This window comes from Pocillopora damicornis, chromosome 1, assembly GCF_964200805.1.
Source record: "Pocillopora damicornis chromosome 1, jaPocDami1.2, whole genome shotgun sequence".
Classification (NCBI taxonomy): Eukaryota; Metazoa; Cnidaria; class Anthozoa; order Scleractinia; family Pocilloporidae; genus Pocillopora; species Pocillopora damicornis.
The window spans coordinates 31,320,162-31,391,630 of record NC_142670.1 but is presented as its reverse complement, the minus strand read 5'-3'; the positions used below and the strand labels follow the sequence as shown (position 1 = coordinate 31,391,630).

General features: G+C 37.4%; 4 protein-coding genes across 9 annotated transcripts; all 4 read right to left on the bottom strand.

Annotated features, from left to right (window-relative positions):
• Positions 1-20,320: 20,320 nt before the first annotated feature.
• On the bottom strand, positions 20,321-27,755 carry LOC149053296 (uromodulin-like). Of its 4 annotated transcripts, none has more exons than XM_089190124.1 (6): positions 27,064-27,755; positions 26,776-26,925; positions 26,489-26,611; positions 24,816-24,935; positions 24,127-24,246; positions 20,321-20,691 (listed from the first exon to the last, which is right to left on the bottom strand). In XM_089190124.1, exons 1-6 carry the CDS (start codon positions 27,374-27,376, stop codon positions 20,321-20,323), a joined length of 1,197 nt encoding a protein of 398 aa, XP_089046250.1. In that variant the 5' UTR covers positions 27,377-27,755. The 4 variants fall into 4 exon arrangements, with proteins under 4 accessions (XP_089046250.1, XP_089046246.1, XP_089046244.1 ...); XM_089190120.1 differs by lacking the exon at positions 24,127-24,246 and adding an exon at positions 21,103-21,222; XM_089190118.1 differs by lacking the exons at positions 24,127-24,246; positions 24,816-24,935 and adding exons at positions 21,103-21,222; positions 25,561-25,683 and having other exon boundaries at positions 27,064-27,742.
• A 5,088-nt stretch (positions 27,756-32,843) lies between these two features.
• LOC113683148 (uncharacterized) lies at positions 32,844-47,085 on the bottom strand. The gene is made up of 10 exons (XM_089182740.1): positions 46,879-47,085; positions 43,504-43,822; positions 43,224-43,373; positions 42,936-43,058; positions 42,418-42,540; positions 42,182-42,304; positions 41,483-41,605; positions 40,364-40,478; positions 33,684-33,808; positions 32,844-33,271 (listed from the first exon to the last, which is right to left on the bottom strand). Exons 2-10 carry the CDS (start codon positions 43,799-43,801, stop codon positions 32,844-32,846), a joined length of 1,608 nt encoding a protein of 535 aa, XP_089038866.1. The 5' UTR covers positions 43,802-43,822; positions 46,879-47,085.
• Positions 47,086-50,175: 3,090 nt separating this feature from the next.
• On the bottom strand, positions 50,176-58,917 carry LOC149053295 (uncharacterized). 2 transcript variants are annotated; one of them, XM_089189912.1, is made up of 8 exons: positions 58,815-58,917; positions 57,581-57,938; positions 57,291-57,440; positions 56,678-56,800; positions 55,883-56,005; positions 55,369-55,488; positions 55,079-55,213; positions 50,176-54,600 (listed from the first exon to the last, which is right to left on the bottom strand). In XM_089189912.1, the coding sequence occupies exons 2-8, from the start codon at positions 57,915-57,917 to the stop codon at positions 54,230-54,232; spliced, it is 1,359 nt and encodes a 452-aa protein (XP_089046038.1). In that variant the 5' UTR covers positions 57,918-57,938; positions 58,815-58,917; the 3' UTR covers positions 50,176-54,229. The 2 variants fall into 2 exon arrangements, with proteins under 2 accessions (XP_089046038.1, XP_089046045.1); XM_089189919.1 differs by lacking the exon at positions 58,815-58,917 and having other exon boundaries at positions 57,581-58,153.
• A 3,772-nt stretch (positions 58,918-62,689) lies between these two features.
• Positions 62,690-68,602, bottom strand: LOC149053294 (uncharacterized). Of its 2 annotated transcripts, XM_089189953.1 has the most exons (7): positions 68,398-68,602; positions 65,869-66,262; positions 65,581-65,730; positions 65,298-65,420; positions 64,485-64,607; positions 63,441-63,575; positions 62,690-63,203 (listed from the first exon to the last, which is right to left on the bottom strand). In XM_089189953.1, exons 2-7 carry the CDS (start codon positions 66,179-66,181, stop codon positions 62,836-62,838), a joined length of 1,212 nt encoding a protein of 403 aa, XP_089046079.1. In that variant the 5' UTR covers positions 66,182-66,262; positions 68,398-68,602; the 3' UTR covers positions 62,690-62,835. The 2 variants fall into 2 exon arrangements, with proteins under 2 accessions (XP_089046079.1, XP_089046076.1); XM_089189950.1 differs by lacking the exon at positions 68,398-68,602 and having other exon boundaries at positions 65,869-68,355.
• Positions 68,603-71,469: the final 2,867 nt, after the last annotated feature.

The window sequence follows — 71,469 nt, the reverse complement described above, 5'->3', positions numbered from 1 at the left end:
CGAAAGTGATTGGTCGGTCTCGATCCTCTAGTAAAGTTAGGTCGTTCTGTTCTGTTCGTTTGTAATGTTAATGTCGTGAATGAGTCGTTTATATGGTGCCGTTAGTGGTTGACACATGTTGACTATCTACCGACCCTCTACCGCTACCGATAGAGGACATTGTGGACTTACTAAACCTTTGCCTTACGTCAAGTTACTTTCGGTACAACGGTAAACACTACAAACAGCTACACTGCACAGCTATGGGATCTCCAGTTTTTGTTGTTGTAGTAGAAGTTGTGATGCAGAACATCTAGGAAAGCGCCCTCGTGGTGTTCTTGGCGACCACGAAATCCCAGTTGTTCCGTCAAATTTTTGAAGTTGACATTGGTCAAGACCTTTCCATTAAAATCACCCAAGTGACCTTTTTTCCGACAGGACTGACTCTTCTTCAGGTGTGATTGGCTGAACTTTGTTCTGGGAATAAGATGCGATTTAAAGAAAAAAAAATGGTGCGATTCATGAATAAATCGCATCAATTAGAGCGAATCAGATTACATAGACCACCAGTGATTTCAAAATGGGTGTAATAAAAACATGATATCATAACAGAATAACTGAGATCCTACAAGCATCCCAATAGATCAGTTCCTATCGTTTTATTCACCAGTAAACCCATAGAAAATTTGAACATACTGGGTTTTATGTTAAGTTTACTTTATAGAAGCAATAGACGGTACTCTCTTAGGGATAACCTACGTTCTAACCGAAAAGTCTTTAAATCACTCGTGATTTACACGTGTTCTCCCAACATCATGCTTGGGTTTTTACGCTGGTAAACTGATAGAAAGTGTGGTTTACTGTTTATACAAACAATTTTCGTTTCATAACTAGGTTACCTCACAATTCCGTAAAGTGGATCAAACGTTGACAAATACATATTGGTATGGCAGCTTTCCGGAATTTTTTCAAAGTATACGTTTTTGCTACAAGAAAAAAAAAATGATACGACTTATCTGGTTGAAAAATTTACGTAACTCCTATAATTCGAACAAGAATTAATGACGCTGACACTTAGGGCAGACTGACAGGTCACTTGGGACGAGGTTCTTCGTGAGCCACGACACTTGGGGCAGACTGACGGGTCCCTTGAGACGAGGTTCTTCGTGAGTCGCGACACTTAGAGCAGACTGACAAGTCTCTTGGGATGGCTAACTTGAGTTTAGCATTGACACTTTGGGCACACTGACTGGTTCTTGGGACAAGGCTCTCCCTAAGCAGCAATACTTGGTGCAGACTTACTTGACTTTTTTCCTCTTGTAACAGTTCTTATGTTAACCAAACACATTTAGACCGAAGTACTTATAGAAGACATGTCAAATAGCATATGAACAAAAATCTTTTGTGAATAAAAAGAACTGTCATGGCTTCCTCCTGCGTAACACTAACATTAACACCTAATCAAATAATACTTACAACAGCAGGATTGAGCAACTGACAGTATATATTACCACATAATTTTTTAATTAAGGTCATGCTATTATATAAACACCTTATCAACATAAGTTAATTAGAGACATAATGAAATAGAGATCATGTTATTATGCAATTAGCTTAATAACATCTTTTACAGAGTGTTTAATTAAGAAATGGTATTGAATGTGTCACTTTAATTTACCATTGAAACATGAGGTCATGGAATTAGATTAGTTCATGTAAGTTTCATTAGTATCTATTTTTTTTTATATTTAAATTTGTAATACTATCTCTTTATTATAATGATCATGTTATTAAGGGAAATAAGAGCTGGAGCCAAACGTATCTTGGTTTAACTATTGCTGATCTTTATTGTGAGCAATGGCTAAGTTGTTAGTTGTTAAAAGTAAGTTAGACGTGACTCCTGTGGGTGGTAAAGTTCCCTTTTCTTTTTATCTCATTTCAGGAATTGCTCCCAGTACCTGGAATTGTTCTTGCGGAAGCAAGTAAGAAGCATATAGCTAAGAGTATAATACTCAGTATTTAACCTACCAGTGAGGATCTTGATTGTAATGTTGGTAAAAATGATCGTAATGTTGGTAAAAACGGCCAGCCCTGACAGTAGTTGATCCACTAGCATTCTACTGCATTTTATGGGATTATGTCATAATAATATATCATTACAGCTCCTTGTGTTATGAGGCAATGGCAGTCTTTCATCACAAAATTCATTACGCCAAAAGAAATCAATCAGTAATTCACACAAAATGATCATACTCTACTAGAAAACATGTGATACGGAATGTCATTGCCTAGGGGACCATGGATACTGGTCCTTTTTGCTTAGGCCCTTACTTAAACTGGAAATGTATAAAGCACTTCTGTCCTATCTAGGAATCCTAGAAATAGGGTAATATATAATTTAAATCAACAGCAAGAAAAAGACAAATATTGGTCAACCTACAACCTCTAAAATTATATTTTTGTTCCAGATGGAGGACAGGAAGTACCGGTAGCCAAAAGAAAAGTTAACAAAGTTAACACTGAAGAGGAGGAGAAGGAAGAAGATGAAGAAGAAGAGAGAAAGAGGGAACATAGAGAAGAAAAGGAGAAAGAACATACCTGTAGTAAACTTGAAAGGAAAAGGAAAAAGAAGGACAGGAGAACAACAGCAAAAAGAAAAAAGGAAAAGGAGGACAGTTGTTAAAAAAAAGGCTATTAAAGGGACCCTGGTCAGCCACGCCTTTGTTTTTGTTTACCTTTGGATTTTCAATTTTTCAGTAGCTGATGTACAAGTTGTTAGTTTTATGCAGTACTAGTTATGATTTGAAATTAAAAGTTAACTCTTTAACTCCCAGATCAAATTTGTTATTCTATTCACTGTCAACCATACAATTCTTGTAATGTTAGTTCAGAGAATTTAGTATTGAATCTACTAATTATCACCCAATTGATCTTTTTCTTTATTCTCATCACTTATCTTGTTAATATTGTAAGGAGAAATTCTGTCTTGGTCACTCATGGGAGTTATAGGGTTAATGTTGCACATGCAGTATGGCATGGTTTACTTGTGACAGCTATTACCATTTCTTGTATGTTGTGATATACGCTCCTCGTTTGAAGGACTTTGTCCTCTCTCTTGAAGGTTTTGTTGTTGTTTTGTTTTGTTTTTATTTTTTTGAGGAAAAAATTTCACTTTGAGGAAACTGTTCACATTGAGACTTATGGGTGTTAAGCTCCCTGAAAATTAGACACAAATACCATGTAGTCAAAGGAACTCTTTAGTTCCTTAAATGTTTATCACACTTAATCTAAGTCTCTTATCCCCTTTACTTGTATGGATCACATTACATTTTCCTTTACTCTGCATTAACAGATATTAATAATGGTAATTGAACTGAGTGGAGTGCAATTTGGGCTGAAATCATACGCGTGAAATTTTAGGTGTTTTAGTTCCTGAATGAACCAATCAGATCTCAAATACATTTTTAATTAATTCTTTGGGATATAAGTTACTGTGTCAACCAATCAGATTTGGTTTGTAATATGAAACTTACTCTTCAGCAACTAAGTTCATCAGCAAACCAATGACATGGAAGAATGTAGATCAGGTCATTTCTAAATTAAGGTTTGCCTGTTTTATTTCTGTCAACAGCAAATAAAACAGACAACAATAGATGGGGCATTTCTGCTTTAAGAGCAGTAATGTTTCACCATAAATTGGATGCTATCTGTACTAAATTATTCTTGTTCGAGGTTGTATTAATTTTATTAGCGCTAGACGCGTGGAAGCTTTTTGTAAAGCTTTGTCATCGTTGTAATTTTGCAGCAAAGTTACATTCAGTGTATTTCACCTTAGAAATATATCGAATACTCCGTGGTTAACAAAGCAATGGAAACGCACCCGATTGCCAGAAATCGTCGACAGAAATTGCTACCACGGTTTTGGCGCGCTCTTTATCAGCGCCCGAATACTAATAAATCGATCAAATGACCATTATCCTTTGAAAAGACTGTGAATTCATTTCTGGTGAACGTGCAAATAATCGTGTCCGCGTGATGAAAAAATAAAAAAAAACTTAGCAACCTTTTTATACTCGTAAACGTTCTTAAAAGCAAGAAGATTTGACAAGCTTTTATGTAACGAATGTGATAATGACATTACGGTAATCGTGACACCGTAACGCTTATTACGTAAACGCACGAGAAACTTATCATCTTACTTTCCCACCCTGTTTTGCTACAGGCAACGATTGCGTTACAATTTTTTTTTTGCACTGGATGTATGCTTAGTTGAAGCAAATCATGCTACTGAAATTTAAACCAACTAATTACTACTGTACTTACGAGGAGAATTAATCAAATCTGTTTAACAAATTCCATAAACAAATGCTATCGTAATGAAAATTATCTTAGGTGTTATAGCAATCCAATGAAAGTAACTTACCGGACTTGAACGTCTTTTAAATCGCGAAATTTGCCATTCTCCATTCAGTTTTCATGCTGAGAAATTCAACTTTTCCAAATTCTTAGAAGAAATTACATTGTTACAAATGTAGTTTTCGCTTCCATCTCGCATACGATGTCTCAACTCGGAATTCACTCATTTCGCGCCATAATGTAATTTTTGCGGGGAATAGACAGATAACTGCTGTTTGTCTCTGTGTTGTGTAAAAATTCATTCCCAACAGATTAAGCCTTGTTTTGAAATACTTAGAACGCATTCAACGTTCAAGCAAGCCATCTAATGAAATTGATTTGACAGAAGAGAACATGGCTCGTTAAACAACGTACCAGAGTACGATCTTGGAGGAGTTATCGATCGAACGCGATTTATTTCACGGGAATTCCTATTTTGACCACAGCTGTACTGTTTTCCTAAACCGCTAGCTGATTGGCCAAACCAGTAACTAATTTCGTGGCCACGCGAGCCACTAACTACCACGTAGAATATTGATCAGCCAAACACTATGAAGTTTATTTCAACATAGTATTACGGGAGCCTACTACGGCACCTTTTGTCACGCAACAGGATATCCGTAGTAAATCGAGCCCACCCTGCCTTCTTGAGTTTTTAATTTTAGATTACTGCAAATGAAAGCGTATTCCTTTCCCGAGTATTTAGCTTTTTAAAAACTTCTAGGAAAATGTGACCTATTATATGGAGAACTCGTTGCAATATAATTCAAGTTGTTGCTAATGTTTAGCTGGCAACTTTCTGTTGATTCGCATTTCGTTTATCCTTGAAAATGTCACCTACTTCTTAGCGTCTAAACAATACAACACTCAGTTGTCCTCTTTCGCAATGCTTTTCATACCTTTCCTGTCTGCATGTAGTCGCTGATACAATGCGCACTAGGCTCAGCGAAATGTCAACACTTTCAAGATATCTTAACAACCGTCTAAAGAATCCTTGTTAGTGTTTATGTTATCAGTATGAAACTTTGCTTCTGAGTCGTTGATCGTCTTCAAACAGCTTGAAGCTTACAGCGTTTGAGTTGGTGACTCGTTATATTATAACTAATGTCACACTCGATCGTCTTTTTCGAATATGTGGTCGATAAAATAGGTTGCATTAAGTTGACCGAAATGCCACCTTCTTCAATACATCTTAACAAACGTCAAAGGACTCAGTTTAATTCTTTGTTTTACCTGTACAAGATGTTACCTTTGGGTTGATGACCGTCTTCAAACAGCTCGAAGCGTGAGGGTTTGAGTTAGTTAAAAGTTATACATCGTTAATATCATACTGTTCTCAATTACCCTCGAAGTTTATTTGGGCTGAGTTAGTGAAGTATGACCAAGACAGTCATATAATAGTTAGTTGTCCACTTTCGCAACGCATCTTCTGTGGTCACGAAAACAATCTGCTCAGCGAAAGTTCAACATTTTCAAGATATCGTTACAACTGTCTAAAGAATCCTTTTTAATCTTCATTTTGATAGTGTGCTTCTTTGCTTCTGAGTAGTAGATTGCCTTCAAAGAGCTCAAAGCTTACAGTGTTTGAGTTAGTGAATCATTACATCATTAGTAATGTCACATTACACTCCGGTTGTCCTCTTTTGGGTCTGTGGTCAATAAAATGGTTCGCATTTAGCTAATCGAAACGATTCAGTCTATTTCTATATTTCACAAGTCGGAAATGTTGCCTCCAGGTTGATAATCGTCTTCGTACTACATTTTCCTAGAATCCACTGAGCAAATGATTGCAGGCGCATTGATTGCTCAGCGATTGAACAAAACAGAAGGTAGGAAAGCTTCATTGGGCGCTTCTGTGATTTCATGCCAAAAGAAACCGCAAACAAGTTGTGAATCGGAGATGAATAGATGGAATGCGAGAAAGCACAGAGGATAATTTTCGTTTCTTGGTTTCCAAAAGTTTTACCCGCCGAAAATGGAGGCTACATCGCAGGTACAAAGCGGTTAAGCTGATATTATTTAATGTATACAATTGTTTTAGGTACTTGTACAAGGCTTAACATCGGTTAATGCAGAGCAAAGGAAAATGTAGTACGACTCATAGAGGCGGATGGGATAAGAGTCTCAAATTCAGTCTAATGAACTAATGTGCTCCTTTAATTACATGTTATGTCGTGTTAATCTTTAGTGAACTTAACGCCCATAAGTCTCAAGGTGAACAGTTTCTTTAAAATTAGAATTTTCCAAAAACAAATACCAACAACAACAAGAAAACGTTCAAGAGAGAGGACAAAGTCCTTCACACGAGGAGTGTATATCATTACATACGAGAAACAGTAATAGTTGACACAAGTAAATCAGGCCATACTGCATGTGCAACATTAACTTTTAGTTTCAAATGATAACTAATACTGCATTAGCACTAACAACGTATATATTAGTTACTGAATTTTTTGGGTTCCGTGCTTATTGGTCATCATCAAAAATATAAATAAGTTTTAACTAGTTGCCATAAGTGTATATATATATATATATATATATATATATATATATATATATATATTGTAATGAATGTCTAACTTTGCTTTCTGTTCAGTGCATGGCAAGAATTACCCAAAGGGTCCCTACTCTATTTAATCACTGCGCTCTCACCCAAGGACCCTTTTCCGCACATTTCAGTAAAGTAAATATGGGCATAAATTTTTGCTCTCTTTTGGAAGTCTTCAATATTGCATGTGCAACATTAACTTTTATTTCCAAATCGTAACAAGTTCCCCATAACACTAACAACATGTACATCAGTGACTCAATTTTTTGGTTTCTATGCTTCTTGTTCATCATCAAAATATATAAAAATTTTAAGTTTTTGCCATAAAACGTGTATATTTACTGTATAATATACTTCTAAATGTTCTTATTCTTCAGCGCAAAGCAAGAATTAAGACAAAAGGTCCCTGTTCTATTGAATCACGGAGCTATTACTCAAGGAAGCTAATTCCACCCTTTCAACAAAGTAGGCATGGTGGTAAGTAAGGTATTGAATTTGATGCAAGCTTAAATTTTGATACTCTTATGAAAGTCTTCCAAATTTTCCTATTCCAATATATGGTCTCTTTTGTGTCCATGTAAAAGAAAGTTATCTTTGAATTATTATTTACTTCAAAAGGTTTTATTTTCTTTGTATATTTTCATATATTTTTCATTGTTTTGATTGAGAGGTTAAATCTAACACATTGATTCAACAAATAGAACACCTTGGGATAAAGCCCTTTGTATAATGTGGACACTTCTTATGTTACACATAACCATAAGTGCCATTTAAAAGAAATGTATAACTGTATTCGTTACTTGTTTTAGGCTTTATTACACCCATTTTGAAATCACTGGTGGTCCCTGTAATCTGACTAGCTATAATTGATGTGATTTATTCACGAATCGCACCTTTTTTTGCTTTAAATTGCATCTTTTTTTCCCAGGCAATGGGGAGGCTACACTAAGAACGAAACGACTAATCAGATTTCAAGGCTTGTTTAAAGTAACTGATAAAATTGCAGAAAAATGAAAGACAGAGTATCATGTGGCAAATTTTGCAACTTTTGTTTCCAAAACTCTTACTTCTTCCCCCCAAAAAATGGATGAATTTAATTTCAGACCCGCTCAGTACTGCATCAATAAAATGTTGGAACAAACCAAGTCCTTTATTTGGGCGATTTCAAAATGGATGCAATAGAGTGGTAATTGAACCTTGGGTCGTGCAATTTTGGTCTGAAATCATACTTGTGATTTCAAATCGAACTTGCGCTGCACGCTCATTCAATTTTGAAATCACGCGTATGATTTCAGCCCAAATTGCATTCCACTCAGTTCAATCACCATTTCCTAATACAAAGGGAATTAAGTGGTATTTGCATTTTTTGATGTAGTTGCCATCAGTATAATGAACACAGTTTAAATGCTCTTATAGGGAGCCTTAAATATCTCAAAAATTTTGACCAGGGATCGTCTTAAAGTGCTTTTTTTATAATTTGGTTTTGCACTTTATATAAACAGCTTGACTATTGAGTGTTTATTGAAAATATGTATAACTAAAGAGCTCCCCTGCGGCTCTTTTCTTCGAACGATCATCGTGTACAAAGGGAATTCATGCAATTTTATGCCGAGAAAAAACATTCCTGTTTTGCGTCAATGAGAAGATCTGTATTCGTTTTCGAAAGTTTCTAAACGTACAAATGTAGAATGAAAATTTTATTTTTTTTACTTTTGCAAGTCAATGTAAGTTTTTTGAATTGCCTAGCTATGGTGAATATAATGATCTCTTTATTTCCGTTACTTGTTTTCTGAAAACAACTCGTTTAACTGTTCATTGTTTTAATTCATTAATTTTTTTCTCGTGTCGAGTAAAGCCCACCCACATCATTTTTCTGCTGTTGCAAAAGCATTGATCACAGCAACAGAGTTTTAAAAACACTGAAAAATATATATTTGCATAAATTTCAGTCTAAGGAATCCTTAATGTGAGATTGATTACGAAAGAGCACAAAATTGGAAAATTGCACGAAGCTTCTGTGCTTTTTGTTAAGTATCATCTCAATGAAGCTATTTGTTCTTTGGCAAGTTCGAAAAGTAATATTTAAACGGATTTTGCGTCAGAGGTTTTATTTTTCAACCCCAGTCAATAGTTATATTATATGAAGATGGGCTACCCTATTTTGATAGACAAATATCTAAAACCAGTACAAATTGGTCTATTCCAAATGCTAGTATTGTTCTTCTATAAAAATAACCTCGCTCAAGTTGGCTTAGAGTAGCTAAATCTTCTTCCATGCAAATTATCAAATTCCCGTCTGCAACACAACAACGAAATGTTTTTGATAGAATTTAATATCCGTCCACATAAATATGAGCTGAGTGTTAGGATTAACAGAAGAAGTTTACAAGACTGAGGTTCCATTCTTTAAAAATCATGTTTGTAGAGTTCAGATTTTTAGTTTTGTGATAATGACACGTTATAAGCTCAGTGCATCAACTTTTGTGAACCAGCGAAATAGAAATAAAGAGTGATGGGAAATAAAATAACACGGGCTAAAGTATGAATATGGGGATAGAAAATGCATTTTGCAATTCACCTTTAGCAAACGTCAAGTAAGTCATTGATGAAATCCAGACTGCGAATATAAGAAACGTTGAAAATTCCATGCTTTCTCAAGACAACGCAGTTCAATATTGATGCCTCCAGTATGCAACCAATTTCGTGTCGACACCTGCATTCAATAATGGATCAAGTAAAAGAAACCGGCTTTTTTTTATTGAAAATGGGATGTTAAAAAAGTTAACAGATGTCAGTCTAGACCCAACAAAGTTATTGATGCAAATAACATACGTGAGCACGCATTTTAATGTCTGCGAATGAATACGTTTTCGATGTCTTTCGTTGTTCCAGTTAGAAAGACTTTGGTTTTAGGGAGGGGAAGGGGGCTACGATTCTATCGGTGCTCACCAGCAGATTAAAAACAGAAATTTTGCCACCCAAATTACTATAAAATTGGCTTCAATTGCTTCATAATACAGTCAATGGAGTGCGTGTAAGACGCAAACAAAATAAACATATCCTTAAGAACATTATAGGTGAAGATACTCCGATAGCGCAGACATGAAAAGGCAGGTTCAGTCCAGTTTCTGAGAAATAACACCTTCAAATTTACAAGATCGACGCATAGATTTAGGTTTTTTTTATTCGCAGGGGAAGACACCTTACTAAATTGATCGAAGCGTCAATAATTGACGAAAATTAATACTCACAAAATATGGTAATAAATATAGCTCTTGTGTAGCGACAGTCCCGCTCACGAAATCTTACGGATAATGGCAATCGGTGTGTTGGACCAGACAGGTTGGCTAAGCTTATTAGCTAAAAAGTGTCAGGCAGAGTCTCGAGGCAGAACCCATCGGATACCTTATAACAATGAGCACGATCCAGTAGTAGACGATCTCCAGGATAATAGTAAATTGATGTGCCGTAATTTAGGATTGGATTTAGCCATACCATCCGGATCGGACCTAACATTCAACGCCTTCATTAAAATATCTTTTAATTTATGAAAAAAGTTTCATTTTTTCCTCCGTTAGATGAAATTGATGCAGACTTAAGATTAACGAGACCTGTGATCTAACAATGAGTTCCCCGCGTTCTTTGGTGCCAAACTCTAGTGTAATAGGTAAAACGCGTTTTCTTTTATTACTTTCTCGTAACTATGGTTACGATAGAAACTTTTTGCTTCGAGCCGAGATAATCATAAATATTAGGAATGAACTTCCCTCTTCCTGTTTGGGCTCTTGGCACTAAAAGCCAAATTGCTAAAATAATACTAGGTGAAGAGTTTAACCTAAAGCAACGGACTGAGTGAAGTAATGCGTCTTGGACTATAAAATGTTGTTATTAGTTCCTTGAAAGTGTCGCCACTCACGTCAGGTGCAAAATACATTATAATTATATATTGTTTTTTAGTGCTTTATTTCAAACAAACGCAATGCAAATGAATTTGAAAAATGAAGCGAGAAACTTCACTAAGAATTTAAGGCAAGTCCAGAAAAACGGTTTAAATGTTTTTTAGACTCACAAAAACAAAGAAAAAGAGGAAAATTTACCGTCATGTACCTAATGAATTTTATTTAGTCGATTTCAGTATATATATATAGTTAATCTTTAAATGAGGCTAGAAAGACAATAATTTTTTTTTCCTTTTCCTGTCATTCAACAAATTTCTAAAACGTTTTTAGGTTGCTTTGGGAGTCTTTATCTTATTTTCCACCATCAGATTATACAATGATGCAAGTTGAAAGACTTGAACGACTACCCATGCACTAGACGTATTTATCACCGTTGTTTGCGTGATATAAAGCGCTTTAAGTCTGGTCTGAACATTGCGGCAGATCCAACATACACCTCCAGGCTACGTAAGATCCAAAAATAGAAACTTCTCTACTTGAAGCGGCCGTGACCAAAAGTTGCGCCTGCAAGGCTTGAAATATTTGTTACTCCAACCGGTTTACTAATAAATTTTTCAATGTGAGACATACACCTTGCGATTATAAAAAGACCTCTCTGCGTCTCTGAGATGATTTGCAACTACTGGATTCACGACCACTCAACACAGAAATCGATCGATTTCACAACTTTATTTCTCTTTCATTTATTCTACAAAAAATACAGCTTGAATTTTTTAATTATGAAAAAAAGGGTATAAAAAATATAAAGCAGTGTGCTGATCAAAATCCCTCGATTGACCTACCGGGAACTTTAAAAAAGGTCACAAAAATAATAAAGATGAATTTCTCTCTTGAGAAATAAACAAAAATTTAAAAAATTTAAAAAAGTAGAAAAAATGTCAAACTTTGCCTTGAGAATGTCTTGCAATAATGATTGAGTATGTTGGGTTATTTTTCACCTCTTCAGAACCCTCCATTCAAAGCTCCTTCCTTCTTTTCTGCAAAGTTTTAGTAAATGTAGTTTTCACTGTGGCAATCAATAGTGCCGTACCAATTCGGCTGTCGATTCCAAATAATCATTTTTTTTAAAATTATGTTCAGTTCTAGCAAATTGCCAAATTTCAGGCTGTATTTTTTTATTGTTATCCATAAGGTAATAGGAATTTGCATCAACTCTAAATTTTGTGAAAAACGTAGCAACAGAGATCTTAGGGCGGGGCCAAACTCTACCGCCCGAACCTTACCGCTGTGGACTATAGCCTTCCTGGGTGCGATTGTGTGATATTCATTTATTGATCCGCAGTTCATATAGATGATTTTCTCATATTCACAGCCATTGATTCTTCACTTCACGGGTTTACTATGAACCAACAAACTGATAAGCTCCCAGTTGCCCTGTTAGCTCTGTTGATGGTTCAAGGGTGTTTGGTAAGTGTCAATTAATTCGAACTATGCGATTGCTGCCACCTTTCAGCAAAATGGATTGTATCTGCACTATGACAACCGCTGGAGACTATCCGTTTAGAAGACCTGTCATTAATCTATCAAACGCCAATCGCTCTAAATCCAATTATCTTCCTTCAATCATTGATTTATTCATAAGGGTAAAGATTTGCCAAAAATCCCGAATCAATGAATAACGTTGTAGATATTTAGAACCAGACACGCAATCCATTTTAATCTGTGACTCCGCAGTCAAACATCGATATAATTTAAGGTTTGACAGTGACGTTATTAATGATCTTATCCATTGTTCTAGGGGATTTTCAAAGCTTTTTCGGTGAGAACACAAAGACTTGAGAGACTTGAAAGACCGACTTTAAGCCAAATATGTCAGAAGGAAAATCTAAAAGATTTGTAGTGAGAAAAAAAAAAGAACAACAACAACAACAACACAAACAAAGAAAAAAATTCATCAAACTTTCGCAAATGCTGCCCGTATCTCACATAGACCAGTCAGTGTTGTTTATCAAGTATTCTGTTTTCCATCTCAGTAGTCCGCACTCCCCTCTTTAGTTTTACTGGAATTACTGATACCAAATGTCGATCGATGAGCACTAAGGAATCGTAAGTAGTTTCACGTTTCTGCGGAAAATTGATTGCTTAATTTTTGCTACACAAAAAAGCAAACGATTTTTTTTGTGCGTAAATATTTAGCTTATCGTATGTAGAAACCAATTACGATAGCAGGAAAATTTCATACAACTTAAAACGCGGTTTTTTGGGCCCTTAAGTGCTCTTAATTTTTCGTAAAAGTGTCCCTAGGACTGGTAACGAATAAGCGGGTGATGACGAAGAAAACTGTGAAAACTCTCAGTTGACACCTACAAATCTCCCATATCTCTTGTGATTTTTTATCAGTCAGCGTTGAAATACATTTAAAATGAAGTCCGATAGTGATGTATGCCTACCTTCAGCAAGCCTTAACGAGAGTTGTGATACATCATACTCAAGAAGTAGAGAAGAAATGGAAGTTGCGACTACGGTTCAGTCTTACGAAGGAGAACCGCGTGCATCAAACGAAGATTTCGACGAAGACTGACAAAAACGGTTTCTCGCCTGCGGGTTTAGGTCAAGATTAAAACAAAGAATTCCCGTTATCAGTTAATAATTAACTGATGGATCTAGCAGATGGGAAAAGTGAGTGGGACCAGTGAGTACAGAGGACCAGAGGACCAGTGGGAACAGAGGAATAGTGGGAACAGAGGACCAGTGGAACACTGGGCACAGAGGACCAGAGAAACAGTGCGAACAGAGGATCAGTGGGTACAGAGGACCAGAGGAATAGTGGGAACAGATGACCGGTGGGTACTGAGGACCAGAGAAACAGTGGGCACAGAGGACCAGTGGGTGAAAGGACCAGTGGGCACAGTAGACTTGAGGAACAGTGGGTGAGAGGAACGGTTGGTAAGGAGGACCAGTGGGAACAGAGGACCAGCGGAACAGTGAGAACAGAGGACCGGTGGGTACAGAGGACCAGAGGAACAGTGGGCCCAGACTGGGTACAGAGGACCAGAGGACCAGAGGGCCAGTGGGTACAGAGGACCAGAGGAACAGTGGGAACAGAGAACCAGAGGACCAGTGGGTACAGAGGACCAGAGGACCAGTGGGTACAGAGGACCAGAGGACCAGTGGGTATAGAGGAGCAGAGGAACAGTGGGTACAGAGGAGCAGAGGACCAGTTAGCACAAAGGACTAGAGGATCAGTGGGCATACAGGACCAGAGGACCAGAAGACCAGAGGAACAATGGGAACAGAGGACCAGAGGAACAATGGGAAGGGAGGACCAGTGGGTACAGAGAACCAGAGGGTACAGAGGATGAGAGGAATAGTGGGGAAAGAGGACCAGAGGGAACAGACGACCAGACGAACAGTGGGAACAGAGGACCAGTGGGTACAAAGGACCAGAAGAACAATTGGAACAGAGGACTAGAGGACCAGTGGGTACAGAGGACCAGAGGACTTGTGGGTACAGAGGTCCAGAGGACCAGTGGAACAATGGGAACAGAGGACCAGAGGAACGATGAGAAGGGAGGACCTATGGGTACAGAGGACCAGAGGGTGCAGAGGATCAGAGGAACAGTGGGAAGAGAGGACCAGAGGGAACAGACGACCAGGGGAATAGTGGGAACTGAGGACCAGTGGGTACAGAGGACCAGAAGAACAGTTGGAACAGAGGACTAGAGGACCAGTGGGCACAGAGGACCAGTGAGTACAGAGGACCAGAGGAACAGTGGGATCAGAGGACCAGTGGGTACAGAGGACCAGAGAAAAAGTGGGAACAGAGGACATGAAGGCACCAGATGAGACAGTGCCAGAAGACACCCAAAGTTGTTGAAATCTTATGGCTGCATTTAAAGTTATTCATATAAGGTAGCAAATAATTTTCCAACTCTGAACCTTGTGTTTTTGTACTGTCAGAATATTATTTAATGTTTTTTCCTTTCAGTCACAAGACTAAAAGGCTGAGTTTAGGTGTAGGGAAAATTTTTTTCTCTCTGCAAAATGTGGAAAATATTAAGCTTTCCTAGTTACCGCATCATATTACCCTAAAGTTTAAGTGTTGAAGCTTTTTCAGACTTTTTGTAAAATATGTTTTATTATAATCATTAAGAATGCTACAAACTGCCACCTTTACTCCAGTCAAAGCAACTTAGCTATACCTTACCACTTAACAAGCAATTTATTTGACCACAAACAAAACTATTCATCCTTACTAACCAAATTATATAATAATTGAAAGCTTTCTCTTTTTATAACAAAATCCTTAACCAGGATTTAAACCATACTTTTCTCCATGAATATTGTCCTTTATCTATATCATCTGGTAACTTCTTGTAGAACGATCACTTCATGACACTCATCTCTATTGTTTGGATGTGCCATTGCAATCTATAGCCAGGATTTCTCTGAGAGAATTTAAAGTTACGACAGGAGCCTATAAGTTCTCGGTGAAAATTTTTGTCTAAGGTAGCAGAGGGTAATAAATGTTCCCTCTCACAAAAAAATCTTCCGAGTATTCCATAACCGTATGATTTGACCCTTTCACTCCTCGTGGGAGTAATATGAATGCTCATAACACCAAAGCATTCAAAATTCACACAAATTATCAACTAAGGGATTGAGTTTGATTGGCCACCAAATTCCAGATCCTAAACTACATGTAAAGAATGGGGTAGTCTCTCATATACCGGGTTCTGAAATAACTAATAATTAACAGATAGGTGTAGCAGGAGGGTAAAGTGAGTGGTTACAGAGGATCAGTGAACAGAGGGCACAGAGAATTAGTAGTATAGTGGAAATATAGGAACTCAGCCTTTTATACTTGTGACTGAAAGAAAAAAAACATTAAATAATATTCTGACAGTACAGAAACACAAGATTCAGAGTTGAAAATGACGATTGAGTCCTGAATATTTTTCATTCGATCTCTTTCAAGGAACTGCAAAACCTAAAAACCGCGGAGGGAAAGTTGAACCAAAGTAGAATTCGACCATCATCGTGTTAAAACAAATACACAGGTCTTCTATGGATGGAAATCAAAGGTGATATTTGGAAACTAAATCCTAAAATTGATGGTCTGGTCTGTTGCAAAGCAGCCGTAGCTAGTTTGCCGTTAAAAATTTACCAAACCCTATTTTGGGATTTAAGCAAATTAAACTTATTCTACATAACTTTAGCGATAGAGAAATATAAGAAATGCCATCCTCAACCACCTGATTGCTACCGAGTTAAAAATGCTCTTTTTCATCAAGATATTATAACTATGATTACGATACCGATTGTTTGCTTTAAGTCGATGTATAATAATTAATATGAAAAAAGAACTTCATCATTTCTATTTTGGCTCCTCGCATACAATGAATTCAACAAAATTCAGGCCCGAAGTTAAAGTTAATCTGTTTGCGATGTTTGCCAACCAATGGCGAATATACTCATATTATTAATTTGAAAATCAAATTTTATCGGTATAAATTATTAGCTTTTAGGCTAAATTGGTAAATTTTGACTTCAAACTTGCGAAAGCTTAGGTAAAATCTGCTCTTAGGAGCACTTTAATAACTTATCCCTCTCGTTTTTCCATTATCTATTGTCTAACTGAAGACACTCATCCATAAGCTAAGGAAAATTTAATTAACATTGAGGAACGTCAAATTTTCCATTCCATTTGTGCACTGTTGGATAATTTTAGACTGGGGACTTCGTTGCAGTTCATTTATTCCTAGTAAACAAGATTCCATAATTCGAGAACGGCGTAAAAACTTGAGTGCAGAGAAGAAGCTACAATTCGAATTTAAGTTTAGGATAAGGCTAAGTAAATCTAGCAAAATTTTAGGAAGATGCAAACAAACTTACGAAATTGTAGAAATTTTAGTCGCTCGTAAACATGCACTGACAATTCGGCGACTGTAGAGTTCATTTATGTTAATGACGCTGCAAATGTGACAAGTTTTTTTTTTTTTTTTTTTTTGTCATTTAACGTGTTCAACTTCTTTTTATCCTTACATTACTTACATTTATGATGTAAGTTGCTCCCAAATTATATCACTGAAGAATTTCAGTAGCGGGTCTACACCTTGAGCTAAGGGGAGGCGTGGTTTTTTGTTCCTTGTCCCGCCGGCTTTTCATCCTTCTGCGATTCTTCTTTTTCATATCAAACTCATGGGGTACAATGCCCCACTCAAATCGAGTGTAATTTTCGAACATTTTACCATCCAAAGTGTTTAATCAATAGCCATATACAAGAAGTCTTCAGAAAGAAAATATTCTGTTTTCAGAAAGCTGTCAAGAAAGCTAGTAATCGTGGCAATTAAATGCACTTCTAAGCAATTTGGAAACGGGCCCTCGGTATCGATTTAAGCTGTATTACAACGAGGTTGATGTACATCAGCTTAAAGATGAGAACAGCCAGTCAGAGGGGAGAAAAAATTAAATTAGAAGAATCGTTGGTACAGGAGAAGGCAAAGCGATTGCGAGTGGATAAAAATGCCCGAGAAGCTCTCGAGAAAGCTGAGAAGAAATGGGCCTTCTACAATAAAAAGTTTATTCATTTGGCCAAAAAGTGATTACAAATGGGAAAAAAGGTAGAGGCCCAGCTAAGAAGAAGTTTAATGACTATTCTAGGCACCATCAAAAGAGATTAAAAACCAACTGAAGCAGGAGTGCCAAACTACACTCTCCTTTCTTGGGTTGTACAATTTTGTTGCAACCAAAACTGAAGTCCTCGACACTGAGACTAATCAATATGAAACTTTCAATCTTGTTGGAGAGGGAGAGCTGCCATTTACAGAGTCTGACCCAAAGGCCCTTAATAATGATGACATTGATAACATAAATATGTGGCTCTACCTCAAAGATAAATTCATTTTTTCAAATGAGGCCTGGCATAAAATTGCCATTAAGGCTAATGATCTCCCCAATATATATTCCATCAATAAGCGAATTAATGTGCTAAACAGTGAATGGAACTTGAAACCAACACCAGGAGATGCTGAAGGTGTTCAGTTAGGATTTGCAGAAAGCTTGCAAGAGCACATGGTTAGGCTTCAGAAGAATGGAGAAATCAATGATGGCGAAACTATTAAGATCAAGCTTAGTGGTGATGGTACAAATATTGGAAAGAGGCTTACAGTTGTCAACTTCACTTTTACTATTCTCCATGAAAAGGATGTGGCAATGGGTGAGAAGGGAAACTATATACTTGCTGTTATAAAAACTACAGAGACATATGATAATCTGAGAGACAGCCTAGCAGACCTTCGAATGGAAATGTCAAACTTAGAGGAGATAAGTGCAAATAATTGCACCTATAAAATTGAATACTTTTTAGGTGGAGATTTGAAATTTTTAGCACTGGTATGTGGTTTAGGCAGGGAAAATGAGGATTATGCTTGTGTGTGGTGCAAGTGTCCCAGGGAGCAAGGGTGGGACACAAGCAAAACATGGTCAATTAATGACCCCAAATTTGGTGCTAGAACTGTCGCCGAAATAGCAAGGTTTTTCACTGGAAAGAAATTAAACTGTAAGGCACAACCATTATTTGATTTTGTACCTATGGACCATGTCATCATAGATACATTACATTTTTTTCTGAGGATTTGAGATGTTTTGATTGACTTGTTCATAAGAGAGCTGAGAAGAAGTGATGCTATTGAGAAAAAAAACCTTTGATGGATTCCCAAGAGTTAAATATAAACACATGGCATGTTATGAAGAATATATCAAAAGTATGGGAATCACTTTAAATTTTAAAATCAACGAAGAGAACAAAAAGCTGGAATATAGAGATCTTACTAGACCAGAAAAGTTGAAACTCTTTCAGAATATGAACATTCCGACCTATGCTTGTCCCTCATTGCAGTCAAAACAAAGACAAACAAGTGATTTCGGCTAAATTCATGGACATAATTGGTGATTTGAAGCTAGGTTTTACATCTGAAGAGGGTATTCTTGAACTGCAAAGAAATATCAAATCATTTGATAAAAGGTAATGACTTCTCAGCCTAGAGTAAAGTCACTCTCATTCAACCTGTAAAGCTCAGAGAAAAGCTTAAGAAAATCTCTGTTCATAGAATGCCAACCGACTGGCAATTCACCTCTATAATAACAATAACGGTAACGTATCAAAGAAAAGGTGTGAGGTGCGCGCTGTAAAGACGTTTATTGTTGATTTTACTGCATATTGTTTGTTCGATAGTTGTTGTTGTTAATTAGAGTAACGCCAGCATCTGCACTCACATTCGTGGTGTACGAAAAGGTTATTTACTTCCTTTTGCCGAACAGATGATATCGACAGGATAAATAATGGAATCCGGCCATGGGTAGCAAATTAATTTACATCCCTTAGCACTAACAAAGGCAAAAACTGTAAGAAATGCCTTTTTGCAAGGTTTTTTGAATTATTATTTACTTAATAAGAATTGACAATTGAATGCTAACGATACTTGTAAAAATTACTTGCAATTTTATCAAGAAAGATGTTCATTATTAAGTTAATTATAAAAAAAATTAAGTTAATTTAGTTAATTGTAAAAAAAAAAAAAAAACCTTGTTCTCGTTTCTCTGTTCCTTACGCTACGATCTTTTTATATAACCTTCTCCATTTGTTACTAAGTCGTTGTGATTTAAAGTTAAAATCTGTTTTGATTGATTGATCTGTTTTTACTTCACTGGGGTTCTGGTTTCATGCATTTTCCCGAACATTTCCTTGTTGTTGTTGTTATTTTTCTCTGGTTATTGATATCAAGTCCACCGAAAGAAATTGTGAAAGCTACTCTTTCGCAATTGCTATCAAGTGAATTTGCTTGAAGTCTTTCACAAAACCTTTTATCAGAGGAGTAGTAACGAGAACCTACTCTGGCCTATGGACTACACTGCCTTTAACATTCACTCTCGTGTTTATGTTATGAAAGTCATCTGAAAGCAGTAAATGTATCTACGAAGAGATACGCAGTTTTTGTTAAATAATGAGATAACATACACGATGCCCTTCTATTTACAACACTCAAGAAGCTGAGCCACACAGTGACCCAGCTCATATCTTTGGGGGTGAGGGTGAGGGGTGGTTTTTTTTCCTACGCCTGTAAAGTAAGAAAGCGCCTGCTTGTATTCCATTGACTTACGCTAAAATAACTATAGTTAATAATCACAGCAAAAGAAGGAAAAAAAAAATATATATATATATAAAGGCGCGAAAACCATAAGCTTGAGAGTTTGTGCCTTGCAGATTTTATATGAAGATTACTATGAAGATCCTTCGGGCAACTCTCTTCGATGACAGGGGCTATCTGATAAGAATTATCATTCTTATGAAATAAATACCTGTTTGCCACCAAGGTCAAAGCCTGCTGATAATGTTTACTGTAGAGATAACTACTTCACATTTTAAAAGCCTTATACACATGTACCTACGGTTCGATTTATGAATCCTCTAACTACACGAAGTGTATTTGCTTCATATCTAGTCTGTACCATAGTAGCGCAAGTCACAAGAAGATGTCCCTCGAAGATTATAGATGAAGTATGATCCACAGTTTTTCACAAAAATCTTCTTTGAGTATTTGCAACGAGCAGAGCGATCACTAAAGCAGACTATTCTGAGAACTTTACCATCTTCCACTGTAGGATGAGCACCATCCAACCAGCCTGACCAGGTTGTACCACATCTGTATGCTGGCAAACGCGTTGTTGGCATTTTTGTTCCTGCAGCTCCCACAAAACGATACCATCCCTCAGGGAGTTGGTTGTCACACAATATTGCATCGTAAGGTGTTACGTAAGTTTTCCTTCTATTGGCTTCACTCAGGTTTTGATAATGATAGCAAGGATCGGCTACGAAGTGAAATGAAATTTGCAAAAGGACTGTGAGTATTAAATGAATGGTTCAAGATCTTTTCTAATGTGTTATAACTCTGGCAGCTTGTCAATCAGTGGTGAAACTTGTACTTAAGAAGACAAACGATTTTATATTAATTAATGGCCCAAGTAGTACATGTGTAGGATAGCATCACTCCAAGAGGCTAAAACAGTGATATTAACCAAATGAATTCAGCTGGATCCAAATTTGAGCTCCTTCTTACTCAGACAGCGCATTAAAAGACAGCTCTAGGCAGACTTAAGGCACAACCAGTATCGTTTACATATGACAACCTAATAATATGGCCGACAGTGACCACCTCAGCAGCGTCAGGTTAGATTAGAGTAGGAATATTCTAAATATTACAGCAAAAAGATTAAATTCACCTGTGCATTCTTGACCATTTCCATTAAATCCAGGGCGGCATTCACAAACATAGGATCCGTTGGTGTTCGTGCAGGCAGCATTCACGTGACAAGAGTGATTTCCTTTACATTCGTCAATATCTGAGGAACCACATATATGTACTTTATTATGATTGTCACTTTAAAAATGGGCGGACTCTCAGTCGTGTAATTACTTTGATAATTATAAATAATAAAACAAAGTTTCCTTTTTTGTGTGTTTCACAAATCAGATGTTTCAAACATATATTTCATCGCGAATATTTCAACTTAACAAGCTGACAGCTCTGAAACAACTGGCTTGTTCCTGCAGCTCCCAAAAAGCAATACTATCTTTCGGGGGGTAAGTCATCACAAAACATTGGACCAAATTACGGTGTAGCGTAACTGCTCTTTCTATTCTAGATTTTGATAATTATAACATGGGTCGGCTATTAAATTTAATAGACATTACAAAAAGATAGTGGTATCAAAGGTGACATATTTTTGTTGACATTTTTCTAGTCAATCAGTTCGACAACAAGCAGACAGGACTTGTGTTTTACAAGAACAACTATACATTCAGTAAATTTTGAAGAAAGACTTGCCTTAGACAATGATGATGTACAAAGGAGCTAAAATGAAGTGATGGCACTGAAAAGAGTTGTTTCCTCTCGCTTAAATCGCCCATCAAAGCCTGAGTTGTTTGTACCTCCTCTGGAATTCCCTTTTTTTTTTATTTTTTAAATATCTATAAATATGAATCTGATTATCGAGAACTCCCTTTTGTTTCATTATATTTTCGCATTTGTCATGAATCTGATAAGTAAAATAGTTTGGTTTCATCAACTGAATTGATAATGTAAATTGGCCACCATGAAGAATTACGAAGCTGACGTTTCGAGCGTCAGCTTTAAAACTATAAACGGTGGCCAATTTACGTTACCAACTCAGTTTATAATACTAAATTATTCTGTTATGCTCCCCCACCGACGCAGCATCAGAGTTTCTTTAGAAACTTACCCCCTTTATTCATCGCTTATTCTATCAATTTACTGGCGAGATAACCTACGCGGGATGTTGTGAGAACACGAGAAAAGTTTGTAATTCCGAGCTGGAAGTGAGTGAATAACTTTTTTTTTCCGAATGGTTTCCCAACATCTGGAGACGTTTACTACGCTAGTTAACTGATAGAGAGCGCTGTCTGTTACTATAATAACATAAACTTTAATTTTTCATGGATTTACAAGTGCATTTAACGATTGTTTTTTGACCAATCAGGGCACTCGTATTATCTTGACTATTTAAACTTGATGATAATAATTTTCAACTTTTTTCACTCAAATATATCCTAAGCGTCAACAAAACGTAGTGCCATGGAAAATCACTTACATATCCACTCTGTGCACAGGGTTCAGAGCCAAACGAGCAATTTTATTTTCATGCTTCTGTCAATCTTTGTGATAAGGTTAATTTTAAGGCAGAAGCACGCATTAGTCTCCAAAATTGTTCATTTAAAAGTCAGGAACACTACCTAAGAAGTCATCAATATTAAGGTTACTTCCCACCTTCGGGTGTGTCCTTCGGGAAAAAGTTCGTTCGCTAGTTTCACTAAAATCCTAGCAAACTATATACCAGAAGAAAGCATGAAAATGTAGTTTACGCGGAAAATAGAATTTAAGCGACTTTTCTTTTACTGATGTGTCAGCAGCCGGTAAGGCGTGAAACGACTGAAGGTTCTACTATTGAATTTATTGGGTATGAATTTATTGGGATGCTGCAGCACGAGCTAATTGGCTGCACAGTGTTATTCACATCAATTAAAATTATGTAAGGTTTTTTCGCCATTCTGATTGACTTTCTAAAGATCGGCACCTTTATATTGGGGTAGCTAAAAATACGCGAGTCGTGTTGTGTAAATGGTCGCCACGGGACAAATATCAAAATTTACCGACACACTTTCGTTTGTCATTGTCAAAAATCGGTCACATCTACACACCCCATAAATTCACTCAAAGTGGTTGTATTCCTCCCCAACTCAAATGCGAGATTTTAGCTCATAAGGGTTCGCAAACAGACAGGCGATTATCTCGCCTCCTACTTGGAACCGCGAACCAATAGGGCAACAAGACCTCCTAACGTCACTGACTATGGGGCAAGATTTCCCGGGAAAAAAAACCCATTGCTGACACCTTTTTTTTTTTTTTTTTTTATAATCTCGATCGCTAAGTGGAGCGTTAAGGAAGACGACACAATGATGAACAAAGTTGCCAAAGGTAAAGAAAAAACCCGCGGCAACAATAAAAAAAAAAACTGCAAAATGTGCTGTGGAGCAAGACTACGAATCGACATACAGCTTTCAAAATTGCGATTCGAGGCAACTGTTTAGTATACAAATGTTTTTGTATCAAGGCTGGTGCTTGCATAAAGAAAGGGAAAGCTCGTTTTTAACATTATGTATGGTAAATTTTGGTGTGACAGCGACTTCTTTGTTTGAAATCTGGACGCCAGCTTGGAGCTCCGCCAATACCAGTCACTTTCACAGAAGTTTTTTTCTTTTCTTGACAGATTGGTACCCTTTCTTTCTTCTTTGAGCTGTTTCCTTTTTTTTTTTTTTTTTTTTTTTTTTTCACCAACGACTTTCTTCCGCTTTTGATTTTTCCATGAGCAAAGATTTTCCTGAAACAAAAAGCTTTCACGTGCGAATTCTGTAGAGTGCGCGATGTGAACAAAATATGAAAATAACATGAAAATCGAGCCTCAACATGAGCAGTTGTCGCGAAACGTCCCCCAGAGGATTCGCGCAGGTCCGAGATTATGACAACTTCCTTACGTTTTTCTAAATAAAAGAAAAATCGTTTTTTTCGGCCTCTGGAGGTGGGAAGTAACCTTAAATTAAAACGAGTTATGGGTGATAAATGATCTAATTGTCCTGCATCGCGGCTGAATGGTGCGGTGCTGTAGTCGAACGTGTCGTGCAGGGCTACTCTAAGCACAGAATACATGTAGCGAGGAAATTGAATTCACCTGTGCAGCTTCGTCCATTTCCAGTATATCCAGGGTTACATTCACATACATGTGATCCAAGGGTGTTTGTGCAGGTAGCATTTGAGTGACAAGAGTGATTTCCTTTACACTCGTCAATATCTGTAAAATCATAAATAAATCAAAACGTTGCCGAGCATAAGCTTAGATACCTGATTCTTTCTGCCTTGTGTTTGTAGACGCAAGCACTTCATATTGCCACTCACCAGATTTTATTTCTCGGTTCCCCCAAGTTCAAATCTGTTGTTCTGTCCTGTAAGCCTAATTCCATCAAGTCTCCAATTGTCAGTTGAGATTTTTACCACTGAATATTTATTTAACCCTTTAACTCCCATTAGTGACCAAGACAGAATTTTTCCTTACCAAATCAATATAATATCGAACAGACAAGTGATGAGAATAAAGAAAAATATCCTTTAGGGGAGTATTAGTTGATTCACTACCAAATTCACAGAGCTAGCATCCTACAAATTCTATGGTAGACAGTAAGGAGAATTACCAATGTGATTTTGGGAGTGAAAGGGCCAATACAATGGTATCGATGTCACCATTGTCTTCAGCACTTTACTCATCTCTTTTTTATACAATGTATGCTGGTAAAACAAGTCTTGCAAAGATGGAAGTGCTTTTCTTTCTAATATGAATGGTTACAAAAGAAACGCATCAGGTACCTGTGCAGTCGCTTCCATTTCCAATATATCCGGGGTTACAAGTACAAACATACGATCCTTTGGTGTTTTTGCATGTAGCATTTACGTGACAAGAGTGATTTCCTTTACACTCGTCAATATCTGTAAAGTCATAAAAATAATAATAATAATGATAATTGATAATTGGAAAAAAAGTTACCAAGCATAAGCTTAGAAACTTTATTCTTTTCGTCTTGTGGTTCTAGACGAAAGCGCTTGACATTACCACTCACCAGATGATTTTCCTCGGTTCCCCCAAGATTCACTACCAAATTTACAGACCTAGCATCATTAAAAAATCTATGGCAGACAGTAAGGAGAAATACTCATGTGATTTTGGGAGTGAAAGGGTCAATACAATGGTGTCGATTTCACCAAATGTTCATAGTGACATTGTTATAATTCAATTGAAAATGACCGAAGTTTGGTCGAAACTTCGTCAGAAACTAATTTGCCGCTAAAATTCACTCGAAGACTCTTACCCTCTTAGTAGTGTAACTGCCCGAAATATATTATAAAAAATAGAATAAAGGTTTCTGATTTACAAAATAGAAAATGGAGATGGTGGCGCTATCCACGGGAATAAGCATGGCTTACTTGTGCCAAATGATTCTGTCTGATGCTAGAGCTAATCTAACGTGGCGTGCAAATGCGGCCTATTTGCTTTGTCGGAGAGAAGTAACAGTCGGAAATGCGCTAAAGTTCGTATGCTAATTTAATAACTTACCTTGGCATGACTTTCCGGCCACAGTATATCCCTTCTTACAGGTACAAAAGTGAGAGCCTTTGGTGTTGGTGCAGTTTGCATTCTCATCACAAGTATGATCTCCATTGCTGCATTCATCGATATCTAGAAGTAAATGTGATGTCAAAAAGGAAATTAAATAGAAAGGAAAAAAATGGACAGAAGAAAAAATTGGGCTCAAATATTACTCAGCTGTCACCTAACTATTACTCTTTCACTAAGTAAATACTGTGCATGTAATAAAAAAAATGGAAGCTACATTTCCCACTTCTATGAACAATTTGTTGCTCAGATGCTTAAGCTATTCTTAACACTTGATTGATCGATCAATCATTCCTTACAACTGCAGTTGCGCGAGGAACAGAAGTATATTCTTATGCAGTGATCAGCCAATTCTTTGAACTTTAAAGAATTGGAAATTCCAGTGATAATCCATCCATGCAGTGCACTATGAGAGCCATCGGTATTAGTGCACTTTGCATTCACGTCACAAACATGGATTTTCTCGCTGCATTCATCGATATATTTAAACAAAAGTGTTTGTAATGATGATGATCAAAGTGATGGTGGAGAGGATGATGGTGGATGATGATGGCGATTTGTAGGCAATGATGTGGACGATGACTTTTATTTGTTTGTATCGTATTAATGTCACAAACGTTTTTAGAATCGCTTCACTCAAAAACATATCTACATAACACAACGTTATACATGTTTCCTTTTGCCTTCGATGCAAGTGTTTGATATAACCTTGATGTATTCCTGCATTCATCAACTACGTCAACACTATAAATTTGCTTTAATCTGTAGCTGAACTCAGCATCATGAGAAGACATCGCATAGCGGTGAGCTAAAACAGTTGATGAAGAAACACATTCATGGTCATCTTGGATGACGAAATTAAGTGTACCTGAACATGAGTGTCCATCGCCAGTGTATCCCGCTTTACAAGTGCATTTGTAAGAAACGTACGTATTAGTGCAGTTTGCATTCACATCGCAGTCACTGATGTTATATTTACATTCATCCATATCTAGAAATTAGAATAAAGGCAAAGAATAAAGTAAAACGAAGTGAAAAGGGTATCCACGCTAGAACTGATATTAACCAAACAAATATTAGTGATAAAAATAAAAATAACATTAATATAATTTGTGGTATAAAATTAAGTTAACTCGTAAAAAAAATAAGGCCTACCCCCGCTAGCCATATCACAGTTAATCAATATTGCCTTCCCAGTTCCTGTTGGATCCAGCCAGTACTTGCCGCTGATGGTGTTTTTACCTTCACTCGCCTTTATTTCGAGACAGGATATCGCCGGTAACTCAGGAATAGAACCCAAAGGAGCTGCAGTAAAAATTAAAGTTTTGTTTTCGTCCTATTCTTATTTCTCAGTTATAGATGAGAGGGAACAAGGTTGGCTAAGTGAGGAGAAAATCTAGAGAAACAAAAATCAGCGGGACACATAGACTTCTGACTTCTTACCTCTGCCGTTCAATCGCCTGATGTAAAACCACGAGGGGGCTGGAAGGAAATTCTCCGGTCTCGCCTCCTTGGTGCGGTAATTTAGTTCACATATTTGGTATTTTCGATTGTAGTTATAGCTTTGGCACATGATCTCTTGTCCACATTTGACATCGCAGAGGTGAGGAGCCGCCACTGGCCATCTTTTAAAGACAGAGCGTTTGAGAGCCATTTCTTGTATGTTTACTTCTGTCCTGCATTGATCATTCGCTGTGACAAATTCCATGGTAGAAGCGAGGAAAAGGAATCTCAAATTTCGGAATAGCCAATACATACCTCTTCGCTTTTATTGAATTTGAAAATATCGAGGATCATTCCCCAAAAGATGTTATATTCCTGCCTGACGACAGTCTAACTTTAAAGGGAAAAAAAAGAGGTGTCTTTCAAAAAAACTCAAGACATAACAATCATAGTATATGCAAATTTTGATTATAATTTGTTGCCTGAAAATTCACCAAAAACAATCCATAATTGCTGTTAATAATCCACATTTTCCGGGAAAGAAATAAATCTAAGAATGTGTGTGTGTGCGTTTTCTTTACTTATTAACAAAACAGTTTAGTATTCAAAAGTGAAAAAATAGATCCAAACAGTAAAACTACGCCCTATAATATATAATACTTCCAAGAGACTATCAATTGAAATTCTCTTTTCGTCTTTCAGTGCCGCTTGTTCAATAAACTAGTTCATTTTTTTCTCAGAGGCCACGGTAACGAATCCTGCAATATTGGTTCTTTGCGTGGTCCGTATTTTCCTATCTCTGCCCACGGGCAACGGTAACGCTTTCGTGAATCGCCGAGTTCATCTCTGCTTTCGTTGTCACTTTACATAAACATATCTCTTTTTTCCGGCTGGGCGGTATTTTTAAGCAAAGACGTGGGTCACTACCTCAAGCCGATAAATAACTTATTAATCCTTTCTTTTCGCTCTCTCAAATCACTTCGGTTGACAGAAAAATATTGGAAATGAATTTGTATAACCAAAAGCCTCATTAAATTAGCTGACGAGCGGCCTAAAAACAGTCTAATAGCACACTTTTGAGTTGTATTAGATAATTGGAGTTTCGTGAGCCGTTTTAAGCTTTCATTTGAAGGACGATAAAAAGTTTCCATGCTGATCAAATGTTACTGACGGAGAGGGGAAAGAAGAAAGGTTAAATCGGGATTGGTTTTACAAAATCGGCAGACTCAAACCAAGTTGCTGTTGTTTATCTACATTTTTCCCGAAACAAATATGTTATGTGTGTGTATGTTTTTTTTCTACTTATTAACAAAACAGTTCAGTACTCAAAAGTGGGAAATAGGTCCAAACAGTAAAACTACGCACTATAATATGTATTGCTTCCCAAGAGACTATCAATCGAAATTCTCTTTTCGTCCCTCAGTACCGCTTGTTCAATAAACTAGTTAATTTTTTTTCTCTTTGCGCGGTCCGTAATTTCCTATCTCTGCCCACTGGCAACGGTAACGCTTGCGTGAGTCGCCGAGTACATTCCTACTTTCAGTGCCATTTTTCATAAATATATCTCGTTTTTCCGGCTGGGCAGTAATTTTAAGCAAAGACGTCGGTCACTACCTCAAGCCGATAAATAATTTATTAATCCTCTCTTTCCACTCTCTCAAATCGCTTTGGTTGACAGAAAAGAAATTGGAAATGAATTTGTATAAGCAAAAGTGTAATTAAATTGGTTCACAAGCGGCCTAAAACCGTCTGCAATTAATTTTAATCCTTCACAAAAAATACCTAGGTATTTGATTACAATCGAATCAATCGATAGAATTTTCATTCATTTAATATCTGAATTCTCTCAAACAACTTGCTCGTATTGAAAGGGCGAGCGAAGTTTTCAGGTCTACTGCTAAAACGCTTTCGGTGAGTCTTTCCAATTCCATTTAACTTGGACATTTGTACTCTAAATTGCACATCAGATACTGAAGGAATTCAATAAAAAAAAAAAAAAGCCGCATTAAATCCCCTTGTGTCTAGTTAAAGCGTCTCATTCGAATTTAGTTTTTGTGGAGGAAAGATCAGTACACCCGCCATTGTGCAAACAAACCAGCAGACTCTTACAACTTCAAAATGAAACATTTGAATTTACTTACTATTACTTTCCTTGCCATTTTCTTACTGAATAATGGTAAATCTTAGTACATTAATTAATCGTCGATGAGTGTGAATGATACTTTCCGTAAATTGAAAAAGACCTTTTCGCGACAGCCTTGCCAAACTAGTTCCGTTGTTTTTTTAAAAAGTGTAATTACATTTTTTTTTCTTACGCACCTAATTGAAAGGTGTCAAATTTTGACAAGTACTTGTAAAAAAGATGCGTCAAAGTTTGTTGGAAGCCTTTTAAACCATTTATACCATTAGGCAAATGAAGATGTTTCGGTGAAGCAGCTCTCTTTAATTTGTATTACCTCTATTTTAACAACCATTTACTCGCTCAAGAATTGTTTAGTTTATGGAAGATCTTGCTGTAATTACAGCCCCAAATCATTCGGTTTCTTTTGGAAAGAATTTCGTTAGGTTTAAGAGAAAAAAATAAAAATTTTATTTACCAGCCTAGGTCAGTCCGTATAAGGAAAAAGTCTGCCCGAGGTCTTGATTCCAATGCGGACCTCCAAGCTGGCGAATAACATATATTTTTTACTTACATGAACTCCTTGTCCGATTCGCGAAATCACTTCCTGTAACGGAGTAAGGCAAACGCTGACATTAATCGATTCTAACTACACTGCGTCGCAGAAATGTCTTATATGAACGAGACCTCCAAGCGTCTATCAATCTCAATATATTTATCATACTTGAAATCTCGTAAAACTAAAATACAATAAGCAAAAATAAAGTTATTACCACACAATTTAAGCTAATCGAAATGTCCCAGACTCGGGCACGCGGATGGATCGAAAAAGTATATCCTACGGAAAACAAAACTGCCTTTGATTGTGCACGTTTCGGTATCTAAAAAACCAAAATAAATGAGATTACAAACGTTTTTCCCCGTTCTGTTACTCTAGTATTTTGACTCCATCTTTAACGTTAAACACGGCAGAGCTCTTCGCATGATTTCTGTACCGTTTACAGGACTCTTTAAGTTGTTCTTTAGAGATAAAAAGTCGTCTTGTCAATTATTTGTTTGGATGTAGTTTGTTTTTAAATTTTTGCCATTCAGTTCCATTCGAGAAAGCAAATATAATAAGGTTGGAATCTTGTTCATAAACACAACAGACTTTTTCTTTCCCTGTTGGATGTAGTCTCATTACTATATCAGTTTAGAGTTGCGCCCTGAAAGAGGACTGAAAACCTTTGAAATGATTGTTTTATCAATACTTGTCATTTTGCAGCTACATGTATGTGCCAAACTGTGATGAATAATTTAGGGTGCGTTGGTAAAAGATGAAGAAGATTATTGCAATAATCACATAGATTATGCTGCATTGTAATGCTAAGGGAAGGCGTGGTTTTTTGTTCCTTGCCCCGCCGGCTTTTCATCCTTCTTCCTGTCTTCTTCTTTTTTTTTTTTCACCCAAAATAAAAGGGGCGCCCGGGCCCCCCGGGCCCCTCCCCTAGATCCGCCAGTGACCTTGTATTTGAATTTGAATTTTAGACCACGCATAGGTGGTCTAAATGCTGAAATTTCAAACGAGCTTTCTGGGCAATCTTTGTATCTTTGTTTTGTTTTTACTGCTAAGAGCTACAGAAATTCCAAAAATGTAATAATAGTATTGTGAAATTATTTCGAAAAAAGCGTCTGGGACGTGGTGTTTGTCTCAGTCTAGTGACTCGAAGTTTGAAGCGTACTCATTTACTATCACTCTCAAGGTCCTGCTCACAATTCGAGATGTTACAGATGTTAATTCACTTGATGTCCGATAGGCTTTCCACATCCGTTCTGGTGTGCTGATTAATCGATAATTTTATGTTTGGTGAGTAACCGATTATGTTGCGTTATTTTTGAGATTATGTTGGGAAAAGTTTCAAGTTATTTATCGTTGACTTTCTTTCCAACGATTAAGGTCCATCTATTTACTAATAAGAATGATGAATTAACTTTTTGGTGGTTTGGGCCAGGTTACCTAAGTGCAAGATTCACTGGTTTTTTTTTTTATCCTGAACATTTGTGGAGATGTCAGGTGTGTTAATTTTGATAAAATGTAATGACTTCTCAGCCCAGAGTAAAGTCACTCTCATTTGACCAGTGAGGCTCAAAGTAAAGCTTAAGAAAATCTCTGGTCATAGAATGCCAACCGATTGGCAATTCACCTCTATAATAACAATAACCGTAACGTATTAAAGAAAAGGTGTGAAGTGTGCGGTGTAAAGACGTTTAAATTTATTTTTGATTTTACTACATATTGTTTGTTCTGTTTTGTTGTTGTTGTTAATTAGAGTAAGCCAGCTTGTGCACTCACATTCGCGGTGAACGAAAACGTTATTTACTTCCTTTTGCCGAACAGATGACATCGACAGGATAAATAATGGAATTATTATTTACTTTTTAAGAATTGACAATTGAATTCTAACGATACTTGAAAGATGTTCAATATTAGGTTAATTATTAAAAAAAAATTAAGTTAATTTAGTTAATTGTAAAAAAAAAATTACCTTGTTCTCGTTTCTCTGTTCCTTACGCTACGATCTTTTTAAATAACCTTCTCCATTTGTTACTGAATCGTTGTGATTTAAAGTTAAAATCTGTTTTGATTGATGGATCTGTTTTTACTTCACTGGGTTCTGGTTTCATGCATTTTCCCGAACATTTCCTTGTTGTTGTTGTTATTTTCCTCTCGTTATTGATATGAAGTCCACCGAAAAAAATTGTGAAAGCTACTCTTTCGCAATTGCTATCAAGCGAATTTGCTCGAAGTCTTTCACAAAACCTTTTATCAGATGAGTGGTAACGAGAACCTACTCTAGCCTATGGACTACACTGCCCTTAACATTCACTCTCGTGTTTATGTTATGAAAGTCATCTGAAAGCAGTCCGTGTTAAGTAAATGTATCTACAAAGATATACGCAGTTTTTGTTAAATAATGAGATAACATACACGATGCCCTTCTATTTACAACACTCAAGAAGCTGAGCCACATAGTGACCTAGCTCATATCTTTGGGGGTGAGGGTGAGGGTTGGTTTTTTTTTCCCTACGCCTGTAACGTAAGATAGCGCCTGCTTGTATTCCATTGACTTACGCTAAAATAACTATAGTTAATAATCAAAGCAAAAGAAGGATAAATATATATATATAAATATTATGAGAGGAAAAAAGGACGTAACTACATTTCCCGACAAGCCTGTTTCGTGAATCGCTTCACTCTTCAGGGGTTTAATGAAGCGATTCACGAAACAGGCTTGTCGGGAAATGTAGTTACGTCCTTTTTTCCTCTCATAATATTTATTCTGCTCTGCTTCAACGTATTGAGCACTGTTCCACGCGAAAATCGACTTGCAGACTTCCTATATATTTATATATTTATATATATATATATATATATATATATATATATATATATATATATATATAAAAGGCGCGAAAACCATAAGCTTGAGAGTTTGTGCCTTGCAGATTTTATATGAAGATTACTATGAAGATCCTTCGGGCAACTCTCTTCGATGACAGAGGCTATCTGATAAGAATTATCATTCTTATGAAATAAATACCTGTTTGCCACCAAGGTTAAAGCATGCTGATAATGTTTACTGTAGAGATAACGAGTTAACTACTTCACATTTTAAAAGCCTTATACACATGTACCTACGGTTCGATTTATGAATCCTCTTACTACACAAGGTGTATTTGCTTCATATCTAGTCTGTACCGAGTCACAATAAGGTGGCCTTAGAAGTTTGTAGATGAAGTAGGATCCACAGTTTTTTACAGAAATATCTCTCAATTGTTTGCAACCAGTAGAGCGATCGCTAAAGCAGACTGTTCTTCGAACTTCACCATCTTCCACTGTAGGATGAGCAGTTATCAACCAGCCTGACCAGTCTGTACCACATCTGTGTGCTGGCACACGCGTTGTTGGCATTTTTGTTCCTGCAGCTCCCACAAAACGATACCATCCCTCAGGAAGGTCTTTGTCACACAATCCTAGACCGTCAGGTGTTACGTAAGTTTTCTTTCTATTGGCTTCACTCAGGTTTTGATAATGATAGCAAGGATCGGCTACGAAGTGAAATGAAATTTGCAAAAGGACTGTGAGTATTAAATGAATGGTTCAAGATCTTTTTGTAATGTGTTATAGTTCTGGCAGCTCGCCAATCAGAGATGAAATTTGTACTCAACAAGAAAAATGACTATGCATTAATTAAGGGGTCAAGTAGTACATGTGTAGGATAGCATCACTCCAAGAGGCTAAAACAGTGACATTAACCAAATGAATTCAGCTGGATCCAAATTTGAGCTCCTTCTTTCTCAGACAGCGCATTAAAAGACAGCTCTAGGCAGACGTAAGGCACAACCAGTATCGTTTACATATGACAACCTAATAATATGGCCGATAGTGACCACCTCAGCAGCGTCAGGTTAGATTCGAGTAGGAATATTCTAAATATTACAGCAAAAAGATTAAATTCACCTGTGCATTCTTGACCATTTCCATTAAATCCAGGGCGGCATTCACAAACATAGGATCCGTTGGTGTTCGTGCAGGTAGCATTCACGTGACAAGAGTGATTTCCTTTACATTCGTCAATATCTGAGAAAACACATATGTTCTTTATTATTATCACTTTAAAAATGGGCGGACTGTCAGACGTGTAATTACTTTGATAATTATAAATAATAAAACAAAGTTTCCTTTTTTGTGTGTTTCACAAATCAGATTTTCAAACATATATTTCATTGTGAATATTTCAACTTAACAAGCTGACAGCTCTGAAACAACTGGATTGTTCCTGCAGCTCCCAAAAAACAATACTATCTTTCGGGGGGTAAGTCATCACAAAACACTGGACCAAATTACGGTGTAGCGTAACTGCTCTTTCTATTCTAGATTTTGATAATTATAACATGGGTCGGCTATTAAATTTAATAGACATTACAAAAAGATAGTGGTATCAACATATTTTTGTTGAAATTTTTCTAATCAATCAATCGAAAACAAGCAGACAGGACTTGTGTTTTAAAAGAACAACTATGCATTCAGTAAATTTTGAAGAAGGATTTGCCTTGGACAATGATGATGTACAAAGGAGCTAAAATGAAGTGATGGCACTGAAAAGAGTTGTTTCCTCTCGCTTAAATCGCCCATCAAAGCCTGAGTTGTTTGTACCTCCACTGGAATTCCCTTTTTTTTATCTTTTTAATATATTTTCGAATTTGTCATGGATCTGATTATCGAGAATTCCCTTTTGTTTTATTATATTTTCGCATTTGTCATGAATCTAATAAATGAAATAGTTTGGTTTCATCAACTGAGTCGATAATGTAAATTGGCCACCGTAAAGAATTACGAAGCTGACGTTTCGAGCGTCAGCTTTAAAACTATAAACGGTGGCCAATTTACGTTACCAACTCAGTTTATAATACTAAATTATTTTGTTATACTCCCCCACCGACGCAGCATCAGAGTTTCTTTAAAAAACTTACCCCCTATATTCATCGCTTATTCTATCAATTTACTGGCGAGATAACCCACGCGGGATGTTGTGAGAACACGAGAGAAGTTTGTAATTCCGAGCTGGAAGTGAGTGAATAACTTTTTTTTCCGAATGGTTTCCCAACATCTGGAGACGTTTACTACGCTAGTTAACTGATAGAGAGCGCTGTCTGTTACTATAATAACATAAATTTTAATTTTTCATGGATTTACAAGTGCATTTAACGATTGTTTTTTGACCAATCAGGGCACTCGTATTATCTTGACTATTTTAACTTGATGATAATAATTTTCAACTTTTTTCACTCAAATATATCCTAAGCGTCAACAAAACGTAGTGCCATGGAAAATCACTTACATATCCACTCTGTGCACAGGATTCAGAGCCAAACGAGCAATTTTATTTTCATGCTTCTGTCAATCTTTGTGATAAGGTTAATTTTAAGGCAGAAGCACGCATTAGTCTCCAAAATTGTTCATTTAAAAGTCAGGAACACTACCTAAGAAGTCATCAGCATTAAGGTTACTTCCCACCTTCGGGTGTGTCCTTCGGGAAAAAATTCGTTCGCTAGTTTCACTAAAATCATAGCAAACTATATACCAGAAGAAAGCATGAAAATGTAGTTTACGCTGAAAATAGAATTTAAGCGACTTTTCTTTTACGGAACTGTCAGGAGCCTGTAAGGCGTGAAACGACTGAAGGTTCTTCTATTGAATTTATTGGGTATGGGATGCCACAGCACGAGCTAATTGGCTGCACAGTGTTATTCACAAGGTATCAATCAATAAACGTATGTAAGGTTTTTTCGACATTCTGATTGATTTTCTAAAGATCGGCACCTTTATATTGGGGTAGCTAAAAATACGCGAGTCGTGTTGCGTAAATGGTCGCCACGGGACAAATATTTCAAATATGAAAATTTACCGACACACTTTCGTTTGCCATTGTCAAAAATCGGTCAAATCTTGTTGGCAACCGTCTGTTTCGGAAGACAATGGAAATCTGCACCTAAGAAGTCAAATCACGTCAAGCTGCACCGCCGGCTGTGGCTGTGGAGCCCAATACGGGAGCCGCAGACCCGCTGGCATTTTGCGCAGGTAAAGTCATTTGTGGGGGTTGGTGGAATGGGGGCAGACTGGAGCCTCTGTCGCCTGCGAGTCCTCTTCACCTCCCACTGGCTCTCCCTCTTCAACTCGGCTTGTTTGACGCCGGCCTTGACAGTCGATCGACAGAGTGTACGGTCGGCTGTTGCTGACTCAAGGTTTCCAGGGCTGATGCTGCAGGTCTTCAAGTCACGCTTGCAGACATCCTTGTAGCACAGAGTTGGTCGTCCTGTTGGCCGCGTCCCTGTGGTGAGCTCACCGTATATGATGTCCTTTGGGATGCGTCCATCATCCATTCTGCATACATGGCCGAGCCAGCGCAGTCGCCTCTGGGTCAGCATGGCATACATGCTGGGTAGACCTGCCCGTGATAGGACTTCTGCATTTGTGATGCAGTCTTGCCAGGTGATGCCAAGGAGTCGTCTAAGGCAGCGCATGTGAAAGGCATTCAACCTGCGTTCTTGGCGGGAGTAGAGGGTCCATGTCTCACTACCGTAGAGAAGGGTGCTCAGTACGCAGGCTTGGTACACCTTCATCTTTGTGTTGATGGTCAACAGGGAATTGTCCCAAACTCTCTTTTCGAGGCGAGCCATTGCCGTTGCTGCTTTTCCTATCCGAACATTGAGCTCAGAGTCCAGGGATAGGTTGCTGGAGATACAGGAGCCAAGGTAGGTGAAGTTGTCGACTACCTCTAAGGCGTGCTCGCCAATGGTGATGTGTGGGGTGACGCTGACACCTTGGCCCATGATGTTAGTCTTTTTCAGGCTGATGGTTAGGCCAAAGTCATTACAGGCTTCCGCAAAGCGTGTGATGAGCCGCTGCAGTGCCTCCTCGGTGTGGGCGGTGAGGGCAGCATCATCCGCAAACAACATTTCCCTGATGAGAACTCTGTGCACCTTGGTCTTAGCACGGAGGCGGGCCAAGTTGAAGAGGTTCCCATCGCTCCTGGTGTGGAGGAAGATGCCATCTTCAGACTCACGGAAGGCATAGCACAAGAGAAGGGAGAAGAACACACCAAAAAGTGTCGGGGCCAGGACACACCCTTGCTTCACGCCGTTCTTGATTGGAAAGGGGTCTGAGGATGATCCGTCAAACTGGACTGTACCGTACATGTCATCGTGGAAGGATGTGATCATCTTCAGGAGCTTTGGCGGACACCCAATTATTTCCAAAAGGGCTAAGAGACCGTTTCTGCTCACCAGGTCGAAGGCCTTGGTCAGGTCAATGAAGGCAAGGTAAAGTGGGCGTCTCTGTTCGCGGCACTTTTCTTGAAGCTGTCTAAGGGAGAATACCATGTCGATTGTAAATCTCTCTACACAGAACCCGCATTGCGACTCTGGGTAAACGCAGTCAGCCAGCAACTTCAGTTTGCTAAGCACGACGCGAGCAAAGGCCTTTCCTACGATGCTGAGAAGGGATATCCCACGATAATTGTTGCAATCGCTGCGCTCGCCCTTGTTCTTGTAGAGCGTGACAATCTTAGCGTCCCACATGTCCTGGGGTATCGTATCCTCCTCCCAGCATTGGAGCAGGAGATCGTGAAGGTGGCCGAGAAGAGAACTCTCACTTGCTAGCTTGACAATCTCAGGGGGAAGGCCGTCACTGCCTGGTGCTTTGCCGCTGGCAAGGGACTTGATGGCTTTCCTCAGCTCGTCAACTGTGGGTGGTGTGTCAAGCTCTTCCATGGTGGGTAGGGTGGTGTTCTCGATGACGGTGTTGGTGACAGTGGTCTCCCTAGAGTACAGCTCCTCGTAATGCTCCGCCCATCTCTCCATCTGTTTGGTGCGGGCGGTGATGATCTCGCCTGTGATGGACTTGAGTGGAGCAATCTTGATGGCGCTAGGGCCAAAGGCTTTCTTCATGCGCTCATACATGGCGCGGATGCTGCCACAGTCCGAGGCGATTTGGATGCTGTGACACAGGTCGAGCCGGTAGTCATTTGCACACTTGCGAGCAATCCTCTTGACGTTGTTGCGAGCAGCTCTGTAGGCAGCCAGTGTTTCCTTGGAGGGCTGTTTCTTGTGCTCGAGGAGTGCAGTGCTCTTGGCAGTGATGGCGGGCTCCATCTCCTTGATCTCCGCCTCGAACCAGTCTTCACTTTTTCTCTCCCGCATTCCGAAGGCGTCTGAGGCCGCCTCATACATGGTGTCTCGGATGTAGTTCTATCGCGCTGTGGCACTGTCAGTTGGGCAATCCTCTAAGGCTTTCTCCATGGTCTCGGCAAAGCATTCACGCAGTCCTGGGAGTGAAACTCTGGCTGTGCCAATACGGGGGCGTCCTTGCTGTTTGGAGCGATGAATGCGCTTGGGCTGGAGACGCACCTTGCTGCAGACCAGGGAGTGGTCCGTGTCGCAGTCGGCACTGTGGTAGGTGCGAGTGATGAGCACGGGGTTGAGCAGGGACCTCCTGGTGATGACGAAGTCCAACTGGTGCCAGTGCTTGGATCTGGGGTGTCTCCAGGACACTCTGTGCTGCGGTTTAGTGGAGAAGAAGGTGTTGGTGATGCACAGACCATGGAAAGTGCAGAGTTCAAGCAGCCGCTGTCCGTTCTCGTTAAGCTTGCCCACTCCGAAGTGTCCTATGCATCGCGGCCATGAGTTGTGGTCTGAGCCTACCCGGGCGTTGAAGTCTCCAACTAGGAACAGGTCTTCTTTCTGTGGGATCTCTCTGATCTTGGCTTCAAGCTCCTCGTAGAATGCATCCTTAGCCTCGGCTGTAGTGCAGAGTGTGGGGGCGTAGACGCTGAAGATGTTTGCTGGTCCAGAGGGGGTCGAGAGGCGGAGGAAGAGGATCCTTGCGGTCCCCTGAGAGGGAGGCTCCATTGAAGACAGGAGGGTGTTGCGCACTGCAAATCCGACCCCGTAGAGGCGGCGCTCTTCTGGCTCGAGTCCCTGCCAGAAGAAGGTGTAGTCCTTCTCCTTGAGACTGCCACTTGCGGGGAGGCGTGTCTCCTGAAGGGCGGCGATGTCAACCTTGAGTTTGGACAGCTCACGGTCGATGATGGCGGTTTTCCTGGCATCATGGATTTACTGGAGGTCGTCAGAGAGGCCAGGACACATTGTTCTGACGTTCCAAGTAGCAAGCTGTAAGGTTGGCGATTTCTTGTTTCTTTGTTGTTTGCCTGCTGCGGGGGCTTTACAACCTGCCTGTCGGTTTTGCCTAAGCTCCAAGCACCCAATGGAGCAAGCAGGTTGTGGCGGGGTAGCAACTCAATTGTCCTGGGGGCTGCCCGGCTTGAGGCGGGCGTTAGCTACCCAATGGGGCTCGAAGACCCCTCCCACCGTTGAGAGCAACCCCTGGTGCCCGGCTCTACGCCAAACGAGCCTGGACTTATAACCGGTAGACTGCTGCTCTCCGTGTTGTGCCTACGCTGGTCAGCGAAGCTGGAGTGACCTCTCCAGGTGCAGGCCTGGGCGGAAGATATGGAAATCCTGGTGTGCCCAGTCGCCAGGATCCCCCTCTCGGCGTTGCTGGTAGGGTCCGACGGAAAGGACGAGCCGATACGGTCGGTGCCAGCGCAGCTGCAGGAGTTGCCGGAAGGTTTCACGTTGTTCCACCAGCCGCCTACGGGGCTCTACTCCGGATTTTCTGTTAGGGTTTACTCCCATAGCCTTCACTTCTCCCAAAGCAACCACAAGGCAGTGGTGGTTCTGCGGCAGGTAGTACTGGGTTACAGGGTACCAGTAGCAGGCAAAATATGTACCTGACCTGACTGTGCGGTCACACCCCATAAATTCACTCAAAGTGGTTGTATTCCTCCCAAACTCAAATGCGACATTTTAGCTCATAAGGGTTTGCAAAAAGCGAGGTGATTACCTCGCCTCCTGGAACCGCAGACCAATAGGACAACGGGACCTCCTAACGTCACTGACTATGGATCAAGATTTCCCGGGAAAAGAAACCCATTGCTGACACTTTTTTTTTTTTTTTTTTTTTTTTAATCTCGATCGCTAAGTGGAGCGTTAAGGAGGACGACACAATGATGAACAAAGTTGCCAAAGGCGAAGAAAAAACCCGCAGCAACAATAAAAAAAAACTGTAAAATGTGCTGTGGAATCTACGAATCCACATACAGCTTTCAAAATTGCGATTCTTAGAGCTGTTTTTTTTTTTTTTTTTTAATTTTTTTTACCAACGACTTTCTTCTGCTTTTGACTTTTCCATGAGAAAAGATTTTCCTGAAACAAAAAGCTTTCACGTGCGATTTCTGTAAAGGGCGCGATTTAAGCAAAATATGAAAATAACATGAAAATCGAGCCTCAGCATGAGCTGTTGCCGCGAAACTTCCCCCCAGAGGATTCGCCCAGATCCGAGATTATGACAACTTCCTTAATCATTAACTTTTATTTGAAATACGTTTTTCTAAATAAAAGAAAAATCGATTTTTTCGGCCTCTGAAGGTGAGAAGTAACACTTAAATTACGAGTTATGGGTGATAAATTATCTAATTTTTCTGCAACGCGGCTGAATGGTGCGGTGCTGTAGTCCAACGTGTCATGCAGGACTACTCTAAGCACAGAGTACACGTAGCGAGGAAATTAAATTCATTCGTGCAGTTTCGTCTATTTCCAGTATATCCAGGGTGACATTCACATACATGTGATCCAATGGTGTTCGTGCAGGTAGCATTTAAGTGATAAGAGTGATTTCCTTTACACTCGTCAACATCTGTAAAAATCATAGATCAAAAAGTTGCCGAGCATAAGCTTAGATACCTGATTCTGTATGTCTTGTGTTTGTAGACGCAAGAACTTCGCATTACCACTCTTTATATTTTTTTTCTCGGTTCCCCCAAATTCAAATCTGTTTTTCTGTCCTGTAAGCCTAAATCCATTAAGTCTCCCTCTGCCAGTTTAGATTTCTTACCAGTGAGTGTTTATTTAACTCTTTAACCCCCATGGGTGACCAAGACAGAATTTCTCCTTACCAAATCAATACAATATCAAACAGACAAGTCACGAGAATAAAGAAAAATATCCTTTTTGGGGAGTACGTATTAGTTGATTCACTACCAAAATCACAGAACTTACATCATAAGAATTGTATGGCAGACTGGAAGGAGAATCAGGAAACTGATCTTGATTTAAATGTGACCTGTGCGATGTAGGCTATGTTGGTTTTACACGCTGCCATCTGCACCAAGGTGTTCAAGAACACAGAAACTCGACTTCAGCGATTGGCAAGCATTTTCACGACAAGCATTCTTTGGCTCCAAGGGATCTTACGAAGAATTTTAGAGGTTAAAATAAGTGTACGAACAAATTTGAGTACCTAATTTATGAATTTTTTTTATTCAAGAACTGCGACCTTTATAATTCTTACATACGTACGTATATTCATCGTGACATTCTTCGAAAATGACTGAAATTTGGTCGAAACGTCGTGAAAAACTATTTTGCTGCTAAAATGTGCCACAAGACACTTACCTTCTCAATAGCGTAACTGCCCGAGATATATTATAAAAAATGGAATAAAGGTTTTTTATTTACGAAATAGATAATGGAGATGGCGGTGATATCCACGGGGATAAGCATGGCTTACTTGTGAAAAATGATTCTGTTTGATGCTAGAGCTAATCTGACGAGGCGTGCAAATGCAGGGCTATTTGCTTTGTCGTAGAGAAGTAACAGTCGGAAATGCACTAAAGTTCGTATGCTAATCTAATGATGTACCTTGGCATGACTCTCCGTTCCCAGTGTATCCCTCCTTACAGGTACATAGGTGAAAACCTTTGGTGTTGGTGCAGTTTGCATTCTTGTCACAAGCATGGTCTCCATTGCTGCATTCATCGATATCTAGAGGTGCATGTGATGTAAAAAAGGAAATTAAATAGAAAGAAAAAAATTGAAGTGAAGAAAAACTGGGCTCAAATATAACTCAGTTGTCACCTGACTAGTACTTCTGTTCCAGTCATATCTTTCACAAACTAAATTCTGTGCATGTCATAAAAAAGGAGAACCCACAATTTCCACTTTATGAAAAATTTGTTGCTTCAGATACTTAAGCTATTCTTGACACTTGATCCTCGATCTATCATTTCTTACAATTGCAGTTGCACGAGTAACAGAAGTATATTCTTGTGCAGTGATCAGCCAATTTTTTGAACTTCCAGCCGAAACTTGAATATGTTTAATATATTTAATATAATTAAAATTAATGAAGTTTAATATATTCCCAGCCGAAATGTTTTCTTGAAATTGGTTTTTTTTTCCAGTAAATAAAACAACACTGAAAACCAAAGACTTTAACACCAAAGTCCAACCCCTCGATTTTCTTGCGCATCAAATTTTTATTTCAAATTTAAAAAGCACCAAAAGAAACACCTGAGTTACAAAATATTCAAGGATGGAAATAAAAGTTACAACATCTACCTTGGCACGATTTTCCATCCCCAGCGTATCCTTTCCGGCAGGTGCAGTTGTGAGAGCCACCAGTGTTCGTACAGTTCGCATTCACATCGCACATATGGCTTCCATTGCTGCATTCATCGATATCTGAAGTGATGCATGAAGGGTAACATGATGAGGCTTTGACTGACAATCATTCATTTCATTATCGAACATGTACTTAGTTACTCCTGCAGTAATTAATGTCTAAAGTCGGGTACCTTTACATGATTGTCCATCTCCAATGTATCCATCCGTACAAGTACAGTTATGAGAGCCCTTGGTGTTAGTGCATATTGCGTTCACATCGCAAACATGAATGTTATCGCTGCATTCATCGACATCTGTAAACAAAAGTGACGGCAATGATGATGATCAAAGTGATATGACGAGGATGATGTTGGTTTATGATGGGGATTTGCTGGCGATGATGTTGACGATGAATTGCTTTGGTTTATTTCGTATTAATGTCACAAACTTTTTTTTTATCACCACTTTACTCAAAAATATCTGTATAACATCGTGTTATAATTGTTCCCTTTTGGCAGATTTACTTCCTCCGATAAAAGTGCTTGACACAACCTTAATTTATTGCTGCATTCATCAGTTACGTCAATACTATTAATTCTGCTTTATTGCTGCACTCGCCATTATGAGAAGACCTCACACAGAGGTGAGGTAAAACAGTTAACAGAAAAACACATTCATGGTCATCTTGGATGATAAAAATTAAGTGTACCTGAACATGAGCGTCCATCGCCATTGTATCCAGCTTTACATGTGCATTTGTAAGAACCATGCGTGTTAGCGCAGTTTGCATTCACATCGCAGTCACTAATGTTATATTTACATTCATCCACATCTAGAATTTAGAATGAAGGCAATGGCTAAAATAAAATGAGGTGAGTAGGGTATCCATGCCAGGACAGTACTAATCAAACAAATAATAGCGATAAAAATAAAAATAACATGAATATAATTTTGTGGTAAAATAAAGTTAACTCGTAAAGATAATTATAAGACCTACCCCCGCTAGCCATATCACAGTTAATCAATATTGCCTTCCCAGTGCCTGTTGGATCCAGCCAGTACTTGCCGCTGATGGTGTTTTTACCTTCACTTGCCTTTATTTCGAGACAGGATATCGCCGGTAACTCAGGAATAGAACCCAAAGGAGCTGCAGTGAAAATATGAATTTTGTTTTCGTCCTATTTTTATTTAGGGAGAGGGAACAAGGTTGGCTGAGTGTGGAGAAAATCTAGAGAAAAAACAAAAACAGCGAGGTACATAGACTTTTGATTTCTTACCTCTGCCGTTCAGTCGCCTGATGTAAAACCACCCGGGCGCTGAAAGGAAATTATCTGGTCTCGCCTCCTTAGTGCGGTTATTTAGTTCACATATTTGGTATTTTCTATTGTAGTTATAGCTTTGGCACGTAATCTCTTGTCCGCATTTGACATCGCAGAGGTGAGGAGCCGCCACTGACCATCTTTTGAAGACAGAGCGTTTGAGAGCCATTCCTTGTGTATTTACTTCTGTCCTGCACTGTTCATTAGCTGTAACAGACTTTATGGCAGAGGCGAAGAGAAAGAATAAACAATACATGCTTCTTTGCTTGTGGTGAGGCTGCAAAAAAAAAAAAAAAAATGGAACCCCACGAGTAGATGTCATATTCTCAAAAAAGGAAATCAACAGAATCTGGCTGCGTACCAGACGAAGACATAATAATCACAATACATGCACTTTAAATTTAATTTTGCCAGTAAAATTAGCGAAAACACACCATCATAAATACTGTGAGTACACAGTCTATATGATGGTTTAAAGAAGAATATTAAGTGCACCTCCATGTTGCGTTAGATTATCTTAGTTTTAAAAGCTGTTTTCAGCTTCTGTTTAATTATGATTTAATTATACTCACATAGGGTTACTTCCAAAAAGGAAACAAAAAAAGATAAAAGCGAAGATGGCTTTGGTTGACTCAAATTTAGATACTGTTGTTTTACATACAATTGGTAGTGTATTTCCAGGCTTTGTTTTACTACTTATTTCCGTGACAAAAAAGGGGAGATCGATCCAAACATAAGGTTCGCCCTTCAACAAATAATCACCCCTTAAATGTTCAAAAACTTATTTACCATAGAAAAAAAAAATCGTTGTCAGGGTTGAACAAATTCAAAACTTTTCATCATCTCGAAATGATAGGTAAATGGAGTAATATACATCGTACCAGTGCTATCATATTAATTACCGCGTTAAGAAATAATCATGCAGAGGTTTAGATAGTATAAACAAAGTAGTAGGAAAACTGAATATCAAAACTGGTTATGTGGTCTATTTAAAAGCAGCTTTGCCGTCAACAATTCAGTAAACCCTAATTCAAGTGTCGAGAAAAACTTATCTAATAAATTTCTAGGATACAGAAATATTTTGGGGAGATGCGTGTAAATGAGATTCTTAAGGAATATACATGTTCCTAACGGTTTGTCACCTATGTTCGTCTATTACCCGTCAAGATTCAAAGTTGCAGAGTGTCTAACTTCTGCTGCGTCAATGTTGCTCTATTTCATCCTTTTTAATCACAGTATTTTATTTATATATATATATATATATATATATATATATATATATATATATATATAAATATAAATAAATGTGGGGGTAGAGTCTACCTTGGCATAAAGTGCTCAATGCTGTGGTAGCAAAGTGCTCAATGCTGTGGTAGCAGAGCTGGGTATATATGAGTGAAAGAGTCAAAGAGGACGCATCGATTCTCTGTTACTCTGAGTTTCGCGCCTAAGCGCTCGTCAGACAGAAATTTATTCAATGAATAACATACCTCCCTATATACAAATTAGATGAGTAGCTAATTAATTCACTAGTGTGATGATCTGATCTACGTGTGAAATAAAGATTCTATAGAGCTATTGTTGGCGGCTTGTGAAATTTGCTAAGTAAAACTTATTCTCGTGGCGGCATTTAGAAATTTAAACAAATTCTCGACAATATCAACACGAAAATCAGAAAAATGACAAAGCTCAACCAGTGGAAAACTCAGAGTAACAGAGAATCGACGCGTCCTCTTTGACTCTTTCAGTCATATATATATATATATATATATATATATATATACACACACAGGACGTTTTTCTATTAGAATATTCCCTAAGTCTTGCCACAAACCAGTGTTTTAACAAGGAAACTCAACCATATACGTAAAATCGATTATCAACAATAAAACTATAATGGGAAGATCATCTTAGACCACGGAAAATTGTCATTTCTTGTGTATTAAAGTTTATCGCGGTTTTTGGAACAGCTCCTTCACCACAGGTGTTTTTTTTCATACTTGTTGGGAAAAAATTACAACCTGTTTTTATGATAATATCTCCCGAGCACTAATTAAGATGAAAAAATTAATTTGCTTTACGCCAGTAGATGTCTGTCAACATGATTTTTGAAATTTCACGCTCCGTCTTGCTATGACAGAAATGACAGGTACTACAGGGTTTGAATGACTCTTATGTGAACACAAACCCTTCTTGATAATAGGAGCTCGTTTTCACTTTTTTCCGGGTCACTCTTTAATCCGTGGGAGATGCTCAAAATTTTCAAATTGCCTTTATAATGGCTAAAACTAGACTTGCGACTGAAGGATGGCATAGCAATTTTAAGAAAAAGTGTTATTTGAAATTAATAAATCGTGGAAGAATTCACCTTTGGTTCAAATTGTGATGGTTTTTATCTCAATTTGCGAGTGGTTTAATTTCTGAAATTTCTAACTTCTAAGACACTCTAATGCGAGTTCCTGTATAACAACAATACAAACAGCGCCCAAGCGCACTAGTGGAGCGTGGCCCTTTTAAAGTTCAAAAAAACCTTGCGGACAAACTTTAGCGCTTTTGCATTGAAGAGCTCTTCTTGGCAGTGTTATTCAATCTTATTTAGTATCTGAGAATAAGGGCCATATTCAGAAAAAGAATTGTGAAATAATTTTGAAAATATTTGTCTTTATGTCACATGAGACATGCCATTAAAGCACGTTTTTCAGACGTTATAGTAGTTTTCCTCCTAAAGTTTAAGGGAACTAAAGAAGAACGTTATCTATCAGCTCTTGTTTATTCAAATCTTCGTAAAAAAAAATATGTATTCATTTGTGTGTTGCAGTTTTTCCCCATCATTTAACTAAACAGTTTAGTAACCAAAAAAACAAAATATATCCTAACAGTAAGCCTTCACTTTAAACAAATGACCTTCTCTCATTTGTTCAGAAACACTAATTTATTACTTTAAGGAATTCCTTGTGTGATTGCAACAAGTTCAGAATCTTTTGACTAGCTTGAAACATTAGCCTGGGTTTTATGTGGCGGTTTTTGAGGTAAAATGAGAAGTATTCGGGGTTGTAGACGCTTGCAATTGTTACTTAAGGAAATAATCATGAGGAGGTTCAGATGGAATACCCATAATAACATAGAAATTAAAATATCAAAACTGGTAATCTGGTATTTTCAAAAGCATCTTTCGTTAGTTTGCCGCCAACAATACACCACACTGTAATTCAAAAATTGAGAAAATTTATCCTATTCTAAAATGCAGAAATCAGTTTAGGAGATGCGGGTAAATGTAGATTTTAAAGGAACAGAAATTTTTCCAGCAGTGTATTAACTACGGTCGTCTCTTACCTTTCAAGATGCAAAATCCTTGAGCGCCTTACTTCTACCGAGTCAATGAAAAGATACTCTTCTTCATCAAAGCAGTTGCTACGACTACGATGAAATGGCAAGCAAAAATTTCGAAAAAGATGAGTAACGGATGTTAACGCGATGAAAGCTGAATCAAATATTCAATAATATATAGAAACTTTACAACTACGTACGCTTCAGCCTGACACTAATTAGCCGCTGTCAGTGCAGTATTCATATGGTAATAATGCAGAAAAATTGAAAATTTATTGTTCAATTGGAAATTTTCTTGAATCGCGTTTAAGATTCATTAATCATTACGTTATTGAATTTATGCCGTCTTGTTTTAAACATCATTAGATTTACGAGGAGAAGTGTTTTGAATATTATGTCGGTAGTACCATGATATGTATTAAAAGCTAATAAACGATCGACCATCTTATCAATTAAAAACAATTATTGCTTGCTTCCTCCCTTTGCGTTGCTCGAAATTGTTAACATCGCTAAACTGTGATATGAACAAAAATATAATTTTAAATAAATTAAGTAGGAATTGTGTGGTCCTAAACTCTACTCCTGGAAACTCTTGTGCGAATTGTTATTGTACCTATGTTTATACAAGGGTGGCCTAATTTATTGAATTTAAGGCCTCTAAGCAAACTTTAGTGCTTGTGCATGAAAGAGCCTTTCTTGGCAGCCCTTTTCATCTTATTAATTTTCTAAGCTCTTTTCAAGAAACAATTTAAGGTTATTTAGAAAACAGTTGTTGGAACATGAAGTTTGTCTCGGTCAAGGGACTCGATTTTAAAGCGAATTCATTTATCATCGCTGTCAACGTCCTCTCTACAATTTAAGATGCTTGCAGGTGATTCTCTTTCACCTTTTTCCCTTTTCTCTTCTTTTTTTTATAATCTTTTTATTTTTCATTTTCTTCGTCATCATTGTTGTTGTTGTCGTTGTTGTTATTTTGCTTGATTATTTATATTTATTCGAATGGCCGCAACATTTGCTGTCGTGTTCGCGTTATGACACTCAGCTGAAAATGATCATTTCAAGATAAATATATTTACGAGGGATTGCAGGATTGTTGTTAAATAATGAGACTATACAGACCATATGGATCCCCGTATATTCGCATCACTCAAAAAGCTTAGCTACAACGTGAACCAGCTCATGTAATTTTTCTTTGCAAAGCCCACCAACGACTTTCGATATTTTGATTCATTAGTGTTAATAAACTCGCCTGTGCCTTGCCCCTTTTGCCTTGTTGTTGCCTCTTGCAAATGAGAGACAAATTAACATCAACTTAGTCGTAAACTAGTCTTAGGATGTTTAAGTGTCAGGAAGTGGCCATGAGGGATTCTCTTTCCTAGGCCATATTTGTTCTTGATAATTAATGTTGCATCACACAGCTCATCTTCATCACTCTACTAAAAGAAAAAAAAAATGAAAAATTCTACACTGTGAATATATGACAAACAAAATTTTATTTCGATTATTAAATCGAAATAAATCTGGCATTCCCGTTAAAAGTTGCCAGAGATTTACTTGATCGGTGCCACAAATTATTTACAACTTGCTTTAACGTTTAAGAGGCTTTAATTCTAAAGTGCGCGAGAGGTTATTAAGGAGTGGGCCTGAAACAGGCCGCCGTGGTTTTGCGGTAAAATGACGATCATAAAAAATATCTGTTTATAGGATATAAAGGATATAAAACAGCCTTTTTAGGCTGTTTATTTCCTTTTAGCTTTACTGTTGATTTTCATATTCTGTATGTATTTTTGATTTTACAGGAAGGTGGTCCAAGAAATAAAAGGTTTTTTTTTTAACCCTTGACGATACTCTTGATAGAGCAGTTTAAAATCTGCAAATAACAACAACAACAACAATAATAATAATAATAATAATAATGATAATAATAATGATTGTAATGACGAGTGGACTAACTTGATATGCCTTTAGGTACCAACAGCTACAGATTGATTTATAAAAGCTCAATTTTCAATTTTCAAATTTTTTCTTCATATTCAGTCTGTACCACAGTAGCGTGTATCACAAGCAGGTGGCGCCATAAGTTTGTAGATAAAGTAAGGTCCACAGTTCTTCACACAAATATTGTTTGAGTATCTGCAACCGGAGTGACGATCACTAAAGCAGACCTTCCTGCGTACTTCAGCGTCTTCCACTGTAGGATGAGCACCATCCAACCAGCCTGACCAGTCTGTACCACATCTGAATGCTGGCACACGTGTTGTTGGCATTTTTGTTCCTGAAGCTCTCACAAAACGATACCGTTCCTCAGGGAGTTTATCATCACACAACACTGGTCCAGATGGGGGCGTAGTGTAGCTCCTTCTTCGATTGGCATCTCTCAGTTTTTTATACATGACACACGGATCGGCTACAAAGTTAAATGAACCTTAGAAAATTGGTTGCAAAATAAATAGTAAAATCGTTTTCTTAGCATTTTGTAAGTTGATCCGTTCAACAGCAAGCAGATGGTACTTGTGTTGTTGTTTTTTTTTTTTTAAACAAAATTACATCCATGCATAAAGTAAAATGTGAGGAAATATTAGCGTTGGACAATAATGATGTAGAAATGACCTAAGAACTAAGTAATAGCAAAAATGAGAAGTTATACAATCTGTTGCTTTAAAAGCTCATCAAAGCGTTAGCTGTTTGAACCTCAACTGCATATTACTATCCGGGCTTTTAGGGATTTTTTTTTATCCCCACCTTCCACAGAGTGATATCAAGGGATTAGGACGTCACGTAATTACTTCCCAGGAGTGCAAGATATTTTTAAAACTCTCTTTCCATAGCCAACATCCAAGAATTGGCTTCTATATACCTAGAACTGATACTAACCAAAAAAATCATAGTGATAAAAATGTAAAATAACTCGAATAGAAAACTATAAGACCTACCCCCGATAGCCATATCGCAGTTAATCAATATTGCCTTCCCAGTGCCCGTTGGATCCAGCCAGTACTTGCCGCTGATAGTGTTTTCGCGTTCACTTGCTTTTATTTCGAGACAGGATATCGCCGGTAATTCAGGAACAGAACCCAAGGGAACTGCGGTGAAAATATGAGTTTTCTTTTCTTCCTATTATTATTTCTAAATTATAGGTGAGAGGGAGCAAGGTTGGCTAAGTATGGAGAAAACCTAAAGGAACAAAAATCAGTGAGACACATAGACTTCTGATTTCTTACCTCTGCCGTTCAATCGCCTGATGTAAAACCACCCGGGCGCGGAAAGGAAATTCTCTGGCCTCGCCTCCTTAGTGCGGTTATTCAGTTCACATATTTGATATTTTCTATTGTAGTTATAGCTTTGGCACGCGATCTCTCGTCCACATTTGACATCGCAGAGATGAGGAGCCGCCACTGACCATCTTTTGAAGACAAAGCACTTGAGAGCCATTCCTTGTATGTTTACTTCTCTCCTGCATTGTTCATTAGCTGTGATAGACTTTATGGCTGAGACGTAGAGGAGGAATCTTACTTGGCGGAATATCCAATACATGCTTCGTTTCTTGTACAGAGGCTGCAAATATAAAAAACGGAACGCCACAAGCAGATGTTATATTCTCAGAAAAGAAAACAGAGTTTTAATTTCTCCCAAAAAATCTGGCTGCGTACCAGATGAAGTCATAATAATCACACTATATGGACTTTAATACGTTGCCTTAAATTAACCATCATTAATCGTGTTAGTACAGAGTTTACGTAATGCTTTAAAGGAGAATATTAAGTGCACCTTTATTTTGCGTTATATCACGTTAGTTTTAAAAGCAGTTTTCACCTTTTGTGCAATTATGATTTTAATATGCTCATCTAGTGTTTCTGACAAACCTATGTAGTTATAGAAAGCAGAAATACTTTGAGGAGATGCAGGCAAATGTAAATTCTTTAGGAATAGAAACTGTCCTTGCAGTGTAACAACTACGTTCGTCTCTTACCTCTCAAGATGCAAAGTTCTTAATCACCTAACTGCTACCGAGGTAATGATGCTCTGATTTATTCTTTTATCACAGTATTGTTGCTAGGGGTAAGGTATTAACGATTGCCTTCAAGCCAAAATGATAGTTAACTCTAAGAAGAACTTCCTTGTTCCTGGTTGGGCTCCTTGTTGTGGGGGGTAAACTGAGAGGATAATACTAAGAAACATTTCAACAAAACACGTACCAGACGTTAAGTAACATAATCGTTCCCTTTGCAAAATCGCTGGAAAATGGCAACGATAATAAAGTATTTCTGTAGATAGACATGTATTTATAAAAATTTAATAAACACCACTCATTTGTTATCACGATTTCAAATCATTCAAATGATTTGACTAAACGGTTTAAATTAGCATTTAGCCATTTGTTAATAAGATGTTCCTTAACTATTTCCACAATCCGGTGTTATACCAAGTAAACTCAACCGTGTACCGAAAATGTATTATCAACGATAAGACTAAGATTATTTTTGGCTGCGAAAAAATTTTTTTAGCCTTGAGGAACGTTGTATTATTTTAGTAAGAAAACTCCCTCAGTCCTCGAGGAACACTAAGAGAAATTATTGATGATTTTACTGGCATTACGCCAGTTGGTGTTTTCGCTTATTCTTAACACAATAAATAATTAATAGAAATCCTCGCCCACCTCGTTTTAAGTAAACAGACATGACCAGCATCAGGAGGTATTAATAAATTTCATTGGAACACAAAATGTGATAATAATAGAGGCCCGTTTCTACTGAATATTTTTCTGGGTCACTTTTTCACCCGTGGGAGAAGCCTTTACTGCTTATGCACAAATAAGTTTTGCTTAACAGTCGTTTACTCTTGTTTAGTTTGTTTGATTGTTTTTGAGTTAAAGGGAGAAATATACATCTTACTAATGCCATAATATTAAGTATCTCATAAAGAAATAATCATGCAGAGGTTTACATAGAGTAAACAGAGCAGTAAGAAAAGTAGATATTAAAACTGGTTATGTGGTCTATTTGAGAGCAGCATTAGCGTCAAAAATTTCCTGAATCCTGATTCCAGAGTTAAGAAAACCCCATGTAGCTTTAGGAAGCAGAAATACGTTGAGGAGATGCAGGCAAACTGTCGATTCTTAATTTAAGGAATAGAAATTGGCTTCAAGCCATAATAATAGTTAACACGTAGAGAGAACTTCCTTGTTCTTGTTTGGGCTCCTTGTTGTGGGAGGTGAGCAGAGAGGATAATATTAAGAAAAATATTCAACAAAATACGTACTAGGTGTTATGCAACATTATTCTTCCCTTCGCAAAACCGCTGGAAAATGACGTAAACTTCGACTAAACGGTCTAAATTAGCCATTTTTTAATAATATATTCCTTAAGTCTCTCCACGATCCAGTGTTAAACCAAGGATGTATTATCAACGATAGGATTAAGATCATATTTGGCCACGGACAATTATATTTTAGCCTTGAGGAACGTTGTATAGTTTTTGACTCGAAACTTCCTCAGTAATTGAAGAAGACATTAGCTAGTATTAATGATTTTCATGGTATCCATTTTTCAAAGTAAACAAACTTAAATTGATAAATTTTATGGCTTTACGTCAGTAGGTGTTTTCAGTATGATTTTTGCGCATTCTTGACCAAATAAACAATGTTTATAAATCCTTGCCCACTTCGTTTTAAGTTGGCAGACATGACAGGCACTAGAAGGTATTGATGACTTTTATTTGAACGCAAAACGTTGGTAATAATAGAAGCCCGTCTTTAATTTTTTCTGGGTCTTTCATCCGCGCAAGAAGCTTAGAATTTTCAAATTGCTCGTAACATAGTTAAACCTTCACAAAGTCTGACTTATGACTGAAATTTAGCACAACAATTGTGAAAAAAGTATTATTTGAATTGAATAAATATACAGAGGAAGAATTCCCAGTGTGATTCAAATCTCTGGGCGTTACTTTTGAGATTTTCCGCAATGTTTGTTGTTTTTTTTTCAGAGTAATATCGGCAAGTACACACACAATTCGTTTTCTGCGAGAACGTTATCCACTCCCTTTTGCCAAACAGATAACATTGACTGCTCCATTTACATGCAAGGCTAAATAAATGTGTTTATTAGGAATTTACACCATTTTTGTTAAATGATGAGACGATGCCCGTCTATTTACATCACTCAAGAAGCTGAGCCACAAAGTGATCCAGCTCATATCACTCTCGTTTGTAAATACCAGCAACGATTTTTCGATATTTTGATGTTGTTAAAAAACTCACCAGTTTTTTTACCTATTTGCTGTGTTTTCAGGTCTCTCCTTAAAAGCGCGAGACAAATGAACATCAAATGGATCGAAGACTAGCCAGTCATAGAATAGTGAAATATCAGGCAGTGGCAGTGGTTTTTCAGGCGTGGTTTTCTTTCCTTGTCCTTATTCGCTCTTGATAATGGATTTGTTGTATATCTTTATATATACGGCTCATTCCTACTACTTTATCAGGACAAAAAAGTTGAGACTTTCACCGCGTAAAACTGAGATAAACAAACTCCAATTTTAATATCAAATATAAATCATCTGGACGGAAACTGCATCACGCCATTTTCATGGTGATCATCAATTCCGGTTTGGAATCCGCCTAGAATTTAAAGGATCCATTTTGACACACGGTTTCGACAGGTTTAAGCCGTTAAATTATTTTACTGTGAGTCTGGAGGTTAGTTAAAACTCTTCTTAATACTAAGGCACAATTACAACGTCAAAGTTAGGAATCATTTGCCAGGGCTATCAGATTTTGACCGTCATACCCATTTATTCGTTTTACTTTGAGCTTTTCCCCACTAACGGACAAAACTAGAATTGTCCCGACAAAATCAAGGGACAAATTTTGTTTTGAAATTTTTTTTTTCCGTCAGCCGTAAAAGCCGTAAAATTCCGTCAGCGCCTGATCTGTTCACGAGACCGGCAAGCATAGTTGCCAAAGGATTCCACCTCCAATTTCAGGGATTTATCCTCAGTCATATTAAAAGTTTAGAATTACTGAGCAAAAGACAATTTTCCCTTTCTAGAAAACTGATTTCAGTTCAATTACACGGTTCTTGTAGCTTATACGACGAATGATTGACACGTTTATCACGTTTTTGTTTATTTAGTCGATTTTGTCCAATTTTTACCCGTGAAAAATTTTGTCTGTGGTGCTTTTGAAGATTTGTCCGCTTCGGCCAAAATTTGTCGAGTCGCGACAAACCACACGTACTTGTAAGATTTGTCGCTAACGGGGAAAGGCCACAATTTAACTAAGTTACATGTTACATACCTTATGCAAAGTCATAAAGATCTATTTATGTACCTTCTTATTACGCGAACTATATTTGCTTGACATTCAGTCTGTAGCACAGTAACGCATATAACAATCTGGTGGCCTAAAAAGTTTGTAGATAAAGTAAGATCCACAGTTTATCACAGAAATATTCTTTATGGCTTTACAACCAGAATAACGATCACTAAAGCAGACCGTCCTGGAGACATTACCATCTTCCACTGTAGGATGAGCACCATCCAACCAGCCTGACCAGGATGTACCGCATCTAAATGCGGGCACACGTGCTGTTGGCATTTTTGTTCCCGCAGCTCCCACAAAACGATACCTTTCCTCAGGGAGTTGGTCGTCACAAACCTCTTGGTACTGGGGTGTTATGTAACTGCTCTTTCTAGTGGCATCACTCAAGCTTTGATAATGATAACATGGGTCGGCTGAAAAAGTTCAATATAAATTAAAAAATTTTTTGAACAATCAAAGGTAAATAATTTTCCTTGACATCTTTTAAGATTTTTTTTATCTAAAAAGCATTTGTTTTCAATAACTGTTCCTTTGCGTGTGTGATGCCTCTGTCTGCTACGATCAACAAATTAAGTTTCTGTAATGTCTACACGTCAAATAACTATATAATTGCTATTGTTATAACTTCCCTCAAATAAGGGATTTTCCAAAGCTTTAAGGATTGTTGGGAGAGAATCATGTTTGCATTATGGGACACTTCTTGTAAGAGTTTTTTTAAAACTATTTGAAACATAATTAAGAGATCATTCATTTTTGCGTTTGCGTTGCTATGAAGGAGAATTTCGCCCGTTTTTCATGTTTCGAAAGAAAGACAGCTGTAAGCAATTTATTTTTAAATTAAAGCTGAGCTACAAAATAAAACTTAAATTGGCTCAAAGAAACCGAACGTACCTGTACATTTGAAACCATTTCCAGTGTAAGTAGGATTGCAATAACAGTTGTATGAGCCCCTAGTATTAATACAAGAGGCATTCGGATGACATTTGTTTAATTTAACGGCATGAGCTTCACTGCATTCGTCAATGTCTAAGAGAGAGATTATTATTTGAAATGTCAAATAAAAAAATGTGTCATTATCGCGATCATATTAAGGGTTATTGTTTGTTGCCGATATAGGACATGCCAAGAAAAGAAGACGGTCTCGTTTACGTTTAAAGGAACCAAAGGAAAACATCACTTACCTGCACAACTGAGTCCATTTCCAGTATATCCAGGGTGACAAGTACAAACATACGATCCTTCGGTGTTTGTGCAGATCGCATTCACGTGGCAAGGTTGGTTTCTTTTACATTCGTTCATATCTGGAAAATCATAAATAATGTTTATATTTTATCTTTTTGCCTCCATGCATACAAACGGCGCATGACATGCAAAAATGTTAAGAATTGTATTGTCTGACGCTTGTAGGGATAATAGAATGTGGCTAACAAACGCAGAATTTACATCCAAAAATTGGCTGTTTGAAAGGCTAATCTTTTGTACCTTAACATGATTGTCTGTTTCTCGTTTATCCTTCCTTACCGGTACAATTATGAGAATTAGTGAGAATAACTAACTGTTGTAGGTGTTTTTCATGACAATTATTACAGAGGAGAGTTGCCACACAATTCAAGATTGAATGAGCGATGTGGGGATTCAGGTACAAAGACCATAGCTGACTATTCCTGCGTTGTCGCTAAACCTATTCCTATATACCTTGGCACGATTGTCCATCCCCAATGTATCCTTCCTTACAGATGCAGTTGTGAGAGCCATTCTTGTTTTCACAGTTTGCATTCACATCACACGAATGGCTTCCATTGTTACATTCATTGATATCTTGAAAGAATAAGCAGTGCAATGAAGAGTTACAACGTTAAAGCTGATGACCATGATGATGTTGATGATTGATGGTAATCAAAGTAATGTTAAATGCGGCGATGAAGATGATAACGGTGATGTTGTGAGATGATAAGGTGATAGAAATGATTTCAAAGAAAAAATGCTTAGTTTACGTCATATACATGTCATAAACCTGCAGATTATCGTTGCACTGAGAAATATCGGCACAGCATATTTTTACATGAGGTAATTTAGTGTTAACAACTGGGTTGAAAACGTAAATTAGCCACCGTAAAGAGTAAAAAAGCTGACGTTTCGAGCGTTAGCCCTTCGTCAGAGCGATTTGACGAAGGGCTAACGCTCGAAACGTCAGCTTTTTTACTCTTTACGGTGGCTAATTTACGTTTTCAACCCAGTTGTTAACACTAAATTATCTGCTATATTCTCCCACCGACGCAGCACCACAGTTTCTTTAGAAACTTACCCCTTTATATATTTTTACATGAGTCTGTTTGGCAGATTTACTTCCCCCGATGTAATTGCTAGAAGTAACTAATCTAAATGAATCGCTGTAATCATTGTTTTGAGACGATTAACATAAAAAATAGCTAAAACAGCTACTGGAAGCAAAATAAAACGGGTCATCTTTGAAGATGAAGGTATAAGTACCTGAACAAGAGTGTCCATCACCAGCGTATCCAGCTTTACATTTGCATTTGTAAGAACCGTCCGTGTTAGTGCAGTTTGCATTCACATCGCAGTCACTGATTTTAGATTTACATTCATCCATATCTAGAAATTGCAAAAGAAGAGAAAATATAAGAAAGTAATCCAGACAAGAACTGATACTGACTAAACAAACAACAATGCTAATAATATAAAAAAAAAAAAATATATATATATATATATATATATATATATACAGTTACGCTGACGTCATAATCTTTATCGTAGTACAGTACGGGAAACTTGATTAGTAAACAATTAGTTGAGTTAGTGAACGCACGTGTTTGGATCTTCTCCCGAGAACTTGAGCCACGAATGTCGGTATGTAAAATCATTTTGTATCGTTTCGCTTTTCAATATCTTGTTACGTTTCTAAATAAGCAAATCGAATCAGTTAGCGTTTTGTAATTTATTTTCAGTCGACCTTTTGCTTTATATGGAACACAAGTAAATAAAGTAAATAAGTACGACAACTGGCAAGCGTTTGTTGAGTATATCCAAAGCATTGACAAACATAACTTCGTAACTTAACTCGAAGAGAACTGATAAGACCTACCCCCGCTAGCCATGTCACAGTCAATCAAAACGGCCTTCCCAGTAACAGTCGGATCCAGCCAAAAGTTGCCGCTTATACTGTCGTTTCCTTCACTCGCCTTTATTTCGTGACAGGACAGCGCCGCTAATTCGGGTATAGAACCCAAGGGAGCTGCAGTAAAATACATTCTCAGTTTTTCTTTTCTCATTATCAATTCTTGTAAATGGGAAGAAACGTGGTTAGCTCAGGATAGAGAAAATGTAAAGAAACAAAAAAAAATCACATTGGTACATAGACTTGTGATTTCTTACCTCTGCCGTTCAATCGTCGAATGTAAAACCACGTGGGCGCTAAAAGGAAATTCTCTGGTCTCGCCTCCTTGGTGCGGTTATTTAGTTCACATATTTGGTATTTTGTATTGTAGTTATAGCTTTGGCAGGTGATCTCTTGTTCGCATTTGACATCGCAGAGGTGAGGAGCTGCCACTGACCATCGTTTGAAGACAGAGCGCTTGAGAGCCATTCCGTGTATGTTTACTTCTGTCTTGCATTGTATCTTTTCCTCTGTCCTGTATTGATCATTAGCTGTGACAAACGCCATGGCAGAAGCGAAGAGGAAGAATCTTAAATTGCGTAACATCCAATTCATACTTCTTTGCTTGTACTGAATCTGCAAATGTAAAGGATAGAACCCAAAAGGTATATGTTATGTTCCTGCGTAATGACAGTCTATTTTGAAGGGGAAAAAAGTAATTGCTCTCAACCAAGTTGGCTAAATACCAGATGAAAAGATAATAATCATATCACATGCACATTAATATGTCATCCGAAAGTTAGCAAAAACACTCCATATTGATATTGTGAGTATACAATTTACGTGATGCTTGATAGGATTTCAATTAAAATGGCAAGGAAGAATTTTTAAGCGCGCTTTTAGCTGCGGTAGATTATCTGAGTTTTGAAGATAAACGCATTTTTAAATTTTGTGGAATTATGATTTTAATACGCTGATCTGGTGTTACTGACATAGAGGAAAAAATAGATAGGCAGCAGAGAAGATGGCTTTATCAAACTGGCTAACTACGAATTTAGATACTAAAAGGGTAAGATAAATTCAAACAGTAAGGCCCGACCTCCAACAAACTATCCTCTTCTACTTGTTGGAAAAATGAATTTATATTTAAAGGAAATCCTCTTCCGACTGCAACAAATTCAAAGTTTTTGGCCACCATGAAACATTAGCCAAGGCGGCTGTATGTATTGGCAGTTTATAAGGTAAACAGAGAAATGTGCGGCGTACCAGAAACAAATATGTAGAGGTTTAGATAGTATACCCGAACTAGTAAGGAAACTATTTTTCAAAACTAATGATATGGTGTATTTCAAAGCAGCGTTATTTAGTTTGCCGGCAACAATTTACCAAACTCTAACTCAAGAGTTGGGCAAAACTTATCCTATGTAATTCTAAACTACAGAAATATAGGAGATGCGGGTAAAGGAAGATTCTTATTGAATGAAAAATTTTTCTGGAAGTATTGTTTCTTACCTTCTCAGGATGCTTATAAGCGCCTAACTGCTGCGGAATTAAAAATGCTCTCTTTCATCACAGTATGGTAGCCATGGTCACGATACTTAAAGTTGGCTCTAAGCCACTGAAATAAAAGTAAATACTAAAAACATTTTATTTTTCTCCACTTTAGGTTCCTCGCTCAGGGAATTAAACGGAAGGGATAATGGCCAGAAAAAAATTCAACAAAATGAGTATCCGACTTTCGAGCAATATCGCTGGACAATGGCCGCGATGACAAGCTTTTTTTTTCTTAAAAAAAAAAAAAACATAACAAAACAAAAAACTTGTCACGATTCGTTTTCCTTTAAAGTTCCAAATCATTAAAATCGCGTGCATTACAACTAATTGGTCTAAATTAGCTTTTAGACGTATGTTAATTAGATATTCCTCAAATTTTCTCATAATTCAGTGTTTACATAAGGAAACTAAATAAACAGTGTGCTAAATAAAGATTATTAAGAATAAAAGCTATACAGAAAGAACGTCTTTGGCTACGGAAAAATCAGTTTAGCGTGAGGAACGCTACTTCAGAATCTTTCATTAAATTTTTCCACCGTTGTATAATATAAGTCTAATAACTTCCTCTGTTCTCGTGGGAATCTTCGAACAAACATTAATTTTTTTCCAATGTAAACAAGACTGAATCATGTACGAAAAACATAAAGACTTAGATGTACGGAACTTAGCAGCAAAAAATAAGAGTTCAAATTCAAATTTTTATAACTACACGCTGTACGTGCATGAGTGTAAGCTTGACACTAATTAGTCACTGACAGTACATTTTTTGGTTGGTAATGACACTACAAACATGTGAGGTTATTTTGCCATCCAAAATTAATTGAAAGGTGTTGAAATATTTTTAATCATGGCATAAATGAATTTGTACCTTCTTGTTTTAAACACCGTTAAATTAACACGCAATAGTGTTTTGCAAATAATGTCGTTTCTAACCTATTTTCGCGGTTCTCACGAAGGCTTCATCTTCAAAGTTAATTTTCTCGTACTTAAGGGAAAAATATGTGAAAATATTATCCAAGCTACAAGTGTAAGATGAGAATTTTTGTTGGCTTCACGACAGCAGGTGTTTAGCAACATAATTTTTGCAGAATAAACAATGAATGAAAATCGCTGCCTTCTTCAAGGTAAGATGGCAGACATGAATAAATAGAAGCTCGCTGTCACTTTTTTTGTTTGTTTTAAGAGTTACTCTTTCTTCCGAAACTTTTAAAATCATCCTTAACATAGTTCAATTTCTCATTATGTGTGATTTGAAAACGAACAAAAAGGTGCCATGGACGTGATTTGTTAAACTTTGAGTATGGTTGGAACTGGATATGATTATGCCCAATAATCTTTTTATACTCTAGCTGCAGAGGTAAGAGGCTAGAACGGCGGAATTTTTTTTCTTTCAGAAATGTCGGCGTATAAATTGACGTGGTTGATATTTACCAAGAATACAATCGAGGAACTTACAGAAATATGCAATTTCAGGGATTTGGTTTTTTTTTTTTTCTAAGCGTTCCAGAGGGTCTGAGATGAGACCAATGAGACCTCATAACCCTCTAAATCCCATGAGTGACCAAGACAGAACTTCTCCTTACAATATCAATATAATATCACGCAGACGGGTGATGGGAACAAAGAAAAATATCAATTATGGGATTATCATTTGATCCAACGCCAAATTTTCGGTACTAACATCTTAAGAAGGGTTGATATCACAATGGTCTCTCCCTTCATAACCGGAGTTGAGTGAACCAATTAGAACACTAGAAATCCAATATTCGGAGTTGAAAATTGAACATTTTATGGATAATGAGATAAAATACACGATGTCTCTTTTATTGACATGACACACCCAACCTGAAACACAATGACCGAGCTAATATCACGTTTTCTTTGAATAGACCCCTACAATATTTTTCTACGTTCTAGTATGTTTCTTAAGTTATTTATTAACTTCGCTGTTGTTTTGCCCAACATTGGATGGGTTCAAGTTTCCTCTCGGAATTGACATGCTAATGAATCCCAAATCAATCTAAAAGTACTCTGAGAAGAAAATATCTACCAATGACCCTCGAGGGTTTGAACCCTATTGGTCTTTGGCAACAGAGAAATGACGGTTTTCTTCGTTTCGTTACAGCTCCTCTATTGAGCTCAATTACACCCTGCTTTAATATTGAATTATGAAACAATAGTGAGTGACTGTTTCAGAATTTGTGCAAATATCGCATGTTATGCTTAACTGTTTTTCCATTCCTTAAAAAAATTCTTCACGTATCTTTCGTATCGATAAACACAGACATCCGCTCAGGAGTATTATTCTAAAACTATATACATATATTTTTTAAAGAATTATTTATGTCATATTCTTGATTTTCTAGATAGATGGTCTTCGGTGACACTAGAAATGAGAAATTTTATTTACCATCAACAGATGAAACAATGTAGCAGTTTGTTAAAGCAAACTGTCCTGTAAACTTTATTATCTTCCAAGGCAGGATGCGTACCGTTCAACCCACCTGAGAATATCGTAACACATCTGTTTCGTGGCACATGCGTTGTTTGCATTTTAGTTCTTGCAGCTCCCACAAAACGATACCATTCCTCAAGGAGCTCATTGTCACACAACTCTTGACCAGAGATTTTTACGTTGATTCTAAGAGCGCGAAAGGTGGTGCACAAATCTAAGGAAAGCTGTCGTTCAAACGGCCAAGTTCAAATACGCGAGTCAGAGTCAGCGCGCGAGACCACGACAAGTGCTCGTGCAAATCTTCTCCAGAACTGATCATAATTATTTGCTGTGGAAACATGAAGGAAAATTGAACTTCCTCCAACAATAATCATGTTAAGTTGGCTACGATGGGACACTCGCTCTCAGTTGTCGCAATAGTAGTGAATCAAAGTTTGTGGTAAAATGCAAAATGTCCCATTTTAACATTTATTAATTCACGTATTTAACTATTTTTATTACACAACGCTTTTAGAGATGAAAAGTTTCGTAGTCTTTCTGTGTTCCTGTACATCCCAAACTTACTTGAATAGTAACCTAAAACTCCAACATTAACTGCCGTACTTAAATGAATTATGGTCTTTCCAATCACATTGAACCAAGATCCCTTTCCTTCTGAGCCGAGTCAAACCTATAACGACCATAACTAATTAAATGGTTTCATCTTTCTCAAGTTTTTTTCTCTTAGACACATGGGTATATCATATGAATCATTGATAAAATTTTCTTACACGGCTCTTAGCATGGTAGGATTATCAAAAAAAATTATCACTTGCCCTCGAAGGGTTCTTTTCCAGGCCCTAATGGTTTTTTAAGTAATGGAAAAACGACAGATTTATATATTTTACCGCTCCTCAGCCAAAATGAATACTACTCTATTAGAAAGAAAGCATTGAATAATTTCCGTGTGAAAGCTTTGAGCAAGTTCGCCCCTTTACCAGTTCGCCCTCATCAAGACCAGTTGACGAGCAATGGAGCAAAACCTTCAGGTACCGTGTTCAACTATAAAATACACAGTTCAACTCTGTTAATAAATCTAGCACTCAAAAATTCCTGGTTGTTTTCTTGATCACTCTCGAATCTTTCGTACGATTCTTCTTCAGTTATAATACTGTTACATACTCATTTTTGATTGTAGTTTTGTTTTAAAAGCAAACATCACGTTGAGGTATAAGAATAAATTAAAGAAGTAGCAGAGAAAGGTACTAACAAAAGCTATGTAGAATTTCAGAATCGGACTGCATTGGAAACTATATTTACCTACTTTTCGATAATTCATACTGCGAGAATGACACTTCTGTTTACTGAAATAAGTTTTTTCTGAGTCATGAGTCCTTACTATCATTGCAAATAAGATTTTTAATGATATGATTAAGAAGACGACACCAGCGCAAAAATCTATCAAAATGTGAGAGCTCATAACGCCAAATAACTGAAAAACAACGGTTATGAATCCTATTGTTGCGTAAAGTTCTCTCTGCATATTCAGTCTGTGCCACAGTAGCGCGACTCACACCGGGGCGGCTGACCAAGTTTGTATATATAATAGGATGAGCAGTTCTTGACCGAAATTTGGGTTTTGTAGCTGCGGTCTTTTGAAGAGCTACTGAAGTAGACTTCCCTGTAAACCTCACCATGTTCCACAGTAGGATGAGTACCATGCAGCCAGCCAGAGCAGGCTGTACCACATCTAAAAGGTGCCACAAATGTTGTTGGCATTTTTGTTCCAGCAGCTCCTACAAAACGATACCATCCATCGAGTTCCCTGTCGCACGACTCTTCATTCGGGGGAGTATGGTAACTGTTTTTTCTTTGAAAATCACTCAGGTTTTTGTATTCATAGCAAGGATCAACTACAAAGTCAAATGGCACCCGTATAGTCATCAAAAACCATAAATATGGATAATTTAATTATTAACCATGAATAACAGTATCTGAACTTGTGTTCCTCTTTCTTCAATAACGCATTAAAGAACGGCTTTCAGCAAGGTAAAGGTGCAGCTAACGCAGTTTACATATAACCAAGCAGCAATATGTATAACCTATAGCGACCATGACTAATGTAATGGTATGGCAGATACCAAACGTACCTTTACACTGAAAACCATCCCCAATGTATCCTGGAATACAGGAACAGCTGTACGAGCCCCCAGTATTAGTGCAAGAGGCATTCGGATGACATTTGTTCATTTTTACGGCATGAGCCTCACTGCATTCGTCAATGTCTCAGAGAACAAAGTAGTAAGAAAAATGTGAAAGATTGGTAACAAAGCGTGGTCAGGGTAAAATGTAACATCCCCGTCGGGATTCTATCTCCAGCTCAGTATTACAGTCAGATTTTAGCGTTTTCCGCCTTTTTTCATATTTGTCGTCTAACTGAATGAAGTTAGTCAGAGTGTGTGTCTTGTTGTCACGAAGTCCCCTACATGAGCACTTCACTTTACTCGCCAGAATTGTTCTCAATTCCCCCGAGCTCAAATCCGAGTTTTTACCTTTTCTGTCTTTGCCTTTCTTTGTACAAAATAGTGCACTTACATTAAGCATTCTGTTTAATTACACAAGCATGACGGTCAAACTGTCCCACGACACTGTCCAATTAACAGTTCTTGTTATACATCTAACTCACTATCTTTTTTTCTGATTGGCCGAAATCGTATAGTGAATTTTTGAAATTAGCGCCTAGGAGGTCTTCTAGCTACAGATTACACGATAATCATGTAAAGGACACTCAAGGTCACGTATTATCATGTCAAGTTCGCGCGCGCTTTTTGTTGCTTGCTGATTTGTATATGTTTATAGGCTCAGAATAAATTATCAGTTCCACTCACTGTCGTGACCATTTTTTTTCGTTCAACCAGTGAAACAACTGAAAATTTATTTTACAAAAAAGAGATGAATAAACAATAAAAACTGGAGATGTAGCTTTCCACGTATGAAAACAGGCGTCTCTGAAACGGCTGTATATGGGCAACGTTATCCTTGGGCATGAGCGTAAATAGCCATTGGTACTCAATATGCACGAGTATTAAAAATTGCTTTGTTTGATGCTAGAGCTTAATTATCTAATGTAGCATAAACACGCATTCCTATTCACTGCCTGGTCGCAGAAAGTAACAATCGGCAATATGATATACCTTGACATGATTGGCCGCTTCCAGTGTATCCTTCTGTACAGCTACAATTATAAGAGCCAATAAAGTTGGTACAGTTCGTATTCTCGTCACAAATATTGCTTCCATCGCTGCATTCATCGATATCTATAAACACATGTCATGTATAAATGATAGATAAATAGGAAATGAAAAAAATTGAACGGAAATAGCATGTTGGGCACAAACAGAACAAATTCCTCAGTTACGATTGTATGTCTCGCATAATTTCCGTCATGATTCGCATTTGCTGGTACTTCAGATAAAAAAGACTGTGGCTCAGAATTCATGCGTTGGCACATATTTGCATGGGAAGCAGAAGTTTCACATGGCTGCCGGAGTAGTTACCATGACAAAGGTACAGATTGTTGAATGCTAAAGCTATTCCTGTATATCTTGGCACGATTTTCCAACAACTCTCATGAATGACCAAGACAGAATTTCTCAAAGTGATGGTGACGAGGATGATGTTGGTTGATGATGGTGATTTGTTGGCAATGATGTTGACGATGATTTTTTAAAATTTATTTATTTCGTATTAACGTCACAAACCTTTTCAGCATTTCTTCTTTCAAAAAATATCTGCATAACACAGTATTATACATGTTTCCTTTTGCCTCCGATACAAGTGCTTATCATAACCTTAATGTGTTACTGCATTCATCAATAACGTCAATATTATAAATTCTGCTTTAATTTGTTGCTGAACTCACCATCATGAGAAGACCTCGCACAGGGGTGAGCTAAAACAATTAATGCAGAAACACATTCATGGTCATCTTGGATGACGAAAGTTACCTGAACATGAATGTCCATCGCCAGTGTATCCCGCTTTGCAAGTGCATTTGTAAGAACTTTCCGTGTTAGTGCAGTTTGCATTCACATTGCACTCACTGATGTTATATTTACATTCATCCATATCTAGAAATTAGAATAAAGGCAAAGAAGTAAAACGAAGTGAAAAGGGTATCCACGCTAGAACTGATATTAACCAAACAAATATTAGTGACAAAAATAAAAATAACATTAACATAATTTGTTGTATAAAATTAAGTTAACTCGTAAAAAAAATAAGACCTACCCCCGCTAGCCATATCACAGTTAATCAATGTTGCCTTCCCAGTTCCTATTGGATCCAGCCAGTACTTGCCGCTGATGGTGTTTTTACCTTCACTCGCCTTTATTTCGAGACAGGATATCGCCGGTAACTCAGGAATAGAACCCAAAGGAGCTGCCGTAAAAATAAAAGTTTTTTTTTCGTCCTATTCTTATTTCTCAATTATAGATGAGAGGGAACAAGGTTGGCTTAGTGAGGAGAAAATCTAGAGAACCAAAAATCAGCGAGTCACATGGAATTCTGACTTCTTACCTCTGCCGTTCAATCGCCTGATGTAAAACCACGAGGGGGCTGAAAGGAAATTCTCTTGTCTCGCCTCCTTGGTGCGGTTATTTAGTTCACATATATGGTATTTTCGATTGTAGTTATAACTTTGGCACGCGATCTCTTGTCCACATTTGACATCGCAAAGGTGAGGAGTCGCCACTGACCATCTTTTAAAGACAGAGCGTTTGAGAGCCATTCCTTGTATGTTTACTTCTGTCCTACATTGATCATTAGCTGTGACAAATTCCATGGTAGAAGCGAGGAAAAGGAATCTCAAATTTCGGAATAGCCAATACATACCTCTTCGCTTTTATTGAATTTGAAAATATCGAGGATCATTCCCCAAAAGATGTTATATTCCTGTCTGACGACAGTCTACCTTTAAAGGGAAAAAAAGAGGTGTCTTTCAAAAAAAACTCAAGACATAACAATCATAGTATATGCAAATTTTGATTAAAATTTGTTGCCTGAAAATTCACTAAAAGCAATCCATAATTGTTGTTAATAATCCACATTTTTCGGGAAAGAAATAAATCTAAGAATGTGTGTGTGTGCGTTTTCTTTACTTATCAACAAAACAGTTCAGTATTTAAAAGTGGAAAATAGATCCAAACAGTAAAACTATGCCCTTTAATATATAATACTTCCAAGAGACTATCAATTGAAATTCTCTTTTCGTCTTTCAGTGCCGCTTGTTCAGTAAACTAGTTAATTTTTTTCTCAGGGACCACGGTAACGAATCCTGCAATATTGGTTCTTTGCGTGGTCCGTATTTTCCTATCTCTGCCCACGGGCAACGGTAACGCTTTCGTGAGTCGCCGAGTACATCTCTGCTTTCGTTGCCACTTTACATAAACATATCTCTTTTTTCCGGCTGGGCAGTATTTTTAAGCAAAGTCGTCGGTCACTACCTCAAGCCGATAAATAACTTATTAATCCTTTCTTTTTACTCTCTCAAATCACATCGGTAGACAGAAAAATATTGGAAATGAATTTGTATAAGCAAAAGCCACATTAAATTAGTTGACAAGCGACCTAAAAACAGTCTGTAAACAGTTTGGTATTTTGGTTACAATCGAATTAATAGATGGAACTTTCATTCTTATAATATCTGAATTCTTTCAAACAATTTGTTCGTAGTGAACAAAATAACCTCAAAATAAAAAAAAAACAAAAAAATCGAATCGACTTACTTTTACTTTCCTTATTAATAAATAATTAATTAATCGTCGACGAGAGTGAATAATGCTTTCCGTAAGTTGAAGAAAACACTGTCGTTTCGGTGAAGCAGCTCTCTTTAATTTGCAGTACCTATATTTTAACTACCATTTACTCGCTTAAAAAATTTTCAGTTTATGGAAGATCTTGCTGTAATTAAAGCCCCAAATCATGCAATTTCTTTTGGAAAGAATTTTGTTAAGTTTAAGAGAAAAAAATAAAAATGTTATTCACCACCCTAGGTCGGTCCGTATCGGGAAAACTGTGGCCGAGGTCTTGAGTCCAATGCGGACATCCAAGCTCACGAATGACATATTTTTTACTTAAAGGAATTCCTCGTCTGATTCGCAGAATCACTTCCTGTAACGGGGCAGACGCTGACATTAATCGATTCTATCTACGCCGCGTCGGAGAAATGTTTAATACAAACGAAACCTCTAAGCGTCTATCAATCTCAATATATTCATTATACTTGAAATCTCGCAAAAACTAAAATACAATGAACAAAAAGAAAGTTATTACCACACAATTCAAGCTAATCAAAATGTCTCAGACTCAAGCACGCGGGGCGTGCACACACAGAGACCTAAAAGGCATGTCCTATGGGAAACAAAACTGCCTTTCATTGTACACGTTTCGGCATCTAAAAGCCAAGATAAATGAGATAAAATATCCGTTATCCATTCTATTCTAACTTTAGTATTTCGACTATATCTTTAACGTTAAACACGTCTGAACTCTTCACATGATTTCTGTATCGTTTACACGGCTCTCTAAGTTGTTCTTTAGAGGCAAAAAATGATATTGTCAATTATTTGTTTGGATGCAATTTGTTTTTAATTTTTTAGTTTCATTTTTTTTTATTCAATTCGAGAAAGCAAATATAACGAGGTTGGAATCTTATTCATAAACGCAACAGACTTTTTCTTTCCCAGTTGGATGTGGTCTCATTCCTATATCAGTTTAGAGTTGCGTCCTGAAAGAGGACTGAAAACCTTTGAAATGATTGTGTTATCAATATTTGTCATTTTGCAGCTACATGTATGTGCCAAGCTGTGATGAACAATTTAGGGTGCGTTAGTAAAAGATGAGAGCTGGCTCATTTGAAGTCCTCAATAAAATATTTTCCACTATATGTTTAGGCGTAAATGCTTGGAATTTTATATTTAATGTATCAATACACGGAGAAAGCACGTTCGATTATCTTTGTATTAGCATAGAGAACAAAATTGTTTTCTTATATCAACGACAATAGACGATAAAAACGCAATTATTCCTTAGAACCCCCGCACTCACCAACGTCAAGGAGACTTGATTATCAGCTCTCAGAATCCTTTAAGCCTAAAAAATATATAATTCGCCTCTGCTCAATAACGAGTGCCCTCAAACATTTCAGAAAAATGTGTAGAAACAATTAAGAAAAGCCCTCCAGAAATTAGATCGGCACTTTGCGTCAAATCGTTGCCAAGAAGCTTGGTTTCTTAATGCATAGCCTTTGCGCATTGAACTTGAGTCCGGGATAAGTCCTTGATAAAATTGTTTTAACTATGGTGTCGTGACCAAATATTATGAATTTGACATGTTGATGCATTAAGGACATTAATTTTTTATCAGCTTAGAGAATGGAAATTGCCCGAACCTCCTTATCAGGTTTCTATTGTAGGAAAGGCGCCTCGTGGACGCAAATTACAACCGACTGACAACACCTGTGCGGCTTGAAGATAATTAAGTCCTGAAGATTCCAGTTCTCAAAGCAGAAACGAAGTACAATCGGTCAAGCAATTTAAAACTTATTCTCTTACTATTTATTTCAAATCACCTTTATCTCAACTCAGTTATCAACAATGGAGTGAAGAGTTATCTCCAATCACTTATCCAAAGTTACCCTCGTGATCACGTCCTTGTCCAAACTTACATGAACGCTCTCAATTTTTTTTATTTCTTATAGCCTGAAAGACTACTCCAGCCTTCTGCACAGAATAAAGCAAGTACCCGCACGACATTTGGCACATTTTTTTCATTTGATCCCTTTCAAGGCACCGAAAAACCTCAAAACCGCGGAGAGAAAGTAGAAACGAAGTGGAGTTCGACCATCATCGTGTTAAAACAAATACACAGGTCTTCCATGGATAGCAATCATGGGTGATATTTGAAAACTAAATCCTAAAATTGATGGTCTGGTCTGTTGCAAAGCAGCCGTATTTAGTTAAAAATTTTCCAAAACCTATTTTGAGATTTAAGCAAATTAAACTTACTCTACGCAACTCTGGAGCTGATAAATATAAGAAATGCGGTCCTCAATCACCTGATTGTTACCGAGTTAAAAATGCTTTCTTTCATGAAGGTATTAAAACTATGATACGGTACCGATTATTTGCTTTAAGCCAATGTATAATGATTAACATGAAAAAAGAACATCATTATTTCTATTCTGGCTCCTCGCAAGCAATGAATTCAACAAAATTCAGGCCCGAAGTTAAAGTTAATCTGTTTGCGATGTTCGCCAACCAATGGCGAAGATACTTATATCATTAATTTGAAAATCAAATTTTATCGGTATAAATTATTAGCTTTTAGGCTAAATTGATAAATTTTGACTTCAAACTTACGAAAGCTAATTTAAAATTAGCTCTTAGGAGTGTTTTGATAACGTATCCCTCTCGTTTTTCCATTATCCATTTCCTAACTAAAGACACTCGTATATAAGTTAAGGAAAATTTAATTAAAATTAATTAACAAATTGTCTATTCCATTTGTGCATTGTTGTATAATTTTAGACTGGGGACTTCGAGTTAATATTGATGATTTGTGATGCAGTTCATTTATTCATAGTAAACAAGATTCCATTATTCGAGAACGACATACAAACTTGAGTGCAGAGATGAAGCTACAATTCGAATTTAAGTTCAGGATCAGGCCAAGTAAATTGCAGAAAAAGTCTACAGAAATGTAACAAAATGTTTAAATAACAGAACATTTTTAATTACTTACCACTCAGATATGCACGAACAATTCGGCGACTGTGAAGTTCATTTAAGTTAATGACGCTGCAAATGTGACAAGTTCTTTTTTGTCGTCTAACGTGTTCAAGTTCCTTTATCCTCTCGTTCCTTAAATTTATGAGGTAGGTTGCTCGCAAATCATACCACTTAAGAATTTCTGGTGTGTCTTCCAACCCTTTATCACCACAATATGATATAATATGGTTTGGTTTGTTTTAAAATGCAGCAGTAGTTTTGCAATTTAAAGACTGATTTTACTACTATTTAGATACTGATGTTGTACTCACATTTAGAAGTGTTTTTTCCAGGCTTTGTTTTATTAATTAGTTCGGTGACAAAAAGGAGAAATCGATCCAAACATAAGATTAACCTTTTAACAAATAATCACCCTTCAAGTTTTCAGAAACCCATTTACCGTTTAAAAGAATTTCTCGTCCGATTGCAACAAATTCAACATTTTGACCGGCTCAAAATTTTAGCCACGGTGGCTGTATGGTTAACACCTAAAGAAATAATCATGCAGAGGTTTAGATAGTATAAAAAGAAAAAGTAAGAAAACTAAGTATTAAAATTGATTATGTGGTCCATTTAAGCAACTTTACCGTCAACAATTCAGTAAACACTAATTCGAGAGTCGAGAAAAACTTATCTTATAAAGTCCGAGGATTCAGAAATATATTAAGGAGATGCAAGTAAACGGAGATTCTTAAGGAATAGAAATGTTCCTGGCAGTGCATCAACTATGTTCGTCTCTTACCCTTAAGATGCAAAAGTTCTCTGGCGCCTAACTTCTACTGTGTCAATGATGCTCTATTTTATCCTCTTATCACAAAATTTTTTCACCTTAATCTGTTGCCTGAAATTTGCGAAAACACAACATCATCAGCAGTGTGAGTATACAGTTTATAATGCTTTAAAGAAAAATATTACACCTCTACGTCGCGTTAGATTATCTTAGTTTTTAATAGCTGTAAAGAAAGATAAAAGCGAAGATGGCTTTGCCAAATTGGCTGACTCCAATTTTAATGCTGTTGTTCTATACACATTTGGAAGTTCAGTTCAGCGACCAAAAGGGGAAAATGGATCAAAACATAACGCTCGCCCTCAGACAAATAATCACCCCTCAATCGTTCAAAAACGTATTTATCATTTAAAGGAATTTCTTGTGCGATTGCAACAAATTAAAACATTTTGCCTGTTTTTGAGGTAAAGGGAGAAATATACATCTTACTGGTGCCATAATATTAAGTATCTCATAAATAAATAATCATGCAGAGGTTTACAGAGAATAAACAAAGCAGTAAGAAAAGTAAATATTAAAACTGGTTATGTGGGTTGTTTAAAAGAAAATTACCGTAAAAAATTT

What these genes read in the sequence shown, in the direction of transcription:
- LOC149053295 (XM_089189912.1), bottom strand. Translation starts at nt 57,917, where the DNA reads ATGAATTGGATGTTACGCAATTTAAGATTCTTCCTCTTCGCTTCTGCC. An exon ending in CTGTGACATGGCTAGCGGGG is followed by an intron (nt 56,801 to 57,290) that starts GTAGGTCTTATC and finishes TGCAATTTCTAG; the next exon opens with ATATGGATGAATGTAAATCT. An exon ending in GGATGGACAATCGTGCCAAG is followed by an intron (nt 55,489 to 55,882) that starts GTATATAGGAAT and finishes ATGATTTTCCAG; the next exon opens with ATATGAACGAATGTAAAAGA.
- LOC149053296 (XM_089190118.1), bottom strand. Translation starts at nt 27,376, where the DNA reads ATGTATTGGCTATTCCGAAATTTGAGATTCCTTTTCCTCGCTTCTACC. An exon ending in CAGGCGATTGAACGGCAGAG is followed by an intron (nt 26,926 to 27,063) that starts GTAAGAAGTCAG and finishes TTTTTACTGCAG; the next exon opens with CTCCTTTGGGTTCTATTCCT. An exon ending in CTGTGATATGGCTAGCGGGG is followed by an intron (nt 26,612 to 26,775) that starts GTAGGCCTTATT and finishes TCTAATTTCTAG; the next exon opens with ATATGGATGAATGTAAATAT.
- LOC149053294 (XM_089189953.1), bottom strand. Translation starts at nt 66,181, where the DNA reads ATGTATTGGCTATTCCGAAATTTGAGATTCCTTTTCCTCGCTTCTACC. An exon ending in CTGTGATATGGCTAGCGGGG is followed by an intron (nt 65,421 to 65,580) that starts GTAGGTCTTATT and finishes TCTAATTTCTAG; the next exon opens with ATATGGATGAATGTAAATAT. An exon ending in GGATGGTTTTCAGTGTAAAG is followed by an intron (nt 63,204 to 63,440) that starts GTACGTTTGGTA and finishes TTGACTTTGTAG; the next exon opens with TTGATCCTTGCTATGAATAC.
- LOC113683148 (XM_089182740.1), bottom strand. Translation starts at nt 43,801, where the DNA reads ATGTATTGTTTATTCTTTCTCTTCGCCTCTGCCATAAAGTCTGTTACA. An exon ending in CAGGCGACTGAACGGCAGAG is followed by an intron (nt 43,374 to 43,503) that starts GTAAGAAATCAA and finishes TTTTCACTGCAG; the next exon opens with CTCCTTTGGGTTCTATTCCT. An exon ending in CTGTGATATGGCTAGCGGGG is followed by an intron (nt 43,059 to 43,223) that starts GTAGGTCTTATA and finishes TCTAAATTCTAG; the next exon opens with ATGTGGATGAATGTAAATAT.